We start from the raw sequence: 69,700 nt of genomic DNA, 5'->3' as shown, positions 1-69,700 counted from the left end.
AAAGTGGCGATTATTTTATTTTTGACTTTGTTCCCCAACTGCCTAACACAGCACTGATGCATAAAAGATACTTATATGCCTTTTCAGAGATGGAGGAGATGGAGGGGCTATTGAATCCATCCCCTTCATTTAATACGGGAAGCCCAGACCCTAACCGCAGGGTCACACAGAGAGTCAGAGTGTAAGATTGAAAAATAAAAATATATTTTTAAAAAAGAGTGTAAGATTGGATTTGAGCAAATTCTAGCATAAAGTCCAGTGTCTAGCCACTATTCTATGTTACCTTAATAAATGTTTATTGAATTGAATCGGACAGCAGTGGAGATGGACAGACAATAAACCCTGCCTTGAATTGAATCGAAAGAGATAAGGCTGGGTCCCATTTGGGAAAGCAGCACAGTCACTGATATTAAACTGTTCCCTGACACAAAAGCTTGTCTTCCTCAATACCAATATTCTCCCAGTGATGCTACATGATATCACCCTGAGCTCAAAAGAACCAAAATTGCAGGTGACCCCAAAGGGGGAGGGTAAGCAGACTGCAGCGTGTTACTTTTACTCAAAAACAGAAGCCAAAGGCACAGCCAAGGACAGAAAAGGAGGCCGTGAAGCAAGAGCAGGAGCTAACAGATGGATGGCCCGTCTTTGGAACTGGGATTGTATCAGAACCAGAGGAAAACTGCAATCCACTGCAGCTCTGCTCAGCCCTAGGAATATTTATTAAGCAGGTGCTTAATAAATTTTAATTTAATTTATTACATACAGAGCCCCCAAGGGAGCGCCAACATTTTATCCAGATATACTGCAAAGTCTTCTGGATAAAATGGCACTAGATGGGAGGGCAGGAGAAAGGTTGTAACCTCCTCCAGTGGAAGGGGTAGCCATGTTGATAGCATCTCAGATCCACCCAGATGGGGCCTACAAAGTGCTATGGAGGACTGGACAAAAGGGGCCTTTCCTTCTAGAGATGTCAAAGCAGGTTTTCCAGAGCAGATGAGGCGGCTGAGCCCTAAAAAATGGACAAGCTTGAGAGGCTGAGGGAGAGAAAGGCCCAGACAAAGAAAGATAATGATTAAAAAAAAAAAAAACAAAAAAAAAAACAGAAGGTTTGCTCAGACATGAGGGGAGTCTGGGAAAGAGGAAGAACTCTTCTCCTACCTCTAGTAACACAAGCTGAGGAGGAAGTGACAGAGGAGGGGGAAATGTGGACACAGGGATTGCTCAAGGAGCACTCTGAGACACCTGAGAAAACTGGGATTTTAAAAATCACCCAAAAAACCTATATATGTGTATGTATGTATGAATGTATGTGTACATATATATGTATATATGAAAGAGTCCTGACTCTGTAGCCCCAGGACCTGGGTTCAAAACTCAGCTTTGCCATTTAATATTTGTGTGACTTTTCAGAAGTTACTCAGCCATCTTGGTGTGAGTTTCTACAACTTCAAAAGGAGTTGGTCAAAATGTGTAAGATCCCTTCCCGCTCAGCTATGATCCATCACGTCTCAGGGAACAATCCCAAGTTTGCCTTGACTACATTGCCAAAGTTTTCTCTATTTTTTCTTGAAAATGACTGGGAAGATGGGGGATGGAGCAATACTAGGAACTCTGACTATAGGGAAAAGCTGCGGTTCTTCAGTGTGAGTTGGGAGGAGACAAAGAGACAAAGAGTGCAAATTACTATTTTTCTTTCTCAAAACTGATTTGCATGGGGGAAGGCCACAGAAGGTAGATGGAAGTGGAGAGCTGTTACTATAGAACTGGTGGGCTTCCAGGGTTCCATGGCGAGATTGCCTGTTGCTCTGCCCTCTACATGGACCCTAGGACTCCAGCTGTCCCCTATTGGGAAGCCCAGAACATGTTAAAGTCCCAGGTACAAAATACCACATGAGGAAATCAAAAGAAGAGGAAATATAGTTTCTAGCAAACCATGGGTAATTTCAGAGAAGGCAAGGGGAAGTGTGAACTCTCTTGTGACACACCCTGTCTGTCCAGTTTAGTTGGGGAAGGGGAGGGAATGATGAGGGCCGGAGGGATGCCAGCTCAGGGAGATTAGGGCCCTGGAAAAGGGTGGAAGAGGGCCCAGGAGGGCAGAGGATGCCCCCAAAATCTAGGGTGGTAGGAATGCACTCATAGGACTAGTCAGACCCATGGTCTACAAGAGTAGCTAAGGAGGAACACTGTCCTTCTTGTCCTGAACCAGGGGGTGGACACTTCCTATGTGTTTTGAGGTAAGAAGAACCTTATATGTAGCAATTCTATCTCCTTGTTAACTCTTGTTCCAACTCCTTGTTAACCTCTCTGAACCTTGGTTTTCCCCTCTGCACAAATGAGAGGGTTAGCTCAGAAAACCCTTTAAGGTCTTTTATCTCCAGCTTCTGTGGTACTGTATCCCAACAGTCACCCCAACTCCCTTCCACTCCTCTTAGAAGCCTTTATTTCTTGTTCCCCCCATCTCCCTCTTTTCTGATCTCCCTCAGCTCTCTGATCTCACACCACCCTACCACTCTTTTCTAACCTTTCTATACACGAGTAAACCGAGGAGGTTTAGGACAGAGGAGGGTTTGAACGACGGTCTCCCCAACTCTGAATCCAGCATTCTAATTAACACGGCAGCCAGCTAATAAAGAAAAGCTTAGAAGCCTGGAGAAGCAAGTGGCATTTGGAGGGGAAAGCCCCAGGTTCCCACTCTGGCTCTCCCTGTGATCTCTGTCAGCCTCAGTTTGCCCAAGGGGAAGGAGGGGTTGGATCCAATGGATTCCAAGGTCCCTTCCAGCTCTAAATGAAAGAGCAAACTTCTTCACCAGTGAGCAATACCCCAGTCGAAGGGGCTGTTTGAGAAGGGAGTGGATTTCCCTACTGGAGGCAGGATGATCCCTTAGAGGGTAAATCATAGAAGAAGAAAGCTGTGAATTTTCTGGGAGGGAAGACCCCCAGGGTTTCTGACCAAAACAGAAACAATTACTACTTACATTCACTCTGAGTCAGGGGCCATTCTCTGCTTCACTTCTTTCCCAGACTTAATCACTGAATGGGATTGCATCAGTCAAGGGAGATCTGGGAAAGACCTTGAGGGCCATCTCCAGACCTCCCGATCTCTATCTGGCCACTGGACCTAGAAGGCTCTGAGGGGAAAGACCTTGCCCAGCCCTGTGTCACCTAAATCCAATATACTTGCACATCGAGGCCTCCCCTCCTTGATATCAAGGTCTTCTTTGAGAACCAAGGACAAATAACAATGTGAATTTTACTAAGGAGTGTCTAGGATTTTTCCAACCTTGTGGTTCTGTGATTTTTTTTTCAAGGATTAAGAATAATTATGTTTTATATTTTATATTCCTATTTTCTATTTTTATATTTCCAGAGTGTTTTAAAGTTTGCAAGTTGCTTGGCAGAAATTATCTCTTTTAATCTTCAGACTCAGGGCAAGAATGGTTAATCCCATTTTACATTTGGAGAATTTAAAGAAAGAGAAATTCAGATTCTCTGTAGTCACACAGCAAGCAAATGAGAGATTCTGAGTTGGGCTGGGTTTGTTCCTTGGGGGAAAGATGGGAAAACAGGCAGTGACACAAAGGAAGGCCTGCTAAATTTAGAACCAGAAGACCTGGGTTCAAATTTTGATTCCACTTGTTACCCATTGTATGTAAGTGACTTGTCTCTCCACTATCTGTGCCTCCTTATCTCCATCTATAAAATGGGAAGAAGGCTTGCAATCTTTATCTCAAAGCATTGTTCAAAGGCAAGGTATCAGGGAATGGTATAGGATTACTGAAATGTCAGCGGTGATTATTTCTGGCTCAGAGCTAAGTGGATACTCCCAAAGGGCTCTGGGGAATTTTCTACCAAGTCCTCAGGTGGGGGGGGACTTCCAAGCTCCCCTTCCCCGATGATGTCATATAACACAACACTAATGACTGAAAACTCCCTGCCTTCCCCTGCCACCAACCACCACTGTCTTGGTAGCCCAGGAACTTGTCAGATCCTAACCCCAGAGAGGAGTCCTGCCCAGTGGGGACAGAAGTCACTCCCAGAAGAGATGAGCAAATAAAACCCCTGGAGACTGAAGGATTTCCACTGGAAATGCTAATGCTCGGGGAGGCCCCAAAGTGACTTCAGCCTGGTGAAGAGTAACAACTTCCCTCCTCCATCCTCACCCACCCACTGGGAATAAGTCATCATTCTTCCCCCAGCTGTGGTGACCAAAATCGGAAATAAATTCCCACTTGTTAATGGCTTGGTCTTGGGAGAGAAGCTGGGCCAGTGAAGGGGGCCACCACCAGCTGGAAGGGCAGGGCCATGTTCACCTCCTTATGCTAGCTTAGAGAGGGAGTGGACTTTCCTGAGCATCTCTAGCCCCCCAAACCAGGTATTCCCCTCTTGTCCCACAGGCAAAGAGTAAGCGAGAAGAAGACTTTCATAGAGCATTAAAGGGACATTAGAAAGTATCTAATCTCCATTTTAGAGATTAAGAAACTGAGGTACACAGGGGGAATTGCCTTGCCTAAGATTATATTGCTTTTAGCAGGACCAGCATTCACATCTGTAGTCTTTGAACTCCAGGTACCCGAAACCATGCTGGCAGCAATGATGGGAATGACCAACCTTCCTGGTACGTCAGACACCTTTTCCTGAGCCTGCTTCACTTAGCCAAGGAAGCTTTGGAGCCTTCTGGGGCCCTGAGTCCTGCCTCCCTGGTCTTCCATTAGTGAAGAGTCTCACACAAACATTACCTTTTCCCTTTCCAAGTACAATCCATTATCTCAGGATCCTCACAACCAACACCCTTGGCAGGGGAGTAGGATAAGCATTATTCTTCCCATTATATGGCTGGAGAAATCAAGGCCTAAAGAGAAATGACAGATTCAGGAGCAGAACTCAGATATCCAGTGCCCTACTTTGTCAGAGGTCACAGGTCTGATGAAAGAGGTAAGGGATTGTGAAAGAGCCTCTCCCTTCAATCTCCAGTCCTGAAGAAATGCTAGCTGATCAGCTGATTACTGACCTGGACCCTAGATCAGGATCAGCAGCATCCAAGACAGAAGGATGTTACATTTGGAGTCAAGGATCATGGATACAAAGTATGTATGTCTATAATGGATGTATATACATTTTTACCATGTTTAACATATATTGGATTACTTGCTATCTAAGAGTGGGGTGGGGGGAAGGAGGGGAAGGTGGAACACAAGGTTTTCCAAGGGTCAGTGGTGAAAAATTATCCTTGCATATGTTTTGAAAATAAAAGGCTTCAATGAGAGAGACAGAGACAGACAGAGACAGAGACAGAGAGACAGAGAGAGAAAGAGAGAGAGACAGAGAGACACAGAGAGAGAGAGACACAGAGAGAGAGAGACACAGAGACAGAGAGAATGAATCATGGACACAGAAACCCAGAGTCTGCTGGGAGCTTGGTGACCATCCAGTCCATCTCATACCTGAAAAGGCATTTTCTCTAGCACAACCTCAGGTGATCGAAGGACTATAAGGAAACTTGCTGCCCCCTAAGAAACTCATTTCAATGTTTGTCAGCCCCCATCATTAGGAAGAAGTTGTTTGTTTCTTACATAAAAGTTCTTTTTTTTTGTAAAAAAAAAATTATCTCTGCAGTTTTTGTAACTGGAAGTTCAAGATATTACACTTGAAGGTTATTTGGGGGACAAGCAGTGGGGGGAAGTGCAGTAACCTCCACCCCGCCCATAAAAAAGCACATAGCTTGACCGTGTCCAGATGCCAATTGAAATAGCTCAACACCTTTTCCAGAAAAAGGAAGCCTGAGTCACAGAACACCTCAGTTCAAATCCCTCCTAGCCCTGTGTGATCACGGGAAACAGTCATATCCTCTCTAGATCTCAGTTGCCTCCTCTGTTAAAGATGAAAATGCTAAATTATATAATTCTCTAAGTTTTGATCTTTTTGTCCCACTTGTGAAGGGCAGTATTCCAGACACATTTTCCTGATCTGGACTCTCTCCAGATTTTGGGGGTCTCAGGGATAGAAAAAACCTAGGAAGAAAAAATGTCCCAAACTTTAAAATTCATAAATTGTCACCCTGGCTCAGACCATTCCCTCAATATGGCCCTCTTCCACAAATTGCTGTCCCTCCTCTAAAACTCTGGCTAAGGAGAGAGGGAGAGGGAAGGGAAGGAAGAGGCACTGAGGAGGCAGGAGCCACAGTTTCCAAGTTAGGAAGGCCAGGGCTGAAGGCCAGATAATGGGGAACAGGATGGCCATGCTCCTTCTGATGACAAAGGCGACTCTGGGCCCATGGGCTTCTGCATCCCACACCCTGTGGTCATTCTGTTGGTTGCCAACTCCTGCCCTGAGAGCCATATGCCCCATAGGTTTCCTGAAGGCAGCTGTCAGCCGGCCCAAACCTGAAGGATGAGGCAAATGGCAAGGTCTGAATGGCGGGCACCCCTCCCGGACTCCTGGTGACAGAGTTCTGGAAGTGGACTGGGAACAGATGGTACCCTGCCTGGGGTTAAAGGAGGAGGGCCTCGGAGGACCTCCCAGTCCCACGTCGTTACTTTTTATCATCATGAGAAAGCTCTGGAGTCTGAAGATGGGGCCATTCGTGCACCACCAGCATGGGAACAGAAGTCAGCCTCTCCATGTAGACACACACAGGTAGATGAAAGGGAGAGAGCCTGGGGACATCCAGCACTGTCTGAGAGGATTTCCTCCGACTGCCAGTGGACTCAAAAACTGCTCTCTATATCCCCGGCCCCTAAAAGCTAAGTGCCAGGAATGGGGAAGGGGGGGGACTACTCAAGTGCCACAAAGTTTGGGGAATCTGGAGGGGAGTGTGGGTGAGTGCTGAATGTCAGGCCCCTGGGAAAGGGGTGAGTGCTAAGAATTGGGGGACTAGAAGCAGAGAATGGGGATGGGGAGGGCTAGGGGGTAAGTGCTGATGGCAGAGGGGGCCTTTCGGAACACACAGAAGGACAGACAATACCATCTCAACCATACCTGTCTCAATGGGGGAGGAAGGGGGAGTGGAATAAGCTCAGGACAGCGTTGGGCCCTCCCCACAGTCATGACTGCTTCCAGCTCACAGAGCAAAAGTAAAGACAAGAACTGGACATTCAGTACCCTGTGACATCAGGTTCTAGCAGAGCCTTGGGCAGGACAGAGCAGGAAACCTCCCAGCCAGCCTTGCAGCAATGGGACACCAAGTGAGCCCCTCGGCTTTGTGTGCTGGGGCCCTGTGGGTATGCACGAACACACACACACACTCACACACAGTCACACACACTCATACACACACATACACACACAGTCACACACAGTCACACACACTCATACACACACATACATACACACACAGTGGGATTTCCCGGGGAATCCTTGCTCCCCAGTGAGAGCTCTGAGCTCCCAGCTGCCTCTCTTACCTGCAGTACCTGCTCCCATCCCTATGGCTAAGTGAAATACAGCCCAACCCAGCCATCCACCAGCTTCCCAGCTGCAGTCCGGGCTCCAGGGACCAGGAACTCGGAGGTTCAGAGCTCTAAGGGACCTAAGAGTTCATCCAGTCCGAACCCGCATTTGGGGAAATCGAGGCAGCGAGGGAGTCTGCCCAAGGTCACGCGGCGTTAAGTGGCGGGGCGGGATCTGCAGCCCAGCTCCGTCTGCCCACTGCACCTCCCTACCTCCTCCCTCCCTTTCCCCAATATTGGTAAAGAAGGTGACTTAAATCCGAAGCCCGGGCCGGCTCCCCCACTTTGTTGCATCCCCGATGCTCGGCACATAATAAGCGTGTAATAGATTACATGGATGAGAGATAGGGAATAGATATTAATAGATCCGAGTGAATGAACGGGAAGCTCGCTCCGAACCGTTCCGCTCTTTGCTCAGCTCCGCGGGGCCGCTCTCGGGCCTCCCCCGACCCGCCAGGTTGACTAGGAGTGTGCCGTGTGACCTTGAGCCAGTCCTCTTCCCTCCCAGTGCCGCAGTTGGGGGATTTTTTTCCCGTAAGCACCTCGGGCTAAGAATACCTGCCCCAGATACTGCCTGCCTAGCAGCAGGGATTCCGCATTTCCCAGCAAACCCGGCCAACATCAAAGAGCTCCGGCTGAAACCTTGCCCCGGGCTGCACCACGGCGGGCCGCCGGAGGAAGAGCTTTCTGGGCCAGCCCCGGGCCCAGGTAGGGGGAGGCACTTGTGCATTGCAGGGGAAAGCGAAGGAGAAAAGCCGTTAGGGAGCGAACGCCACCCCCTCCCCTCCGAGAAGCACAACCCCGGCTCCACCTCTCAGCCAGTGTCCCCTTTGTAGCAAGGACGGAACTCGGCGCTCCTCCGAAGCCGGCGGGGGCCTCCAAGTTCACGAGGGAAAGATTTCCTAGGGCTAAAGCACTCCGCTACTCCTCCTCCTCACAGGCAACTCCCCCCGCCCCCACCCCCCAGCCACCCTGCTCTTTCAAATGGCAGAGCCTTCTGTTGCCATCTTTCCTTACCCGCACAGTTCCTGGGCACTGCTGTACCAGGGGGAGAAGAAACAACAACAACAGAAAGCAAACCTGGCATCCCAGGATGCTGCCCGCCACCTGCCGGGAGCCATGTCCTCCCCAGGCCAGCCTGAGACCGGCCCGAACCCCGGGAAGCCTGCTGGAGGGACACGAGCAGCCAGATGGGGCTGCACCCCGAGCGGAGCCTCCCGAACCCCTTCTTGCCCCAGTGCCCGCCGAGCGCTTCACCCCGGGGACTGGGCCGCCGGCCGCTGTCCCGCCCACCCCTGCCGGGCTGGGGCTGCCCCCCGGGAAGCAGCCGGGGTCGGGGTGCAGCCGAAGGGCAGCCGGCCCCCTCCCCTCGGACAGCCGCACGCACTCCCGGGAGTCCCGAGCCAGGCACCCCCGCTCACGTGGCGGGGCGAAGGGGCGAAAAGGGTCTTTGTTCAGGCAACAAGAGAAGGAACACCAGCAGGCAGGCGGGGTCTGCACTAGGCGCAGCCGAGAAAGGCGGCAGCGGGCGCGTGCCACGCTCTCCGCAGCCCCCGAACGGAGGGGGAGCTCGGGGCCGCCAGCCCCCAGGCCCGGCTCGGCCTCTGGCAGCCTGCAGCAGGCAGGCCCGCGGCGCCCCGCCGGCCCACTCCCCTGCACCCCGCGGAGCGCAGGGGAGGGGGCGGGGCGGGTCAGCCGCAGCCGGGGAGAAGCGGGTCGGGGAAGGGCTCTCGGTGCGGCACGAGTGGGAGCTGAAGTTGGGGTGCTTGGAGATCCTCTCCTCCCCGGTCTTTTCTGCACCTCCCCCCCCCCCGGGCGCTGCAGATTTGGGCTGCGGGCAGGTCTCTGAGCTCCAGGCTCGGGCGGGCAGGGATCGCGCCGCATTACCGCGGCTCTGACACACTCACACACACACACCCAGGCTCTCCCCGACACACGGACACCCCGACGAGCACGAAGCCCACGCCGGCATACGTGGACACACACCCTGACAGACTTAGCGCCCCGCAGCCACACGGACGGATCCGCTCGCGGATCCGCTCACTCACATGTCCCGGAACCCACAGCCCAGACCCGGACGCGTGCATGCCCCCGGACACGCTGCCCGGCGCTGCCGCCGCGGGCTGCCACGCGCGCTCACACTCACACGCGCGCGGACATCCACGGACCCGGCTGACGAGCCGACCCTCTCGGCGCCGGCAGCGAGCGGACACCCGCGGCGGTTCCCGGCGCTCGCCTGCAGCCCTCTGCGCGCACCCACCTTTCCAGGCTGCGGTGATGCGGGGGCTGGTCTTGGGGCGGCTGCCGGCGGGCTCGGGGGCAGCGGCGGCGGCAGGAGCGGCTCGGAGCAGCAGCAGGAGCAGGGGGAGCCGGAGGGGGAGGTCCAGGAGGCTGGCAGCCCTCGGGGCGCGCGGCGAGGGAGCGGGGCGCCGGGGTGGGCGCTGCTGCAGCGGTGTCATGGCCCGGGTGGGCTGAGGCGGCGGGGCCGGGAGCCTGGAGAGCTAGCGCCACCCGAGCGAGCGAGCGACTGGAGGCAGCTCTACGAGCCGAACCAAACCAACCCAAGGCTGGGGGCGGAGTTAGAGACGGGCAAGCACCGGCCCCTCCCCCCGCCCCCCGGCCCCGTACGTCTCCTTCTCGGGCTCCAGCAACCTGGGACAGAAAGAGCGGAGCGAGTCAGGTGGGGCAGCGGGAGGGCCGGGAGCCCCCCGAATCTCCGCCCTCCTCCACGAGCCTGCACCGAGGAGCTCCCGGGCCCTAAGTTCAGAGCCAGAGCACAATCACTGAGCGCTGCTTGAATCACCCGGGAAGCCTCCTCGCCGAGGAAACACCTTTTTCGGGGTTCCGCCGGCCGCCCCCAGGCGAGGTACCTGGCTGCGAAAATCGAAACTATGACACGCGGAGGAGGAGCGGAGAGCTCCCGCGGGCCCGCATTTGAATCCCGTCCCTCCCCTGCGATGCCTTCTCCCGAGAGTCTAGAGAAATAATGCTGCTTATAAACGCTTTCCAAAGTTCCAACTTAACGTCGAGACGGCTCTTCCTGCGCTGGTCAGGGGCCGGCGGGGCTCGGAGCCGCGAAAATCCGAGTTCGAGTCTTGCTTCGGGCGACGAGCTTGGGATTCTTGGCAAGTCATCGAACTTGTATGCCTCAGTTTCCTCATCTGTAAAACTGATGAAGATAATGGTGATGAAGATGATGATGATGATGATGATGATGATGATGATGATGATGATGATGATGATGATGATGATACTCGATCTGACCTACCCAGATCGATGTGAGGATAAGATGACAAAATACTTAGGTTTTCTTTAACCTTAAAGAATTATATAAATATATACACAAATAATAATATTTATTATCAATACATTACATATAATAAAGATGAATATAAATATATTATAACATAAATAATAAATATATATAAAGAATTCTACAAATAGCTATTATTATTAACAAATGGAGAACTTCACAATAACATCCCTTTACAATACACACACACACACACAAACTGAGCAGTCTTGCCTTCCTCCTACCCAATTCTACATTAGCGAAGCCTACACTGAATCAGGAATGTCAAGGACTGCTGGCGGCCTGTTTAGGCGACACAGTGATTGCGAGACCCAGGTAAAGTCACTTAACTTCTCAGTGCCCCTAGGCAGCCTGATTTTAATCGCTGAGGAGGTGCTGGTCTGCTCTGGTGCAGGGAGATCCTCAGTGGGAGTTCCCTACACTGATGAAGTGACCTCTGATCTTAGGGTTGGAGTCAAAATAAAAAGTATATAGCCGGACAGACCAGACCAGTACTACTATCTGTGCAACTTTTAGTTTCCTAGAGCTTTAAAAGGTCGATTTATCTTGACCTTGTACCTGTCTTCCTGGCTTTGAAGCTGGCATTCTCTGCACACTCCCCCTGCCCACGCATACTGATGGTTATTCAGTCTCCTTGTACTCTTCATGACCCCTTTTGAAGTTTTCTTGGCAAAAGCTACTGGAGTGGTTTGTTGTTTCCTTCTCCAATTCATTTTATAGGTGAGAAAACTGAGGCACACGGGATTAAGCAACTTGCCCAGGTTCTCATAGCTACTTAAGTGTCTAAAGGTCAAATTTGAACTCCTTCCTGAATCCAGACCCTGGGGCTTTATCCACTTCTATACCAAACAGCCTCCTTAGGGCAGGTCAATACTTTCAAAAACTCAACTCACTGCTCACAGTTGACCTATCCTGATCCCTGGGTCTTCATTTGTGTGCTCCTGCTCCTTCCCCCATCACTGCTGGCGAAAGAGGCCGACTGCTGAGACTCAGAAACTAGGGGAGCATTTCCTCTGTTCATGCAGGCTTTCTCCAGCATTTTCACTTTCCTCAAATCCCTATCCATATATAATTTTCTTTGTATGAAACAGATTGTTGCCTTCCTATAAAATGTAAATTCCTTGAGAGCAGAGGTGGTTTCTTTTGTTGTCCCAGACTTAGCACAGAGCAAGTATTTAATAGATCTTTTTAAATGAAGTCATTTAATGCAACAAATATTAAGCCCTTGCTGTATGCAATGTATCATGCTTGGTGATGGGAAAGATCTAACCCGTAGATAAAGAAAGATTCTTATTCTCTTGGAGTTTGTAGTTGAGTAGGGAAGAAAAGCTCCTTGGTGGTAGATGAAGGTAGATGGGAAAGCAATAGTGTATTAGGGGACTTAGTATGGGATGCAGAATCAAATAGCCTGGATTTGATCTAGGGTCCAACACACTACTGATTATGTGACCTCAGAGAAAGCGATTTCTCTTTCTAACCCTCAGTTTCCTCACCAGTGGAGATGGTCACATAGTCAGGAAGTCCTGGGCTCAAGTACTACCCCGGAAACTTATTGGCTGTGTGACCAAGGTAAAGTCCCTTCACCTCTCAGAGCCCTTAGGCAGCCTCTGAGCCTCTTAATCGCTGAGGAGGTGCTAGTCTGCTCTGGTGCAGGGAGGTCCTTAGTGGAAGTTCCCTACACTGATGAAGTGACATCTGATCTAAATCTATTTAGAGCCAATGATTCTTCCACTTTGCACCTCACAGATTGGCTGTAGGAAATGGGAGGCATTTTGAGCTTGCTCCTGATAAGATCAGATGTAGCTAGTTGCCTGCCACCTATATATATATATGGACCTGGGACCTCCAGACATCCCTCTGAGCTGCCACTTTACAATGAATCAGAGGCTTCCATCTAGAAATTATCTTAAAGGTGAAGGAATCCAACTCTCCCATTTTATAGATGGGAAAACAGTCTAAAAGATGTTATGGGATTTGTCCAGGTCACACACTGTAAGTATCTGACGTAATAGGATCTAAATTCAGATCTTCCCGATCAAAAAGACAAAGGAAATGAAGTGAGGGTTAAGGTTGGGGAAGGTTTAGGGTTAGGGTTATTGCATCCATTGCGCCACCTAGTGGTCAGTCGGTATCCTGCCTCTTTCCCAAGATTGCTGGAAAAAGTTCAAAGGGATTTTAGGAAGCGATCCACACGTCGCCTCTCCAGGTCCTCCAATAAATGGGGGACTTGGGAAAGAAGAGGAGGGATCCACTCAACAGAGTCAACGCCTTCCTTACGTTTTTCTTGACATCCCAGAAATTCCACAGAAGCTTACCGATCTCCCAGTGCTCCCCTTTAGAACAACTTCAGAGGAATGAGTTGTTCACTTCTGAGAACCATCATTTACAAAGGTTATTGATAAAATAGATGAAAGCAATCAGAATGATGGAGGCCTTGACACCATGATTGGTTGAAGAAACCCAGGGATATCTAGCCCCGGGAGGTAGAAAGGACCAGCAGGAAAGGGTGGAAATTGCAAAGGGGATCCATTTAATCTTGATGTCAGGAGAACCTTCCCGGTTGTCCAAAAGTGGAATATTCTCCCTCAAGTTTCAGCGGCCCCACTGGAGGTCTTCAAGCAAAGACCCGATAATCACTTGTGTATAATGCTCTTTTCTAGGGGAAAAAAAGGTGGTTGGGGTTGTTTCTAGCTCTGAAGTTCTTTGATTCAGTGAAAAGTTACCCCACACAGGTCAAGCAGAAGGGTGGTTTTTGTTTAAAAATCTAGCCATGTTTCCTAGCCATATTGTTCTAGAAATTTTGCCCAATCACTCCCTCCCCCATATGGAGTTAGAGGGTCAAAAAGGCTAGGAAGCAAATCATGAAAAGCTAAAGAATACTGGCAGGATGGAGCTTCGGACTGTGATTTCCCCAACAGACCAAGATCAGAGAAAGGAACCAAGATAAAGTCTTAGAATCATAGGCTTCAATCTAGAAATAATCTTAAAGGTCATGGAGTTCAACTCTCCCATTTTGTAGATGGAAAAACTGAGTCTAAAAGACTTTATGGGATTTGTCCAAGTCACACAGCTGGTAAGTATCTGAAGTAATAGGATAGGTTGGTTCCCAATCAAGAGTCTCTATTTGAATTTTAGTTAACGTTAGGTTAAAAGGCAGTCTGGCTCTTGGAGACTCCTAATTTAGAAGGCAGCATGGGGAAGTGGCTAGAGAGTTGGGCTGAGAACTGGGGAAACTTGAATTTGAATCCTGCCTGTGATATATTTTAGTTCTGTGAGTGTCTAGGAAAGTGTCAAAGGCAAAAATCTGTTAGGTACATCCTGTACATCACTTAGTGTCCCAGGCAACTCTCTTAAACTATAAATTACTGAGAAGGCTATGATTTTCTTGGTCAAGGCTATAAGCATTTATTTAGCACTTGTGTATGCAAGGTACTTCTCTAATCTAGAGATGTAAAAATAACCCATGTCCTCAAGGAACTCACAATCTAACGGAAGAAATAGTATGCAAATAACTATGATATAAAAAGACAACATCCACACAAATTAATTTGGAGATAATCTCAGTGGGAAGGTACTACTCAGTGGGAACTTCCTATAAGGATAAAATCAATCAGTCAATGAACATTTAAAAACAGATCTGATCAAAAAAAGAAGAAGGAGGTTAATAAAGAGGTGAAGGATGCATTTAAGAAACCTGGAGAAGAGCAGAGGGCTAAAGAAATTTGTTAGGATGGTATTTACAATGATTTTAAAACCCCGGATTGGGAAGATGGCAGTGAGAACAGAGAAGAGGGAATAAATATGGATGATATTACAGAGATAAAAGTAACAGACCTTGGTGATTGAAGAGGAGAAGAAAAGGGAAAAGTCCAAGATAAAATTAAGCACCAGTTTTAGCCATGATGGATATAGTAAACAATGTCATCATTGGCAGAAATTTGAAGTTAGAAGGGATAGTAGATCTAAGGAAGGGGTGGGGGAAGAAATAAACCTAATTTTAGATGTATTGAGATTAAGATGTCAATGGGAAAGCTAGCAATGATCTTTAGCTTAGGAAAGTGGTCAAGATTAGATGGATAAAGATTAGAAAGGAAGCATCACAGAATGGGAAGTAATAAGTTGCTGAGGAAGAGAGAGGAGAGAAAAGAGCAGAATCCCAAACTCTGGGAAGTTCTTCACCTTAAAGAGAAAGGAGGCAGTAGCAAGATGATTAATTCTGATGGATGTGGCTCTTGTCAACAATGCGGTGATTCAGACCATTTCCAATGGTCTTGTGCTGAAGAGAGCCACCTGCTCCAGAGAGAAGACTTGTGGGGACTGAGTGTAGATCACAACATAGCATTTTCACTCTTCTTGTATTTGCCAGCATCTTGTTTTCTTTCCCATTTTTTTCCCTTTTTGATCTGATTTTTCTTATGCAGCAAGAGAACTGTATAAATATGTATAGATGAATTGCACATGTTCACTTGCCGACTAAGGGAGGAGGTAGGGGGAAGGAAGGAGAAAAATTAGAACACAGGGTTTTGTAAAAGTGAATGTCGAAAATTATCCATGGATATTTTGAAAATAAAAAGCTTTGGGGCAGCTAGGTGGTGAATAGATAGAGCACCAGCCCTGAACTCAGGAGGACTGAGTTCAAATTTGACCTCAGATATTTAACACTTCTTAGCTGTGTGACCCTGAGCAAGTCATTTAACCCCAATTGCCTCAGGAAAAAAAAAGAAAGAAAAAAGAAAAGAAAGAGTGAGGAGGCAACAAAGAATACAGAGAAGGAGACAGGAAAGGGAATGTCTTTGCAGGCAAAGAAAAAAAGAAAATCATACTAAAAGTTCATAAAATTTTATTAAGACTTCATGGATCATAGAATCATAAGATCCTAAAAGTTATGGAGTCAAATCCTCTCATTTTACAGATGGGGAAACTGAGTCTAAGAAAGGTGAAATTACTCAAGGTCAAGTGTTTTAGATCAGATTTAAAATTGAGATTTTTTGGTAACAAGGTCTGCCCAAAAGTGCTCAGGTAGTGAGGAAGGAGAAATGCAGAAGGGGGCATGGTGAACTATCTAATGTTGAGGAGATGTTGAGGAGAATAACAAGTGAAAGAAAGGGTCACTGGGTTTGACGGCTAGTAGGTCTTTTTCTTTGGTACTCAATGGAGTGATCAGGAGGGAAAGGAGACAGCAAAGGGCTAAGAAGAGTCAGAGCTGTGGGGGGGGGGGATTGGGTACAGATAACTTTTCCAAGAAAATTCCTTGTTCAGGAGAAGAAAGGTTGAAGCAGGCTGGATGAGGCAGGAGAATGGAGGGAAAGCTATTTTGGGCCCAGGGAGTCTCGAGCATGTAGGCCGATGAGAAGCCACCACACCTTAGAGACGGAGATGTTTGAAAGAGAGACTGTGATTGCTGGAGGGTTTGTGTGGCTCAGAGGAAGGGCAGAAGAAGAGGGCCTAAAGGAGATCCATCTTCCTCTGATGCAGGAGAGGTTCTGCGGATTGGAGGAGGGGACTTGGTGAAATATGCACTGTGGCTTATTCAGAGGGAATTTTTAATCTCAGGCTGGCTTCTTTTCACCAGCCAGCCGGCTCCTGGGCCATCTTCCCCCTCCCCCTCCCCATCCTCAGCCGCCCAGCTGGTGTACACGGAGAGAAGCCCAACTCATTTTAATATCAGTCTAAGACATACTTAGGAAGAGAACTCCAGTGTAAGAAAAAAAAAAAACCACTCAGATTGATGCAGGCCTTCCCCTGCCTGCCAGAGACAGCTCCTTGGCGTGAACCAGTGTTTCAGATGGCCTTTGTCCTGCCGCTGGCGGCTACTCCCGAGATCACCCAGGCCATAATGCCCGGCCCGCAACAGCCTACTTAGGTAAGCTGGTCACATAGTCCCCACAGCCCTGCCTCCTGAGCATCTTCATTAGCAATGTCACTCTCCATTAGCAGTATCATGGTCATTAGCAGAGATCAAGAGGGCCCTCTTCTGAATCACTGGTTAACAGGGATCAAGGGCAGCCCCTGCAATGGCTGTCCACAGATAGCTGTGCAATCCTAGAATGTCAGAGATATAGGGGATTTAAATACTCTGTGTGTCTCTGTCTCTGTCTCTCACACACACTTATTCTGATGCCCAGAGAAGGGCAACTGCCCATCCAAGGTCACCTAGTCAATGAGTGCTTCGGAAATAGCTTTACAACTCATGCCCTCTGACCCCAAGTTCAGCAATCCTTTCCCCCACACATGTTGCCTCCTGAATGATCCCCAGATAGTCCCTGGACTCATTTCTGGAGATGAATTTAGCAATCATTCACCATTGTCTGCCCTGTGAACTATACCATGAAGGAGAAAAAAAAGATCCATCGCTGTCTTTTGGGGTTCCAACCTTAGTTGAGATGACGAGAAACTGTTTAAAAGCAATAAAAGGAAATTGTTTGGGCAGCCGAAGCAGGAAATGATGATGATGGTGGTGGTGGATGATGATGCTGATGATGATGGTAGCCAACATGTCTATAACACTGTGAGGCTTGCAAAATGCTTTACTTACATGATCTAATTTGATCTTCAAAACAATCTTACGAGATAGTTACTATGATCTCCATTTGACAGAAAAGGAAACTGAGGTTCAGAGAAATTAAATGACTTGGATCACAAAACTAGTAAATGTGTGAGAAAGATTGAACTAAGGGTCTTCTTGATCCTAATCCCAGTACTCTATTCATCATTCCACTCTATCTTATTTCTATAATAAAAATAACTTATATATATGTATATATATGTATATATATATATATATATATATATATATATATATATATATATATAAGATATATGTACAATAAAAATAATGTATATTCCCCCACTTCTACTGTTTCTTTGGGTCCTCTCCATGCACACCCTAGTACAATGAACTAGATTTTGTCCAATCATTCTCTTCCTTGAAAATCTTCAATAACAGCAATTTCATAGAATCTCAGAATTAGGACTTGTTGAGTCCTTTCAATATCTTTTCAAGGATTTCCTCTCTAACATCCCTAACTAACTAGTGGCCATCCAGTCTCTGCCCAAAGACTCCGGGTAAGGAGGATCCCACCACTCTTTAGGCAGCTCATTCCACTCTGGAAGCTCTAATTATTAGCAAGCTTTCCCCTTACATTGAGCCTAATTCCACCCCTCTAAAACTTCCATCCATCACTACTAGTTCTGTTTCAAGTCTAATCCATACCTGAAGACAGACATCATTTTTCCCTGAGCCTTCTCTTGTAGCTAATCATTCAACTCATCCTCAAATGTCATGATCTCCAGTGTCCTACCCGTTCTGGTGGCCTTCTTCGAAACTACTTCACCTTTTCTGTGTCCTTGCTAAAATGTAGTGCCCAGAATTTAACCCAATCTCAGATGTATTCTGATCAGGTGCTTCCCCCTCATTTGTTCTATTCCTCCTACCATCTCTAATCTAAACACGTCAGCTTGGCACTGAAAGCCCTCCACAATTTGGTCCCACTCTACTTATGCAACCTTAACTCCTACTGTCCCTCCAAATGAATAGCTTCCCCACATCAAATGCCTTCCGTTCTCCCCTCTGCATAATAAAATCACAACAGCATCTGCACATATTCAAAAGATAATTGATCCATGACGCGTCATTCCTTCAGTTAAAAGAAAGGAAGTTTGACTTTTTATGGTTTATAACTTCTATCTCAATCTCTTCCAGGAGCCTACAATCCACAGAATGAGAAGTGCTGCAGTTGACATCTGACTTGGGTTTTAGAGGATGGGTAGGAGTTCTGAAGACCAAGAAGGGCAGAAGAGCATTCCAGATGCAGACAATGGCATGAGTTAAGATAAGGAGAGGAGGATGTGACACATCCAGGGGACAAAAGCAGGCTTCTTGGAGAAGGTAAGTTTGGAAGTCATGAAGAAAGGGGATTTCCATTCTGGGCACGGAGGATAGTGTAAACAAAGGTACACTAAGAGAGGGAAAGAGAAAAATGAAAAAACTACAAGTAATTTCTACTCTTTTAGCTCAAATTTAGAGAATATAGAAAGGAATAGCATGAGAGGAGACATCAAAGGTAGACCAGCGCCATATTGTAAAAGAACTTGAATAACAACCCATGGAGTAGAGACTTCATTCAGGAGTCAGTAGGGAGCCGGGAGTGACATGATCAAAGCAGTACATTAAGAAGAGGAATGTAATAGCAATATTTAGAATGAATTGTTAGGAGGAAACCAATTAGGAGACCAATACAATCATTTAGAGAAAACTAATGAGATCCCATTTTAGGATGGTGGCTCCAAGAGTAGAGAGCTATATTAGAGATAGAACAGAAGGGACTTGTCAGCTTATGGGACATGGTGGGTGATGGAGAAATCTCTTTCACCCAGAATTTGTGGAATACTATATTTAAGGTTTATCTGAACATCTGAAGCCAGAGAGCCAGAGAAATGAGAATTTTTGAGAGTTTTTAGAGGAAGATTATTATTTGTTTTTGCGCTCCAGCCCTGTGCCTTGAGAGTTATTTCAATCAAGGGGAGTTATTTGTGGCAATTCCAATTTAAAATGCAGGCTCTCCATTGCTGTTAAGTCATCAAGATGATGATTACTCAGCTTTCTGCCTGGTGCTTCCAGAATTACTGAGCGTCAGAGCCTGTTGCCAGAGTTTAGGTCTGGGCGCTTCATTTGGAGATGGGCTCTGTGCTTCAGGGAAGAAAAGCTCCAGATAGTCATAAGATCTGGGTGAGAATTATGAGTCAGGCAGAGAGGCAGACTAGTAGAATAAATAATATTAGATCTATAGTCAAGAAGATTAGGGGTCTACTTACCCATTGGGTACCCATGGGCAAGTCACTTTACCTCTCAGTTTCCTCATCTATAAAATAGGTATTACAGAATCTGTTATACCTCAAGTGAAATAAAGAATCCATGGGAAACTTTCCTAATCCCTCTTCACTGCTGTACCTTCCCCTTGTTAATGATTTCCTATTTATTCTATTAAAATGTATTTGTACCTGTTTATTTGCATGTCACCTGCCCCACTAGGTTGTAAGTTCCTTGCAGACAGGAATTGTCTTTTGCCTTTTTTTTTTTTTTTTGTATCCCCAGCATTTAGCATAGTTCTTGGCACCTAGTAGGCACTTAATAAATGTTTACTGATTGACTAATCGATGTAAGACATTTTGCAAACTAAATGTGTTACATAAAGATCAACCTGCTTTCCTGCCTCCAACACATCTAAATATTACTGCTGGATTCCTCTTCTGAATCTGAGCAACTTGACATCTCCGGGAGGAATTGGGGCTAAGTGCTTCTGCATCCTTCCCAGCTCTAGAGCTATGATGCTATAAATGATCACTGATGACCATCATGCTGTTAATTTTTATGGGCCTGAAGTGGGCTGTAGGATCATCAAAAGTTGATGTCCATGTTTTATTAGAAAAAGTAGTTTCATCAGACATCAGATTTCAGAGGTTTGAGAGTGAGGAAATAGAGATGTGGATGTGGGTGATCTTTCCTATAAAGTTGGGCAATAAAGAGGAGGAAGCGTGATCAAGGAAAGGTTTGGGGGGAATTGGGGAGGTGTTAGGTCACGGGAAACCTGAACTTCCAAGTTCAAACAACTCTGAAAGCCTGCATGGAGGTCACTGAGGGCCAGCACTGGGAGTGAAGAAAAAAAGAGGCGTGCGAATGTTTAATAGCAATCCAAGAACTATCCCCCATATCTCTCGGTACCAGTCTCTGCTTTCCAAAACATTTTCACACCCATTACCTCATTAGAGCCTCCTGACACCTCTGGGGAGAGAGGCAGGGCCATGATTATTCTCATGTTTCCAAGCACAAAAGGGGAATGGTAAAAAAAAAAAAAAAAAAAAAACACAAAACAAAACACAGTTGAGTTGACCAGGCAAAGCTGGTAACAGGGTCTGCATTAAAACTTAGCTCTCATCGGCTGGGGAACAGCTAAATAAGTGATATGGCATGGAATATTATTGTTCTGTAAGCAATGATCAGCAGCCTGATTTCAGAAAAGCCTGGAGAACCTTACATGAACTGATGCGAAGTAAAGTGAACAGAACCAGGAGATCATTACACACGGCAACAAGAAGACTCTACGATGATCAGTTCTGATGGACGTGGCTTTCCTCAACAATGAGATGATTCAGACCAGTTCTGATAGACTTGTGATGGAGAGAGCCATCTATACCCAGAGAGAGGGCTGTGGGAACTGAGTATGGTTCACAGCATGGTATTTTCACTCTTTTTGATGTTTGCTTGCATTTTTTCTTTCTCATTTTTTTTCCTCTTTGATCTAATTTTTCTTATGCAGCACAATAAATGTGGAAATACATATAGAATTGTACATGTTTGACATATATTGGATTACTTGCCATCTAAGGGGATGGGGGGAAAAGAGGGAGAAAAACATTTGGGACACAAAGTTTTGTAAGGGTGAATATTGAAAACTATTTTTGCATTTTAAACATAAAAAGCTTTTAAAAAAATAAAAATTTGAATTAAAAAAAACACTTAGCTCTTCTTCCTCCAGATAGTTTGGAGGGGAAAGGGTATGAGAGTGCTTCTAGAAAGGCTATCCCTGGAAAAGGATTGGTCTCAGAGGGCAGAACCAGAGGCATGGGTGGAAGTTATAGAGAACTGGATTCAGATTAGGATGTATGGAAGAACCTTAACAATTAGAGCTATCCAACAGAGAAAAGGTCACTTATGCAGAGACCTTCCTCCCTGAAAGTTTCCAATGAACCCAGTTGGGTATTTACTGGGATTGTGGTAGAAAGGATTTTTGTTCAGACAGGAGCTAGATGAAATAACTACTGAATTCTCATTGTGAAATGAGTGCAGAGACCACACTCAGTGTGGCTTAGGGTACTGAATTTAGAATCTGGGAGACCTCTAACACTATGTGACCCCAGGAAAAGACCTTGATCTCCTCATGTCTCAGTTTAATGAGAGAATTTGAGTTGGAGACTTCCTTATACTAGGAGGGCTGGCTCAACAGAAAGGTATTGGGCCCTTGGAGAAACCAGTTTCAATGCATTAAATATTCTCTTTCTCAAATATTTCATAGCCCCAGCTTTTCAAGAACTTGATGACCTCATCCATGACCAGGGTGGGGCCCAAAACTCCCATTATTTTCCCAGAAATTAAAAAATAGAGAGAAAGGAAGTGACTTTGGGACTAATCCACCGGCAGCTATGAGGAATCCAGCTTTGAAAAGACCGGTCAGGAAATCTTTTAGAGACCTTGAAAATCACCTCCACGAGCAGCTGGAGAAAATTTGTGCCCAAAGAAGGGAAGGATTTTGTCACAGTAGTGGCTGCAGTTATGAAAAACTGAAACTTAGGGTAAGAAAATTTAAGACGATAAGATAAATGAAACTCTTCCTCTCCCCCAAATGTGCTCTCTATATTCCAATGGTTTGGGTTCCTTCCCAGTTTTCTGCTTCTGATACAGCCTGTGACCTCGAGGAAAGTATCCTTTCCCCTGATAGACCATATATTTCTAGAACAGAAGAAACAAGGAGTCAGAATTGAGGAAAATAGGAGCCTTGTTTTTAGTCGTGTGGCCAGCTCTTTGTAACCCCATTTGATGTTCTCTTGGCAAAGACACCGGAGCAGTTTGCCATTTCCTTTCCAGCTCATTTTACACATTAAGGAAACTTAGGCAAACAGGGCCACACAGTTAGTAAGTGTCCAAGGCCAGATTTGAACTTAGAAAAATGAGTCTTCTTGTCTCCAAAAGCTTTCTACTGTTCCACCTTCCTGCCAGGTATAGGGTTCTATTCACTGGGCCATCAATCTACCAGGGGCTTGCCTGGGTTGCAGATCAGCTGAGAAGGTTTCAAATGTGATCTTGAAATTTTCTGTTGCCCCAAAAATAGCCAAGCTAAGTTTCTAAAGCAGGACCCTCAATAGGTCTGTGAACAGGTTTCAGTGGGTTCATGAATTTGAAGGGGAAAAAAAATCTTTATTATGGCTTCCTTTATAATCACATAGACTTTATTTTTTGAATTAAAAAATAATTATTCTGAAAAGAGTCCATAGATTTTACCAGATACTGCCAAAGGGGCCCAGGACATGGAAAGAGGTAATACCCACCACCAAGCTGTCTCAGCACACTGCCAGCTACAGCATCCAGGACCTGAGCTCGGAATCAATGAAGAAAGAACAAGAATTTAGCAGTCACTCAATAAGCATATAGCAAGCACTGACTATAAACTAGGTATTGGAGATACTGGGGGGGAAATGAAAGCTCCCATTTCTCGGGAAGTTTCCACAGCAAAGCAAAAATAAGGTTTTTTTGTTTTTTTTTTTTTTATGAATGTGTCTCATCCCCAGAGCTGTGATGAGAGGATTTTGTACCACAAACTCGGCCCAGAGAAAGTGACAGGAAGTGAGCCATCACTTGGTGGGGAGATGAAGCAAAAGAACACCCCCTTGGCCTGGAAACAGAGACCCCAGGACACTGGCTCGAAGCTGCCACTGGGAAGGCTGCCATGTGCATGAGAGGCTGGGAAGGTAAAGAGGTAGAATGGGGAAGAGCTCACCTCCAGCCTGCCATCTGGTAGCTTCTCTTTTTAACTAATTATTCTTGCTAATTAGGTGCTAAATTCTGTTGCTTCCACTTAGCTGAAGGACTATTAGCACTCTCCATGTCCTTTAAATGCAGCCTTTGGAGGCGAAGCTCCATGTGCCCTGTCCTAGTTATAGCTCGATCTATTCCCCCATGGAAGTATGTCCTTCCCAAGGGCTGGGACTGGGCTTATCTGAGCTTAATACAAGTCATTTAATCCTTCTGGTAAAATAAAGAACCCCCTTCTGGACCTAACACATTCCTACTGGTGGGGCTGATGTAGACACCAAAAGTCAGGGTGCTCCTGGCAAAAAGTAAATTTAGGGGAATAGATCATAGACCAAATGAAGGGCACAGGAAAGTAAATATGAAATAGAGCTGGGAGAGCCCACAAAGGAGTTTTAATAATTAATGATGGAAAGAGCAAGTTTCCTAGTGGAACGTGCCATTTACCAAGAGAAAGGAAACACCCCATGGGGTTGGAGCATGCCCTTCGCTGGCAGGCTGGATCCTGAAAGGGCCATAGAAGCCCATGGCTAAAAGGAGGAGAAATGGGGTCCGGAGAGACACCACAAAGCATGGTGGGATTGAGAAGCAAGGGTTAGGGGAGACACCACAAAGATGATGAGTTTTCGTAGAATTCATCTCCCAAGTCACTGGAGTGACCCCTGAAAGTGGCAGGGGACCTGGTTGGGCTGAGAGGAGGGAGTCCAGTGGAGGAAGAAGTGGGGGGGGGTGAGAATAGATTAACCAGACTGAACAGTGATAAAGCAATGAGAAGAGAATAATGAGAATGGGCAGATAAAGGCTGAGGCCTTTTCTATTCCTCCAGGCTACATCTCTTAACAAAGAGTGAGAACTGCCAAGAACTGGAAACCAGGTGGGTGCCCATTGACTGGAGGAATGTCTAGACAAATGATAGTAAACAAATGTAATGGGGTGTTATTGGGCCCTCAGAAATGCTGCATTGGAACAACTTGGGAAGATGTGCATGAACTAATTCACAGTGACGGGAACAGTACCAGGAAGGCTTAGATGGCACGAATGCAGAATTTAAACAAAAAGAACAATGAAATGAAAACCTTACTATGAAACTAGAATGACTAATCTCAGCCTCGAGAAGAGATGAGGAAATGCATCTCCCTCCTTTCAGTGGAAAAAGAGACCCTGGGTGGGGAACGTTGTCCATGCTGTCAGATTGGGTCATCTTGTTGTTTAACTTCAGGGGAAAGTTCATGGCCAGGGCAAGGAGGAGTATATCTGAAAATGACTGTGATATTAAAAATTCAAAAGCATCAATGCAACTTTTAAAAATTCAGTCATGATTTCAATTTTTTTTTAAACCTGCCCCTCAACAATTCAAAATAGAAACTTGAACAGATGCCTACAGCTATGTCCTTTCTTTCTTATAAGTTTGGGGACTGCATAGTTACCCTCCCCCTAATATATTTATTGTTCCTCAAGAAGTCTCTCAAGCTCCCTTTTAACTTTGGAGTAACCCTTCGGGTTACACTGAGTCGGGGTAAAATAGGATTCCACAATCTCTCTGGCTTAGGGGGGCTGCCCAGAACTGGTACAATACACAAGAAAACTCTAGAAATCATCAATTCCAGGCCCCATTCACATACAAGTCTTGTTTTCCTGGAATTGAACAATTGAAGTCTGTATTGTCCTTCTTTAGGTTATGGAGGTAGATTGTTACTAGAACGATGACTTCATGAAGGGAAGGTGGGGGGGAAGAGGGAGAGGAGGGGGGGAGAGAGAGAGAGAGACAGAGAGAGAGAGAGAGAGAGAGAGAGAGAGAGAGAGAGAGAGAGAGAGAGAGAAAGAGAGAGAGAGAGAAGGAGAGAGGGAAGGGAGGGGGGAGGGGAGAGGGAAAAGGAGGAAGGGAGGAAGGCAGGAAGGAGAGAAGGGGAGGGAGGGAGGGAAGAAAGGAAGGAGAAAAGGGAAGGGAGGGAGGAAAGGAAGGAAAGAAGAGAAAGTGGGAAGGAAAAGAGAGGGAAGGGTGGGAAAAGAGAAGGAGGAAAGGGAGAAAGAAGGAAGTGATGAGAGATAGGAAAGGGGGAACCCCATTGGTCAGTGCAAAGAGAGTAAGATAGTCCCATTAAGGCGCAGTGTCCCCTGTAAATGAATTTACAGGCCCGAAAACCTAGATTGATAAAAGGTTTATTGTAGAAATTTGGAAGTAAAGTGGAAGATAGAAAGGCACCAGGGCCAAAGGTGGTCACTGGGCAGGCAGGAACCCTTACATGGCTGGAAGGATACCATGTTTGGGGGGAAGGACTCCTGCAAAGAGAGAGCTCCAGCTTGGCTCTTTTATACCTAAAAGGAGCTTGTGGGCAGTGCCCCAAGTTCTTGGCGGGCTTTTCAGATAAGGAAGAAACTGTTTGTGGGGGGTTGGGGAAACCTGAGCAGATAGTGGGGGCTGAGGAAACCTAAGCCAGCTCAGATCTGGTGGGGGCTGGGCCCGGATATTCAAAAAGGTGCTTTTTGGCCAGGATTTGTGAATCAAAGGTCAGCCATGGGGGTTGGGAAATTAGAAAGGAAATCTTAAAGAGACCTCAACCCCCCATCAAAAGGAAGGAAGGAAGGAAGGAAGGAAGGAAGGAAGGAAGGAAGGAAGGAAGGAAGGAAGGAAGGAAGGAAGGAAGGAAGGAAGGAAGGAAGGAAGAGAGGGAGGGAGGGAGGGAGGGAGGGAGGGAGGGAGGGAGGGAGGGAGGGAGGGAGGGAGGGAGGAGGGAGGGAGGGAGGAAGGAAGGAAGGAAGGAAGGAAGAGAGAGAACCAGGGAGGGAAGGAGGGAGGGAGGGAAAAAAGGAGGAAAGAAGGAAGGGAAGGAGGGAGGAAAAGAAGGAAGGAAGGAAGAAGCCTGGTCAATAAATTGCAGTGGCCACAAAATCATTCCACAATCTGAAAGTCATAATCAAAAGGAGGACCTGGACAGGCTTTTTCAAGAAATTATTAAGGAAAACTTCCCCAATATCCTGGAACCAGAAGGTAAAATAGGCATTAAAAGAATCCATTAATCACCTCAGGAGAGAGATCCCAAAATAAAAACTCTAAGGAACTTAATACCCAACTTACAGAACTCTCAGGTCAAGGAAAAAATATTGCAAGTACTGCAGAAAGAAATAATCTAAATATCAGGGAACTACAATCAGGATTACATAGGACTTAGCAGCTGTGACATTAAAGGATCAGAGGTCATGGAATATGATATTCCAGAAAACAAAGGAGCTAGAACTACAATAAAGAATCACCTACCCCAAATCACATAAGAAATCATTAAAGGGTGAGAAATAAGATTACACTGGCTGTGGAAGGAAGGGAGGAGCAAATTATTTCACAAGAAGAGGAGCGGAAAAAGCTATTACAGGGAAGGTGGGCAATGGGCTTGAACTTTAATTTCCTCAGTTGAATACAATCAGTTGAATATAGAAATCTATCTTACCTGATAGAAAAGTAGGAATGGAGGAAATTAAGTAAAGGGGTGGGGTGGGGATTGACAGAAGAGTAGACAGAAGCAAAACACTGTCAATAAGGAGGAAAAGAGTGACAGGAAGAAAAATAGGATGGATGGAAATACACAAGGTAGTAATCATGACTGTGAAAGAGAACTAAATGAACTCTCATAATGGGTGGATCAAACACTAAAATTCTACAGCATGTTGTTTATAAGAAAATGCAGTGGCCAGCAGTGGTGAAGGTCAGGGTTGAGTTAGGGTGATGATGGAGAAGTCCACATCAAAGCCAGGAAAGGGTGGGAGATGTGGACTAAGATTTGGGATGCTTCTAAACAGCATCAACGGGAAAACACAGATCAAAGAAGAGGATGCAGAATGGGAAATTGACAGGTGAGCAGGCCAAATCCAGGAAGGTCCAGGAAGAGTAGGCTTCCTGGTCTTCTCCTCTAGCTCATGTCCACTCTCCCCCCCCCCCCCAGCCCTGCTTGGAAAGGGTAAGGGATGAGGTTAAAATGCTTCATCACCTTCCATCCAGGAAGGAGTGGAACAGGGAAGCTGGCTGGGATAGAGTCATTTCCTGAACTTCCTGAGGGTACAAGACAAGGTATTGCAGGCAAGAAGGGCCCAACAGAACAGCAGAGTTTGCTAGACATAATAACTGGGACTCAGAGTTGGATGGACCCTCAGAAGCCCCTTCGGACAAGAACCCCCACCATGCACAGCATCCCCCATCAAGGAGGATCCATCAAGGTCAGCCAGTCTATAATATGTGCTCTGGCTCTAGCAAACTTTCAAGGACTGAATAATGGCATTATTATGACCAGTGCTATCAATATCTCATTTTTCTTTTCTCTTTTCCATAGGAACCTGTCTCTACAGGAAGAAGGAGCCTCAGAGGCTGTTTAGTCCAAACCCTGAATTTTATAGATAAGGAAACTGAGGTTTAGGGAGGTGAGTTATCTTACCCAAGCTGACACAGGTAGTAAGAGTTAGGGAAAAGGTCCAAGGATAAGTTGTTATAATCTGCAGACTTTTGCATAGTTGGAAAGAAATTCATCACTATCTCTAAATACTAATAAACTAAAAAGCAAACACAGGGATGTAAGCTAAAAATAGAAATATGAAGAAGTAAGGAAACATGCATTTATTAGGCACTTACTACATGCCAGGTACCATATTTACAAAAATCATGTCCTTTGAATCTTAAATAACCCTAGGAGATAATGCTATTATTATCTCTATTTTAAATTTGAGGAAACTAAGACAAACAGGAGTAAGTGACTTGGTGCACAACTGGCAAGTATTTGAAGCTGGATTTGATCCAAGTCCTCTCTGAATGCATCAAAAGTATCCTCAGGGCAGGCAGAACTACAGAAATGAGATGCATCTTAGCCTACCCCCATAGGGCTTTGGTAGCTTCCATTAAGTTTACATGTTTTTAGACCTTTTCTTTCCACTTGATTCATGGATTGTAAGCATTCAATATAGCATTACCATTGTTCAATCTTGTCTCAATCTTGTCTAACTCTTCGTGACCCTACTTGGAGTTTTCTGGAAGAGATACTGGAGTGATTTGCCATTTTCTTCTCCAGCTCATTTTGCAGATGAGGAAACTGAGGCAAAAAGGGTGAAGTGACATTTCCAGGGTCACACAGTCAGTTAAGTGTCTGAGGCCAGATTTGAATTTAGGAAGATTAATCTTTCTGATTCCAATCCATTACATCTGATCATTTCTGATTCTCAATCCATTACCTCATAAAGCTGCTTTCAATATGACAGCATCAAAAACTTAATTTTTTTTAAATTCTTAAATTTTTATATTTCAATGTTACATTCAAGTTGTTGTGGGCAACAGTTCTTTCTATAATAATCCTCAGTACAGTTAAATTGCTGAATTCTCAAGGATATGTTGGGAATTTATTTATAATTTGGATATAATATTCTACTGTTATATTCATCTTCTTATTGAGACTTGGACAGAAACAATTCCAGGAAAAGTCACTGCCATGGTTTTATTATTTAATATTTAATGTTCCATGGACTATCATCTAGGCAGATAAAATAACTTCTTTCTGGAGCTGAACAAAAGTTTTAGGGTATAAGCTCATTGGTAGGATCACTGGAAGTATCTGTAATACAATTCCTGTAGTGGACAGGATGACAGGGATGGCATGAACCACTTCTTGTTCCCACATGATTTTAATACAATATTATTATTATCGCTAATCCTCAGAAAATAAATTATATGACCTCTAAGGTCTTTTCTGGCTCAAAATCTATGATCCTATGATTATGATTATGATAGTCAACTTCCAATGGATGGGAACTCATTCCCTTCCAAGACAGCCCAGCCTCTTTGAATTATAACTGTTTGAAAATGTTAATTTAGCCAATCCTAAAATTTCCTCTTCATATTTTCAACTCATTACTCCTAATTCTCCTTCCTGGGTTCAAACAGAACAAGCTTGAGTCCTCCTACATCTAAGAGCTAGCATTTCCTCCAAGCGAGAATCTTCTCTCTGAGGGAGAGTGAGGTCCCCAAGGGCAAAATAGTGTTTTCCAGCCCTCAAGAGACCAAGGCCAGATACTAGGCTAATACACTGGCTCCCAGAAAACCTAACTAATGGGATTTTAACTAAGCAAAAGGCTTAGTGGAGTTGTAGAAAGAATTCTGGGTCCGGAATCAAAGGAGTTGCCCTCATGTCCCAACTCTGCTACTTATTATCTATATGATTTTGGGAAAATCATTTCACTTTTCTGGACTTGTTTTCTTATCTGAAATTGGGAGCTTCAGGCTCAGTCTCTTCCAGTTCTAAACCTATGATCCCATGGTCACTCACACAGCCTAGCTGAGATTTGTCTGACCTGGAACCAACTGGTGATAGTGATCGAAGGCTTTGGCTGACAAGGTCCCCCCATAACTACCCCTTCTCTTCTCTCCATGTCTCGGTCACTCTGGCTTTGGATCTTTTGCCCTCCTCTCCTTTTAGCCAAATCCTGTCCGGCTTAAATCCTACCTTTACTCAGAAGCCTTCCCTGATGGCCCAGTCCACCCACAGAAATTCTTCCCTCCTCCAAAAACCAACAATCTTGCTAGTACCACCAGCATTTAGGATCAACATTCACTTGGTATTATGTTTTTCCATATCTACGTCTTACCTCATTCCCCTCCACCCACAAGCAATTTTGAAACTCCCAGAAGGAAGGGAAGAATCTTCTTTTGTCTTTCCATCCAAACTAATAGCTCTTAGAGGGCAAGGAATAAGTATCAACAATAGCTGCGATAGGAGTAGTAGAGGCAGCAGCAGCAGCATTAGTGTGAGTAAAAACCTGCTATTTATACAGTGATTTAACATTTACAGAGGGCTTCCTCGGGAAGGCAGGTGCGACAGATATGATTCTCCTACTTTTTAGATGAATAGAGAGCTTAGAGAGCTTGAATTACCTGCTCATTACCCACAGCTAGTAAACACCTCTGGAGAAATTCCAACTCTGGTCCTCCAAGACCAGCACTCTAGGATCATAAATCCAGAATCAGAAGATCTTTGGGGGATCATCTAGACCAGCTGTGCTATTTTATAGATTAAGGAAGTGAAAGTTAAGTCATTTGCCCAGTCCCCAAAATGGTAAGTGGCGAAGGTGTCAATCTGAACCCGGTTCCTGGGACTCTGAGGTCAGGGCCCTTTCCCTTCGGTCCTAGAGTCACTAAGGATATAGTAGGCTGTCCCTTTTTCTTGTCCCAAACCTTGACTCTTAATCTTGGCCACAGGTTTCTGGCTGACCAAGCATCTCCAAAAACTCTTACAAGGGAACAGGTGAAATTATGGGGGTGGATAGATCATCTTCCCAAGTTCAAATCCAGCCTCCAACACTGTCTAGCTGTGTGTGATCCTGAGCAAGGCACGTCCATTTGCTTCTCTAGCCCATTTTACAGATGAGGCAAACCATTTAGTATCTTTGAAGTATCTTGGCAAAGAAAACTCCACATGGAGTCGAGACAGAACAACAAAAGGTAACACACTGCAGTGATACAGTCACTCCTCTTGGAGGTGGGCCCCTTTCCCTAAGACAAAATCAGGGGGCCTCTCACAGCAAAAAGAGCTAAACTCAAATATAAACTGGCAACGAGGCTTCGTTATGGACCCTTGAACCTAGACCTAAGGCTCCACCTGGTGGCTAGTTCTGAGACTTGGATCAACTAACCTGAAGGAGCCTCATGTTTAAAGGACTGAATTTTGAGTTTTCCATCTGACTTGCAGCTGAAACTTTTTTTTCCGTGTTGTCTCCTCCATTATAATGTGAACTCCTTAAAAGCAGGAACTGCCTGATTTTCTATTTGCATCTCCAGCGCTTAGTGCCAGAAGATGAGTGCTTATAAATGCTCCATCCATCTCATCCATCCTTCCATCTACCCACTCATCCACCCACCCCTCCACCCATTCAGACTGCTGTGTTTTGCTTGTCTGAGTAAGTTACTCAAACTAGATAACAACCAACAGAAAAAAATTATCCCAACCTGGGCTCCTAAGCAAATCACTTAATTTCTGATTTTCCCATCTGTAAAATGGGAATAATAACAGTAGCTACCTCCCAGGTTTATTGTGAGGATCAAGGGAGATAATAATTGTAAAGTGGTTAGCTCATTGCCTGACATCTACTCGCATAATAACGTTAAGTATTTATTAAATGAGAGGATTTGTCATTTTTTGGATCTGCTTTAATGAAAAGACAAACGTACACATACATGTTGTTACACAAACAATTAAGACTACATATAACCTATAAAACCAATTTCTTGCGTAAGAAGGTGAAACCCGCCAAGGAGAATTTGGCTCAGACTTTTTATTTACCCTTCTTGGGCTGAGTCAGATTTTCAGAGGAGCAGAGCCCTGTCTGGTCCGTTCCCTGATTAAAAATTATTTCAGAAAGGAAAAGGCAAGCCCAGGATCACCCAATGAGTCATTGGCTGAGTTGAAAGGAAAGTCTGACTCCTAATATAAGTCTCCCACCTTACACTGCCTTCTCTACCCTGCCTCCCACTGTCAAAATTACCTGACTCATAGTGAATTTTGAATGAATGTGATAGTGAAGGTGAAATCCCAAAACTTGACTCACAGAATCTCAATTCAAGGGGGAATCTGAAATCCCCACACCTGAACAGAAACCCCCCTACAAAGTTACCCAACCAAGAATCTTGCAGCCTTTGCTAGAAAATCTCTAGAGAGGGGTAACTCAATGCCTCCCCGAAGCAGCAGATTAAATATTTAGATGGTGCTGATTGTTAGGAACATTTTTTTCCTGCTGAACTGAGATTTTAAACTGAATAGCATAAAGAATTCTGAACTTGAGGTCAGGAAACCTGAGTTCAAATCCAGCCTCCTGGTCATTTGGGTAAATCATCTGACTTTTCTGAGACCGATTTCCTCATCTGTAAAATGGAGGTACTCCGAGCACCTGCCTGTCTGAGTTATTGCAGAGATAAAATGAGATGTTCTTTGTGAAACACTTTGCAATCCTTAAAGCACTATATAAATGCTAGTTACTGCTATCTTCGTTTGAATCTTTGTTTCTGAATCTACTTTCTAGGGTTAAGTAGTACAAATTTAATCTCTTTTGGGACAATATTTCAAATATTTGAAGAGTTATCCCGTCCCATCTAGGTCCTTTTGTCTCCAAACTATAAGTATCTCCGTTTTCTTTCACTAAAATCCCTCCTAAAATGTTGCCTCTTGATCTGAAATGCAATATTCTAGACGTGGGCTAATGAGGACAGACTCCATTAGGATTGTCACCATTCCCCAATTCTAGACACTCTGGGATTTACTAATGTTGTAAAATCAGAATAACCAAGCCTGGCCCTCAAGAAGAGACACAATTCCCATTTCCTCCTGACTCTTCTGTGCAGAATGGGTCCCCCAGATTACAGATAACGAGAGTCTTTTAAGATGTATTGATTAGTTTTGTTGAACTTTTTTTCTCCCATATTATAAGAGATGAGTCTCTGGGATGGGAGCAGCGTATAATGGGAAATGTAAGTCATGTGGAAATAAAAGCTATCAAAACTCTTAAAAATACATAGAATGCTTACATTGAGGGGGAAGATAGAAACTCAAACTTACAGTCAGGATCAGTACTAGATTCAAGTCAAGTCTTTGGCACATACTGGCTTTGTGACCCTGCATGGGTCATTTAACCTTTTACTGACCTAGACAACTCTCTAAGAATAAATTGCAGAGCAGGTATTCATCCATCTGCTTCCAAAAAATCTCCCTGGGGGGCTGATTCTTATTGAGTTCCTTGCCCACTAAACACTTGCACCCCCACCTCTGACATTAAAAGTTGTCTAGCCCTATCTCACAGCTACTCTCTGGATCTACATCATCTCAGCCAACAAGTGTTTATCTGACCAACTTATGGACCATATTTCCCATTCTTAGATAGGAAATGTTCAGGGTAGGGTCATCTACCCCAGGAAATTGTGGCAAAAAAATTGCTCTTTGAAAACTAAGTTACTACAAAAATATGAATTATTGTTACTTGGGGATTACTTAGTGATCAGGGATTTTATGTGTATGTATGTGTGTGTTTGCTCTCATCATGGTCCCCTTTGGCAGTGTTTGGTACACCTAGGGACCCCGTCTCAGAACTATATTTTAAAATGAATAAAATAAAATACAAGGGAAACTAATTCTATTGAAATATAGTTATTAAAATATATTTTTAAAAAGTTTCTGAATCCCAGGCTAGAAACCCCAATCCAGGTTAAAATCTCTTTTTATATTTGGGGAAACTGATGTTCAGACGTGTTAAGAAAAGTGTTCAGAATTTCACCGTTAGCTACTAGCAGGCGTAGAGATGGGATTAGAACTCCAACCACTCCCCTCCTCATCTTCTTATTAGGGCTCTTTCCACCATATGAAACATCTGCTTGTACAAGGTCATTTGTCAGATATTGGAAGGGGCAGGCAGGACAAGGAATGTGAAATAAGAAACAGCTCCTTCCCATGGAAAGCACACAGATGAAAAGTGCATATTCAGTCAATCAACATTCCAACAACAAGCACTTATTAAGCACCTACTATGTGCCAGGCTCTTTTTTAAACACTAGAGATAAAGAAAGGCAAAAATAATAGTCCCTGTTCTCAAGGATTCACAGTCTAAGGGAAGAGAGAAAATTAGGTAGAAACTAGGAAAAAAAAAAAAAAAGAAACAAGATATAGAGAGGAGATTAGGGGGTGGTCTCTGAAGGAAGCTGTTGTAACTAATAAAGGACAGATGTTAGCTGGAACTTAAGGAAGCCAAGTGCTGGAGATGAGGAGGGAGTCATTCACAGAATTGGGAGGTGGAGGTTCTTGTTTAAGGAAGAGCCAGGAGACCAGTACTGCATTGCAGAGTGTGTCAGGATGAAGAAGGTGGCGAAAACACTGAAAGGGAGAAAAGAGCTAAATTATAAAAGGTTTGGACTGCCAAGTAGAGTGGCGTATATTTGTATATTTGATCCTGGAGATGAGAGGGGACCACTGCAGTTTATTAAATGGGGAAGAGTGACATGGACTCACTCCCTCTACTGAGGGAGAAACCAATGGTGAGATACATCCACAGATAATAAAATACACATTTTTTTTCTTTAAAATTTTTTAATAGTGTTTTGTTTTCCCAAATACATACAAAGATAGTTTTCAATATTCATCTTTGCAAAACCTTGTGTTCCAAATTTTTATCCCACTCCACCCCCCCCCCTTTTTCCTTTCTTCTAGACAGCAAGATTAAACATGTGCAATTCTTCTAAATACATTTCCATTTTCATCATGCTGTGCAGGAAAAATCAAATCAAAAGGGAAAAAAACACAAGAAAGAAAAAAAAAACAAGCAAACTAACAACAATCATAACAAAAAGATGAAAATACTATTCATATAGTATTCAATCTTATTATTTAAAAAAAAAAAAAAAAAGTTCCTGAATCCCAGGCTAGAATATTCAGTCTCCATAGTTTTTTTCTCTCTGGATACAGATGTCATCCATCACAAGTGTATTGGAATTGCCTTGAATCACTGCATAAAATACAAAATATTAAGGAATAAATACCATGTAACTTGGAGAGAAGGGGGAATCAGGAAAGCTCTAGCAGAGAATTAGATCTGGTGTCAAGAAATGAGTTTGAATTCTGATTACAATATTTATTAGCTTGTTTGATCCTATACAAATCATTTAACTTCATCTATTAAATGGGGATAATAATGGCACCCATCCATGGGATTGTTGTGAGGAACAAGTAAGGGTTGGCTTGTAAACTGCTTGGAAAACTTAAGCACTACATAAATGCTATTATATTTTCCAAAGTTACTCCTGATCTCTTAGTTGCCAAATCCATGGTCTTTTCTCAATCCTCATTTCTCCTCCACCTCTCTGCAGTCTTTGACACTGTTGATCCCTCTCTCTTTCTGGATACTTCTTTTCTGTAGGTTTTGGGGATACTGCTCTCTCCTCATTCTGTTCCTACTTCTCTGACGGCTCCTTCTTGGTCTCCTTTGTGGGATCCTCCGCCAGATCTCTAACTGTAAGAGTCCCACAGCTTCTATTCTAGACCCTCTTCTCTTCTCTCTATACTACTTCTCTGGGTAATCTCATCAACTCCCATGGATTTAATCACCATTTCTTTGCTGGTGATTATCAAATCTACCTATCTTGCCTTAACTATCTACTGATGGCCAATCATATATCTCTGACTGCCTTCCATATATCTCCAGCTAGATGTCCAGAGACATCTTCAACTCAACATGGCCAAAACTAAACTTATCTGTTCCGCTAAAAGGTCCTTTCCTCTTACTTTCCCTATAAAATAACCTCAAAGTCTCAAAGGCACCACCACTGCTCCCCTGGTTACCCTTGCTCCCACCTGCCATTCTCAATGCTTCCTTCTCTCTCACCCTCCATATCCAATCTGATTTTTAGTGGATTATTTTCTTCAGTCCCATAACCAGTCTGTTGCCGAGGCCTGTCAATTTTAGCGACAAAGCCTCCCTTACCTCTGCCCTTCCTCCTCTGACATTGTGGCCCCCTTTGGTGCAGGCTCTCACTACCTCATACCTGGCTATTGAAATAGCCATAGCTTGGTCTCCCTACCTCAAAACTTTCCTCACTTCTCCAACCTCTACTCAACTGTCAAAATGCAGTTGCTAAAATGCAGATCTAGCCATCATCAACAAATTCCAGTGACTTCCTATCACCTCCAGGGTCAATTATAAAATCCTTTGCCCCTGCCCCTACCCTTTTAGTCTTCTTATAATTCCTTTCACCCCTACCCTATGATGTCCATCCAGGGATACCGGCTTTCATGCTTTCCTCAGATAAGACCCTTGATTCTGGGCATTTCTACTGGCCATACCCCATGCCTCAAATGCCCTCCCTCCTCATCTCTATCTCCTGGCTCCTTCAAGTCCTTCTACAGAAATCATTTCCCAATTCCTCTTAATTTCAGTGTCTTTCCTTCATTATTCGCTTATATCTCTTGATTGGTTATTCCCAATTTATCCTGTAGTCACTTGTTTGTACATAAGTATTTACCCTTTGTCTCCTCCATTAGATTGTAAGTTCTTTGATATCAAATCTTTTTTCACCTTTCCTTTTCTCCTTGATACTTAACACAGTGCCTAGAATGTAGTAGGTGCTTAATAAATGTTTGATTGATAATTATAATTTTTGTTTTTATTTTTATAATTATTACTTGGGAGATGCTACCCAAGATGAGCTCTGAATGGAGAAAAGGATGGCCTTAAGTGAGAAGAAAGACATCACTGCAGGTGGAAGGAACAAATTTAAAATGCACAGAATGAGAAATGGAACATGGAGTATGAGAAACAGCCTCAATAAGCCAGCTTAGCCAGAAGGCAGGATATAGGAGAGAGAATACTGGGAAATCAATCTAGAAAAATGAGTTGTAACAACCAAAGCCAAGTACTTTTGCTGTTCAGTCATATCCAATTTTTCATGACCCCATCTGGGATTTTCTTGGCAAAGACACTGGTTTGCTATTTCCTTCTTCAAACCATTTTACAGATAAGGAAACTGAGGCAAATAGGGTTAAGTAATTAAACCAGTTACACAGCTAGCATCTTAAAGAGTCTGGATTTGAATTCAAATTTTCCTGACTCCAGGTTTTTCTCCAAGTGTGTGTGTGTGTGTGTGTGTGTGTGTGTGTGTGTGTGTGTGTGTGTGGTATTAATTAAATTCATTTTTGGTCTGGACCTGATATCATCTATATAGAAAACTCCTGGTGTGGAAATTCTATTCATTGATGTAGGTTTGCCACATATGGTACTGAGTAGTTAAACGACATATAGCTAGCAAATGTCCCAAAGGCAAGATTAGGATCCAGGACTACCCAAACTCCAGATTGAACCCTTTTTCTATTATATAACCAATATCACAGACTAGAGCTTTACTATTTATGAAGTACTTTGCAGGTTCTCATTTATCCTTCTAACCCATGATAAGATAATATCCCTGTTACCAGACTCATTTTATAGATGAGGAAATTAAGGTCCCCAGTGAGGGTTCTGAATTCAAATCAATGCTTTTCCCACTATACAGTGCCCACTTTTTAAAATAATAGCTTTTTATTTTCAAAATATGTGCAAAGATAATTTTCAATATTCACCCTTGCAAAACTTTGTGTTCCAAATTTTTCTCCCTCCCTCCCTCAAACAGCAAGTAATCTAATAAAGGTTAAACATGTGCAATTTTTCTATATACATACATTTATCATGCTGTACAAGAAAAAATCAGAAAAGGAAAAAAATGAAAAAGAAAAGAAAAAGCAAGCAAACGACAATAAAAGTGGTAAAAATACTATGCTGTGCTCCACAATCACAATGCCCACTTTTTCAACGAGGCACAATGGAAAGAGACTACAGTCAAGAAGTCTCATCTAGCTTCTTACTAGCTGTGTGACCTTGGGCAAGCCATTTAACCTTGTTTGCCTCAGTTTCCTCATTCTCATAATAGTATCTACTGCCCAAGATTGCTGGGAGAATCAAAAGATTTAATTCTGGCAAAATACTTAACCTAGAACCTGGTTTGTAAGTATACAAAATACTACTAGTAAGTGCTGTATAGATGTTTGCTGTGTTACTATTTTTACTATTTTTTTCTTAGTTATACCTCACTACCCACCAAAGACAGATAGACGGAGAAGACAAAACTCCTATCTCCATCACCATGATGGTGAGATTCTGAAAGGCAGAGAAAGTATAATGGACAACCAGACTGACCCCTGGAGCTGAGGGCAGGAACCGAGAATCTCCATCTCCCTCATGTCACAACCTAACATGGTAGGAGGATCTGGGGCACTGGGAAAGAATTGTTAGTATCCTGACTCACTAATAGCATTCAGCAATCATCTCAACTTTAAATCTTTATCATGAAATCTCTTTCCCACACAGAGCTTCCCCAGAGCGCAGAAAGTGTCAATTCATAGTAAAATTATGACAGAGGCAAAGTTAACTTCCAGAGATTTCCATGATCTGGTGTAACGGAAAGGCCATTGGATTTGGAGTAAAAAGCCTAAGGTTTGAATCCTGATTATAATGTTTCCTACTTGTGGTACTAGAGAGGTTTCCTCACCTGTAAAATGGGGATAATATCTTGCCTTATCTCAAATTGTTATTTTGAGGGAGTTAAAACTGACCCAAATTAAAATTTGAACTCTCCCACTTACCACCTGTGTCATCTTAGACAAATCACTTCTTAAAGAATCTCCTTCCTGAAAAAATGGAAGCGAAGGGAAGGGCTGACAGATTAAAATCCAAGGAACCATAGAATCGTAAAGTGTTATTCTCTTTCTGCAAACTTCCTGACAGGGTCTAGTGACCTCAGCCAGGGTCCCATTCTTCCAGGACATGATGGCCAGTTGGCCACTAAGCCCAGTAAGTCATTAGCTCAGTTTTTAGTCTGGTGGTATTCGTATTTTAATAAGGGGGTTCTAGAACAACTATCTTTTAAGAACCTAAAGGGGGATTTCAGGCATCACATTAAGCTAATAAAGGGATTTCTGATTGAGGGGACCCTTCTGACAGTGCTCGTATCATCCTACATTCCCCAAATGATGAAGCAGACCTTGATGAAAGGAAGTGATCCTTAGATTCCCAAAAGGTAATGGGGTGATCATTCACATGATAACTAGGTGATCCATCTCAACAAAGAACACAGAAGTCCTGGTTTTCAGCCCCTGCCCAATGTGGACATGGCAGTTTCTGGGCTAGTTCTACGACAGTCATATAGTGGAAGAACTGAAAGTCCTTTCTGGTGAAGATGGGAAAGCTGAAAGTGGAGGAGCCTTTCTAACCACTGCTTGCCCTATCCCTCCATTTATAGGCTCAAACTGGGATAAAAATCAGATTCAATTGGGGGAGGGTATAAAGAGGAGGAGGAGGATTAAACTAGGTGGTTAGGTCTGGGATTAGCAGACTATAAATGCTCAAAGCAGCTGATTTCTCTCCCAAAGTAGGCCTGAAAGCTAGAGATACAGACAGATGAAACAGATGGACAGGAAATGTTTTTTTTTTTTTTTTTGCCTCTTTTTGTATCTCCAGTGCTTAGCACAGCGCCTGGCACATAGTAAGCATGATAAAATGCTTTTTGATTGAGTGGGTTGGGGAACCAAACTGAAAGCTGTCTTCTTGCTCTGGACTGTATAGGATTATCTGAGTTGGGACTAAGACCCTCCCTTGGGCTACTTGGGACCTTGTTTGGCTCTTACCTGCTACTCTACTAGTGGCCATTTGATGTGAGGAACCTTATTCAGTAGTGAGTGTATAGCATGACCTGTTTGGGTATGGACAGTTGATCCAAGCAGAGGACCTGATACTGGCTTCTGAAACTTGTGCCCCATCTCCTCAGACCCTCATGAATGTGACAATTAGCCCCAGTGAACAGGAAGACCATGTGTGACTGGGAGAAAGAAAATAGAATATTACATGCTATCTTCTGTGGCCCAAAGCAGCCATGACCCCTGTATTTGGTACTATGAAAGGGCAGAGAGATGGCCAGAATAGAGATATCTAGCAACCTGCAGGCTGGAGTTTTCCCTAGCAAAGTGACCGAACACAACTTTCTTTGAACCAGACTTGTCTCTAGAGACCTCAGACAGCCTCGTAAAGTGACTGACTAGAATAGCATAATCTCCCTGCCAGACCTTTCAATGGCTTCCCAATGGAACAACAAGGGCAAAAATCTAAGCACTCCTCCTGGAATTCAAGGGCAGCAAGGTGGCACAATGGAGAGAGTATTGGGCCTGGAGTCAAGAAGACTCATCTTCTCAAGTCCAAATCTAACCTTGGACGCTTACTGCCTGTGTAACTCTAGGCAAGTCATTTCTTCCCATTTGCCTCAGTTTCCTCACTTGTAAAATGAGCTGAGAAAATGGCGATTTACTTCAGTATCTTTGCCCAAAAATCCTTGGAAGAGGTCACAAAGAGTCAGACATGACTAAAAAACAACTAAACAAAACCTGGAAATCAAGGCCATCCCTTGTCTGATGTGCCCAGTCTCATCTGCTTACTGTTCCCATCTCATACGTAAGCCTTTCCTGAATGCCGTTCCCTCCCCGAAGTCTCTTTGGGTTTATTTCACAAATACTTTATGTATGCTTATGTACACACATATTGCTCTCTCCTCAGAATCCAAGCTCTCTGAGAGCCAGGGGTGTTTACTTTTGTGTTTAGATTCCCGGTACCAGACATTAAACAAAACAAGTGCTTAATGTTTGAGTCACTCCCCTACATTGTTGTGGTTCAGGCTGTGTCGGACAAACGGGGTCACATAGCTAGTCAGTCTGAAGCCAGATTTACAAACTCAGGAAAATGAGTCTTCCCAAACCTAGGCCTGACACTGTCCACTGCACCACCAACCATCCCTGTCCTATACACCACCCCCAGTTACAGCTGAGACCTTTGATTCCCTCCTACCCATAAACCTCTGCTCACTGCTGTTCTTTCACAGACATACTTCTTTTCTGCCTGTCCAAATTCCCTTGCCCTATCCTCCACTCCCCAACATATACTGGAAAATGTAATCTGATCTCACCAACGATCCTTCTCCCCACTGAGCTCCTATGACACGTGGACCATTCATTTGGCACTTAATGAGTTGACAAGATTCGTTTAAATCTTGTTTCTCTTCTCCTTCACTACCCTCCCCAAAGATGGGAACCATGTCCCAGTTTCCTGTCTAATCGAGTGCTTGGCAAATAGAACCTACCAGGCAGATGTCCTTAGGAGTTTGTTGGCATTTCCTGTGTGTTTAACCCTTACCTGTGTCACAGCTTTGAGTAATGACTATTTTATGAATCATGAGCTAATTTAGTGATGTCATGGCCTTTATAATAACTAACACTTTGTTTGCAAAGCTCTCCACAAATGTCATCAAGGCTCATCACAAATTTCTCACAACAACCAATCTCAGGAAATTGGTGCTGATATCCCTATCTTTCAGATGAGGTGACTGAGGCAAAGTTAATTTTACCCAAGGTCACATAATCAGTTAAGTATCTGCGAAACCTTCCCCCCAATAACCTTGCCTAGGTGTGTTTCTGGGTAGGATTAATCATGTCGAATGCTATCTGCTCTATTTCCCATAGCTAGACTATAAATTACTTCAGGGCAGGACTGCCATTTTTTTTTTTTTTTAAATGCATCCTTAGCACAGTACCTTGCTTAATTGTCTGAACTGTGAGACTCTTGCTGTAAGAAGCCTAGGGGAAGATCAGGGCTGGGGGGAGAGCTGGGAGCCATTCAGTGTCTGGCAAAATGTGCTCAATTCCAGTCCTGTCCCAGGAGAGCCAAGTCAAGGTTTCCCTCTACCTCATTTACCAAACTAAGAAAAGCTGACACTAATAAAGCTTGACTTTGCCTCCATGAACCCTTCTCCTTATCCTTCCCACAGAGACTGTCCTAGGCCATCCTATTAGGAAGACAAGAATGTGCTCTATCTCCACTAAGTCTGAATATGTCCTTGCAGGGACACGTCAGGAGAAGATAATACTAAGCCCAAGAGTAATGAAGCTCTAAGTGACAGCAGAATTCTAGGTGAGGAAGATACAAGGGTGGGAAGCTCTTCAAATAACAGTTTATGGCTTTGGTCACCTCGTTAGGAAAATTTAAATCCCAAAGTGGCCAAAGCAGAACACAGGATCTTTCCCACGAAATCCTCCCCCCATCTTCTGTAGAAGTTAACACCAACCTCCCAGGCCCTCAGGTTCCCCCAGAAGCCATCCTGAATTCCTTACTATCTCTCCCCACCACCCCACCATCTCATATCCCCTTCCTGGCACAGATTGCTTATGTCACTTTTCCCATACCTCTCCATTAAGCAACCTTCTCTCCCCTGCCCATACCATGGTGCAGATCCTTACCACTTGGTTTGGACTTTGGTAACAACTGTGGTAGGGAAGTATGTCTTCTTCAAGTCTCTTCCCACTCCAATCCAACCATTGTCACCATTCCCTAAAATGCAGGTCTGGTCATATCCACCCCCACACCCACCTCATGCTCCCTTCAATAAACTCCCCACTGGCTTCTTATCACTTCCAGGAGCAAATATAAACTCCTCTAGTTGGCATTCAAAGCTCTTCTTAGCCCAGAGCCCTTCTACCTGGCTTGGTTGGGTACTAGAGATGCCATGCTGGGTCGTTGAAAGTCACCTTGGCTTTTGTCCTGCCACGCAACATCAGTATCTTGATAAGAGAAAAGCTGATGATTTTGCTCCACTCTACCTCGCTGAAATCCAATTCACTCACAAATTAAGATACCACCAATGATGTCCTCTTTGAAAATGAAATGAAGGACAGACAACCCCACCTCTCCAAAGGCTCATATCTTACTCCCCACTGGTACCTTTTGGTCCAGTGGCACTGGCCTTATGGCCGCCCATCCCTCAGCATCTGGTACCTTCTCCTGGAATGCTCCAACTTCTCCGGCTTCCTTTCATTCCCAACTAAAACACCACTGTGTCCAGGAAGCCTTTCCCAAACCTTCTCAATTCTAATGCCTTTCCTCATTATTTCCTATATATAAATTGTTTGTACATATTTGTTGCATGTTATCTCCCTTGTTAGAGTATCAGATCTTCAGAGAAGACCTTCTGGAATAAGAAAAGATCAAACTGGAAGGGATGGAGTCCCTTATTCTTGTTCTAACCTCCATTCCTTTTCCCTGCCTCTTTCCTTTTTCCTCCAACTGCCATTTGATAGAAGTTGGGGAATTCTCCACTGGTGGATTTAGCAGGACCAGCTAGAACAGCCTCAGGGGTGACAAACCTGGAAAAGCTTTTCTCTTCAAGCCAAATTCCTCACAATAAAAAGTAACAGAGTTCTTCATTTCTGCTGCTATTTATTTTGGAGACATATCTAAACTAGATAGTCACATTAAAGTTAGGCAGCTAGCTACAGCCTCAGCCGTGAGCTGAGCAAATCCTTAGAGTATCACATCACCGTACCTTAGATCTGAGGCTCATTCTAGGATTTAGCCTCTTCCTGGGAGACTAAACCCTCACCTTAGGCCTGAAACCTCTTTCTCCCAAGCCAATCTTATGATGTATAAAGAATAATAAAAATGATTTAACTAGCCTAAAATAGCTTGAGTCCTGCACTTTAAAGGATAAAAGAGATGAGTCCAACCAAAACATTTATTCTTGTCCTCCCCTCCTAAGACTGGATAGATATATATTGTTTTAATTTCATACATGTATATGTATACTACGAATATATACATACATATGGATACCTACATGATTAAATATACATGTTATCTATACACACATGTGTAAATATATACATATATCTATCCACACGTCTGTTATAGATACATATTTTTATAGGACTAAAGGTCTAGGGAATCCGGCAAGCATTATAGCATAAGTGGGAAGAACTTAATCCCAAATGTGTCACTATCTGCTCTGTGCCCTTAAACAAGCCTTTCACTCTTTCAGCCTCCATCTTTATCTATAAAAGAAGTTGCTTAGAACCATACCTCATTTTATCATGCTTTGTATTATCATGCTTTATAGAAGCTGTGAGGTTTGGGTTTTGTTTTTTTGTTTGTTTTTTTTTTTTTTTGACAAAATGAAAGTTTGGGGCAAACCTGCATCAAGCAAGTCTATCCATGACATTTTCCCAACCACACATGTTCAAGTTGTGTGTGTCACAATCTGATCATTTGAACAAGATTTCAATTTGTTTCATTACTACTGTATCAGTTAGTGATTTGTGACCAGTGATCTTTGAGGTGACTTCTGTAATCTTTCGGGGCACCACAAACTGTTGTATGTTCCGACTGCTCCACTGAGCAGCTATTCCCTGTCCTTCTCCTTGGGCCTCCCTGTTCTTCTGCTCATCTCAATCTCCTCATTTGTAAAATGGTGATGATCGCACCTACCTCCCAGAGTAAGGATCAGAAGATCACACGGTCTGCCACATATTGGACACTTAATAAGAGGCTGTCTACACCAAACACGTGAAGATGTCCCCAACCAAATAAGCAGTGTGCTCCAATAGCCGGCAGCAATGGAAACAGACACTGTGGAGCACAGAGAGCTGGGTCAGACTTCAAGCTGCCAAGGTCACTGCCACACTCTGGGCCACTGCTGGTCATCCTGATTTCTTTCTTGCCGCTGGACTTCGATGATTCAAGGAGCGTGAGGTTGATGGCTTCTCTTACACTCTGCTTCACTTAAATCCAATTCACGGGCAAGACATGACATCACACTTGATATCATTGGTCCTCTCCAAAAACAGGATAAACAACAATGTACCAAAAATTTCATGTGACTTGCTTTATTCCAACATTCACTGGCATGGCCTGGAACAAACCTGCAATATCTCCAAGGTATGCCTGTAACTATTTAACATGGGAGTGAAAATGAAAACGTTTTTTGTTTTTTACTCTGAACTTAGTCCACTTCAAATCAATAAAATTCAAAATGGTGTATGAAACAGCCCATTTCATACACAATAGGATTACACACATTTCTTTCAAAATTGTGCTGCTTGTGTGTGCTTTTGTTCCTATATCATTTAAAAATATATTTCACTGGCACCCTTTTTTTTTTCCACATCACCATTGCACAATAAATCTACGCAATGAGCATGTTTGGAAGAGAGCGTATGTCTCTGCACCTTGAATCTATCACCTACCTGGAGTTGGCAAACATCATCATAAAAATAAATCATTGCACCTCATGAATTCTTAACGATTTCAAAGTCTTGTCTTGAATTGCTATTGATATTTGTATAATTCGTTTCCTGGTTCTACTCATTTCCCTCTGCATCAGTTCATACTTTCTAGAAGTCACTGAAATAGTCTCATTTCTTATGGTGTAAATATTCCATATTTTTTTCAGCCATTCCACAAATGATCTCAATAACCTGATTTAAGTCAAGGGAATTAAACTCATTAAGGCTTCGGAGGTTTTGACCTAGCCTGGATACACACCCCAAAATGACTGTCCCTTTGGTTGTCAAGTTTTCTGTATCCCCTAAGGGACTTATTTGTTGTTCTTCTGACGACAGGGGAACACAAAGTATAAGAAATGACTTCCTCCTAGTAGATCTTGTTCTAACTCAGGAGAAAGCTTCATGCCTAGTAGCTCCAAACAATGTCCTTTTCGCCTTTTTTGCCACATTGTTCTCTAACTTCCTGAAGCCAGTTACAATGGCCCCTCCAGCTTCTTCACATCCTAATTTTCTCCCCTGAAGCACTTTTAAGGAAAGCCAGAACCCTGGCTGATGCTCCCGAAGATAAGAGCTGCATTTCTTCAGTCTTAACTTGTAAACTGTTGGCCCTTCCATTCTTCAGGGGTTGAGTATCTAAAGATCTTTTAGTTTCTTCAGCTAGGCAGTTAGTAGCGGTCAGTTGTGTGGGATGGCATGAGCCAACAGTCCTTATCATTACTAAAATCACAGGACCACAAATCTGGAGTTGAAATGGGCTTCCAAGTCACCTATTATGGCCTTCTGATTTGGCAGAAGAGTAAGATAAAGTGATCTGTCCAAAGTCATACAAGGAGTTAAGTGCTAGACACAGGATTTGAATCCAGGTTCTCTGACTTCCAAGCCAGTGTTTGCACTGGTGGGGGGCATTTGCAGTCGTTCTGTCTGGCCACTTTCACTTCACTCCCATCACTAGTACATCATGACATCTTCCTGATACCATAATTCTCTTGGAGAACAAAGATCAGCTGCATCATCTGCTGGGTACCAAGAGTATACTTTCTCTGGAACTCATCAGCCATAATGGCTACATCCTTGCTGTCTCAGATGATTAAGGTGGAACGTGTCTGTGTTGGGATGAAGAACAGAATGAGGAATGACACCCCCCCCCCAAGAAGAGAACTAGACAACTGAGAAATCTTGAATAATATGCAGTGCAAATAATCGTTCAGTGGAAACTGAGACCTGGGTTATAGCCACCAATTAGTAACTTTGGATAAATCATTCATCTTTATGGAAAACCAGATAGGATAGAAAAAATTTTTGCTAGAGTAAAAGAAATTTGGTTCAAATAGTGGCCCTTCTCATCTGTGACAGTGATGGGGAGTCGTCTTTAAAGTCCCTTCCAGTCCCAAAACCTAGGATGCCATTTTTTCACAAGTAAAATTGGCCAAGAATGGTTCCATCCGACTATGCTAAAGGGTGATCAAACTGTGCATACCCTTTGATCCAGCAGTATTTTACCGGACCCCTACCCCAAAAAGATCATAAAGAGAAAGGGTCCCACATGTGCAAAAATGTTTGTGGCAGCCCTTTGTAGTGCAACGAACTGGAAACTGAGTGGAGGCCCATTAGTTGGGAAATGGCTAAAGTTATCATATATGAATTTTATAGAACATTGTTCTGCTATAAAAAAATGATCAACAGGATGATTTTAAAGAAACTAGAGAGACATGAGCTGATGCTAAAATGAGCAGCATCAGATTATACACAGCAACAAGATGATTATATTCCATCTATTCTGATGGACGTGTGGCTCTCTTCAACTATGAGATGATTCAGAACAGTTTCAATGGTCTTGAGGTGAAGTGAGCCATCTACACCCACAAAGAGAACTGTGGGAACCGAGTGTAGATAATATGGTGTTTTCATTCTTTTTGTTGTTTGCTTGCATTTTCTTTTTTCCTTTTTGACCAGATTTTTCTTGTGTAGCATGTTTGTGGGAAATATTATGTATAGAAGAAATGCACATGTTTTATATTGGATTACTTGCCTTCTAGGGGAGGGGGGAAGGGGAGGAAAAAATTTGGAACACAAGTTTTTGCAAAGGTGAATATTCAGTTGAAAATTATCCACCGATATATTTTGAAAACAAAAAGCTTTAATAAAAAAAAAATTATTCTGTCCCCATTTATCCCACAGGACCACTAGAGGGAGGAAAATATAAAAACACAAGGTTAATTCCTAAAAACTCAAAATATGTGCAATAGGCTATAAGTGAATTCTACAATTGTCTTAAATACTCAGCTCATCTTGCTCCTACAACTCACCTTTTGCTATGAAGTCCCCCTTACTATTTTCCTTTCCCACAAACTCGAGGTAAAATGCTCATTTCTCTGTAGTCTATTTGTGGTTAGTAACTTCTAATCTGCTTCACACAAAACTACATTTATACATATTATAGCTTGTAAGATGCCTCACCTTGAACCTATTGAGTTAATTCTGCCCCTCCCTGGTTTTCTATTATATATGTGTACTGTACATGTATGTTTTTCTATATATACATATATCATATGCACGTGTGTATGAATATGAAATCTCACTAGAGATTTATTGTTTTTTAGATGTATAATGTAATATATTAGATGTATAATGTATATAATGTAATAATAATTAGATGTATAATGCAATACATTTAGATGTAATACAATATAATGTAATACAAGGGCACATTCTAACAGAATAGAAAACCGAACCTACCACTAGTTACCAAAAACAGTTGAAAGTTAGTAGTTTCTTCTTCCTTCCCCTACCCACAATGTGAACTCCTCCTCAGTCTATCTTCCACCCTTCCACTATATAGCATAATACACTGTTACAGGTTCTCATTCCCTTTCCTCAACACCAATTGAATCTATTTTAAAGGTTTTTGCCCCTTGTCCTAGGAGTGACTTGCTTTTTTGACTACAAACTTCTTGATCACCAAAGTAACAGATTCCTCAAAGACGAAAATATTAATACCTAGCCCCAAAGAAGAGGGTACCACTATATTGCCAGTTTTGTTCTCCTCATATTGGAAATTGCAATCAAATGGTATATGTGTGGTAATTTAGAGATCCTGTGTTGGGGAATCTCTTCCCCATTATTCCTGACTTCTTCCAAGATACAGGTCTAGTCTGTCAAATTACAATCAACAGTGTAAGTCTCGTTGCAATATGGCAGTTAATTTGTCACCATAAGCACCAAAATGCTCTCCAGTTAGGTTCATGGAAGGCACAGAGGTGAAGCAGACACTTGGCCCCTTAAGTCATGTTCTTAGGCCATTCTGCCTCCCCTCTGCCCAGGATGGCAATGGGTGTACTGATCAGAGAGAGTTTATTTAATTCCTAATTCTCTATCCCAATGTCCCGGGCTACAGCTGTATATTAGAACAGGAACAGGGAGATCTGCACAAAGTCTAGGGACCTGATTTCTAGTTCCAAAAACATGAACAAGACTCCCTAGGCCCTCAGCAGGATTACTCAGAGTGCAGACTCTCTGGGGAGCTCCTAATGTGGTTGAGGAAACAAACATTAACCAACTACCTCTCAGAGGGGAATCAAGTTAGAGTGTGTCACTTGCCCTTTGCTTTGGTCAGACCACATCTGGAATACTGTTTGTTTCTGAGTGATGTTTTAGGTCACCACCACTCCTAGCTTTCAGAGTCCCCATCACCATTACCCAATTGGACCTCGCCACCTAGAGGCCTAATGTTTCACACTCCACATGTCGAAACGAACTTGTGTCCCCCAAAACCTATCCGTTCCTGAAATTTCCCTATTATTTGACCACTACCCTCCAATGACTTTGGTGCCATTCTTAATACCTCACTCTCCCTGTGAAAGTTATCTAGCTCCATTGTTCCCATAAACTCAGCCACTGCCACCTCAGCACAGGACCTTGTCTCCATACCCCAAGTCATGCTCCCCACAGCTGCTTAGTCACTCACACAGGACTCCCCCATCCTCCACCTCTGCCTTTGTACTGGCTGTGGGCTGCCAAGCTCGGAATGTTCTCCTTCCACACCTCCACCTTCTACTGGTCCCCCCAGCTGCTGATGCCGTTCTCCCTAAGGTCACCTTATGCTACCTCCTTTAGTCTCTTGTATGAACCTCTATATATAAATTATCTCCTAAACAGAATGTAAGCAGTGGGAGGGAAAAACCAGTTTTACTTTGTACCCACCTCTTAGCACAGTGCCCTCATACTTAATGCTAGTTGATCATTGACAAAGTCAAGAAACAATAGTGGGCAAGGGCCTCAAGTCACACCATAAGATTGACTGAAATACCCCAGAGACTTCAGGGGGCCAAGGACACTATCTCAAGTATCAGAAAAGCTGTCAAAATTCCTAACCACAAAAATAGAACAGACCCTTGACCCTTAAAAAACAAAACAAAACAAACAAACAAAAAACAACCTTTTGATGAAGGCTGACCAATCACTTATCTGGAAAACAGTATGTATCATGACAACTTAATTTGAAACCCAGTTTTCTGGAAAATAAACTGGAACTTGAGTATGATGTGTGATCAAAACTATAGTTTCAATCCTGAAAAAAACAAGTCAGTTCTGTTATCTTGACCAAATTACCTTTATCTCTATGAGCCTCAGTTTCTCTATCTGCAAAACAGGGGCAATACTTGCATTAATTACCTCAGAATTATCAGGGATCAAATGAGAACACATAGTAAGCTCTACATAATTATAAAATGCTACATGGACAAAAGCTATGAGCAATCTCTTATCTAGGCCTCTGTAATGTGTTTTAACCAATTCTGGTTAGCTCCAAAAACAGCCGTTTCTCAAAGTATGAGGTTACAAAAGAAGCTGTCCAATCCTGCCAAGTACCTTTGCTTAAAGCAACTTCTGGAATGAGAGATATGGAAGGGAAGTCTTTGATCTGGCAAGAAGACAATGAGTTACCTCCTGGTGCTAAGCCAGCATCTGTCCCCACAACAAACAAGCAATTGTTGGGGGAAAAGGGAAGTGGACAAACACAGACCTTCCTGCTTTTTTGTTTCCACCACAGACATACAGTTTTTCCAATATGACTATCTTGCCCAGACTACTAAAAGCTCTGGGAATTTCTGTACCTGTTCTCTTCAGCTCAAATACCCTTATATGTTCACTAAAGGAGAGTGGCAATGGGGGAAATCTGCATCACTTCAGCTGTACAACATTAATGAGTTATAGATTTCCTTTAATTGACACACCAAGTAAACCACAATGGACAGAGAAAAGGAGTTTTCATGGCCCTCCCCCTCACAAATCATGCAGGAAACTAAGACCCAGGAAAAGCTGGCAGGCCCATGGAGCACGTTCAAAGTGCATACACAGAGCAAGCAGCCAGGCTTATTAAGGGCCTTCAGGTATGAGTCTTGTAAGGATCTATCGAAGGGATGCAGGAATCTTAGAGAAGACCATGGTGGACACAAGCTGTTGTTGCACATGAAGGGTGATAAGTGTCATAAAGAACTTATTTTGAATAGGCAGAGTAGGACCTACCTAGAAACAAAGGGACAATTTTAGGGAGGGAGATTTTGGCTGAGATCTCCCAAAGTCAAACTGTTCCAAAGTGGAAGGGACTGCTTTGGGAAGCTTTTAAAAAAAGGCCAAATGGCCACATGTTGGGGGTGTTATAGAAGAGCCAACTGCACTTGACTCTGACTAGACACTGGATTCGACCCTGGATCCCTGAAGCAGATCTGTCTTCCTCATTACCATTTATCTAACATTTTCCATGATCATGTTTGGGCCTCCCTGTCTAGTCTGGCAATTCCTTGAGAAAAAGGCTTCTTGGAAGGCCCAGTGCCTTCATTCAGCACCCCAGAGGGGCTGGCTGACCTTATTGTTAATCCCATTAGCTCCTTTTGTAGAGAAGGCTTTTAAAGCCTGATAACCCTGGGGACAGAGTGCAGGGATGATTCACATTCAGACAGGTGACAAGACTTGGGTGTGGTTTGAGCCAGGGTCCAAATCCAGGTTCTATCATTCAGTCTTCCCGACTCTCTCTCTCATGCTTATGTCTCAGGGTGGGACACAGAAGGGCCCCAGAGTTGTCAGTGGCAGGAGGGGAGTACTGAGGGGAATAAACAGCTGCCAAATTCCAAACCCTTTATGGGAAAGACTTGGGGAAGTCCTACTCCAATTTTCTCTCCCTGAAACCCCATGAGCAATTCATAAATTGATTAACCTAGAACATTCTGAAGTTGTGATCTGTGCTAAATCCACAGGGTGAACAAGGAACTCCTAACTATGGGATTTCCAAATAGCTACAGAACTTAAAAAAAAAATTTTCTGTTAAGTAAGGGGAACCCTTCTCCCCCACTGTCAGGCCTGGAGCCTCTTAGGGAATAGATGCCTCAGATACTCAGCCCTGAACACCTCTGGGGCAATCCCCTCCCCATAAACAGAGAATGGGGCCTGCAGAGCTAGAACTCCCCAGACCCACAGAACTGGCCCATGATGCTATAGGGGTTTGAGTCCAAAAACTTTCCAGAACCAATGCCAAAGTCCCATTATGTATCCAGGGCAGCAGGACCAGACAGATCGCTCCTGCTTCATGTCACATTTCCCCCATTCGGACCACGGAGGCTTTACAACATGCAAGCGGGTTTCCACATAAAGTGTATTGGGGAAATATGTTGGTCCCAGGACCTTCACAGCCATCTTATCTTTACAGCATCCCAATTGGCCCGTGTACTAAAAACAGGGGTCAAGGAGCCCCTCCGGCAAAGATGAGCTCCAGGGCTGCCTGGATGTCCCCCCCAGTTGCCTGGAGAGCTCGGAGGCTCAGCTCATCATCATGGATGCCCATGTCTCGGAGTTGCTGTAGCTGAGGCTGCCACTGGCTCTGTAGGAAGACAAGATAATTAGCCACTGTAAACAAGTCAACTTTTATTCATTAAGACTTCACTAAGCATTGAAGATAAAAAATGTACAGGGCTATTTCTGCCTGAAAAGAGATGAAAAGAGAGAAGACAAAGCTTTCATAGAAAGAGAATGTGGTAAGGCACAAAGTGTGATGGAGACATCCATCTGACTTAAAAGGGAGAAAAATCAGGGAGGCTTAGCAGAGGAAGAGCTATTGGAACTGAACTTAGAAAGATGGAAAGAAAATGGGAGAGGAAAACATTTCAGATGTCAAGAGGACTTTTCAACAATCTAAATATCCACTAGAAATCATATTTTGCTAAAAACTGAGCTTTTAACAAATTCTTTGTCTTGCTCACAAGTAGTCTCTTGAAAGGCAGAAAGAGTAACATGACTACTGCTTCAGACTTGATTCTAATCAACAAAGTTGGTGAAATGAAATCAATGGGAATCACAAAAGAAAGTCATGCTACTCTTAACAACCATCAGAAATGTTAGCAATCAACACATTCTCCAGAATTGAAACTGATTTTTTTAAAAGTTCAAAGAAAAAACAATGATTCTATGGCTTTGGAAAGAATCTAAAAGAGAATATGGAGGATTCCCAATAACGAATTTCTAATGATGAAAAAAGCAAATGATTCCAATAAAGACAGAGGAGACAAGAGAATGACTGAAGTCCAATAAAGTCAAATTTCAAAAGGATTTATCTCTAAAAATGGAAATAGAGAAGTATGACTAAGCAAGAAACTAGTCAATAAGCTTTTATCAAACACCTCCAATGTGCCAGACAAGTGGGTTCAGGACTGGGAATATAAAGAGAAAAACAAAGCATTCTATACTCTCAAGCAGCTTATATTCCAATAAGGGAAACAAATACAAAATATACATTAAATAGAAAAAAAGTAGCCCTGGAGGGAGGGAGCTCACAGAAGCAAGACAGGCTTCCTACCCAGAAGAGCTCCAGTCTTAGGGAAGTCTAAAAGGAAACCAGGGATTTCAAGAAACAGAAGTACAGAGGAAGACAGTCCTAGGCAAGGGGAATAGTCAGTGCAAAGGTGGGAAGTGGGGCACAATATATGAACAGCCAGTTGGCCACAATCATAGAAAAGAATGTTTAAAGACTAGAAAGGGGCCAAACAGTGAAGAGCTTTAAGTTATACAGAAGAACATAAAAGAAGAGGATGGACCAAAATGCCTTTAGAAAAACCAGTGATGACGATTTAAGGATTTTATGTATAGTTTTAAGAACGTTTTAAACTAATACCTTGTGTTTTTATACTATATCCATTTCCGACATGACGACTCAGTGCTTATAGACATGCAAAACTCAATTTTGGTTATTTGTTCTTTCCATTTACACTGTTGTGATCATTATGTACACTGTCTTCTTGGCTGTCTGACTTTACATTAATTCATGTAAGTCTTCCTGTGCTACTCTCTCTCTCTTTTTTTTTTTTTCCTGAGGCAATCAGGATCACAGCTAGAAAGTGTTAAAGTGTCTGAAACCAGATTTGAACTCAGGTCCTCCTGAATTCAGGGCTGATGCTTTCTAGCTGCCCCCTTCCCATGTTTCTCTAAATGCATCATGCTCATCATTTCTTTTGGTCCAATAAAATTGCTTTTAATGTATTACTCATAAGTTATTTATCCATCCTCAAATCAGTGCGCAACTATTTTGTTTCTAATTTTCTGCTATCACAAAAAGTGCTACCATGACCATGGGGGGTAAGGAGTAGGAGTTGACAGCACACACACAAACCTTTATTGAGGTATATGCCTGGCAGTTGGTTACATCTTATTTTAAATCTATCTTAAGATCAATAAGACAACCAAGGCCATTGGATGATTTGCATTAATCAACAACGAAAAAGATAGCAAAACTACTCCTTGCCTATTTTGATTCCATCTTTTGTCTACAGTGATACTCTTTAGTTGAAAAGTATCAAATAGACATGGCTGAAGAAGTGAAATGCAATGTAAGCAGAACCAAGAAAACTATGTATATACAATGACTCCAACTACAGAAATGGAAAGAACAGGAACTCAATCACAACCTAACAATTCATTAATAAAAATTCAATGTTGCAAAACGATATCATTTAGCCCTAGATCTAAAACAGAGATAGAAGAATCTCCTCCAACCCCCAGTCCATCTGCCAAGGTATGAAGTTGGGGTATACAATGTTGCACATCATGACAAACTGTTTTAATAAGTTAGTTTTGTTGAACTATTTTTTTTTATCCTTTTGATGGTTTATTGAAAAGCAGAAGATAGTAATTTTTATTTTATTTCTTTATTTGGAGGGAGGCAAGGCAATTGGAGTTAAGGGACTTGCCCAAGGGGTCACACAGCTAGGAAGTGTTAAGTGTCTAAGACCAGATTTGAATCCAGGTCTCCCTGACTCCACAGTTGGTGCTCTGTCCACTACGCCATCTAGCTACCCCAAAGTAGCAATTATTTTTTTTACTAAAGCTTTTTATTTCCAAAACATATGCATAGATAATTTTGAACATTCAACCTTGCAAAACTTTATGTTCCAAATTTTTTTCCCTTCCTTCCTCCCATTGCCCATCCCTTAGATAGCAAGTCATCCATATATATTAAACATGTGTAATTCTTCTATATATATTTCCACAATTAAGACAGCATTTAAAAAAAAAAAAAAATTTAAAAGGAAACTAAAATCAAAAGAGAGCTAGAGAACATGGAGCTGCTCTACCAAACTCACGTCTCTTTGTCTTAAGATCTTCAGCTAATATTACTCTGACTGCTGGTAATCTTTATAAATCAGATACCAAGACAAAAAAAAGCAGATAAATGAGCTGCCCATGTTTCAAAAGAGAAAGAAGATAGAATCTTCACAATTACACAAGGAACCATCAGAAGGTTACCAAGAACAATGATGGGACACTGATTTCATCTTCTTTGATAGTGTGAATATCTTGGGGGGTAAAAAGGAATGCTACTTGTGGATGAAGTTTACTTGAATTTCAGCATAGCATTTACAGTTTCACATGATATTATTATGGACAAAACGGAAAACTAAAGACAGCATAAATACATAGATTTTTAACTGGATGAACCCAAATGTGTTCAAGTCTCTCTCTAAAACGTAGTGCCATGGAAGAGTACATTTTGACTGGCAAAAATGCCAAAATGATCTTGGGCTGCAATGTTAAGGATACTAGGAATGTATCCACCACTCAAGCTATGACAAAGTATTATGTCTCACATTTGGAGGATGACCCAGATAATAAATGAACTAAAATAGATGACATAACAGAAACCACTAAAGAATTGGGGATATTTATCCCAAAGAAGAAGACTCAACGAAAACTTAAATTCATAAAAGGATCTTAGGTGAAAAAGAGATTAGATTTTTTTTATGTGTGATCCTGGAGGGCAAAACCAGGACCAGGACATGGAAGCTAGAATGAGATAAATTCCAGCTGAAAGAAAGATGCTCTAGGATGCTCTGAAAGCAAGCAACCAAAACCTAGATGGACATGCTTCAGAGAGACTCCGCATCAGCTAAGCTGATCATCACTAAGGTCCCTTTCTCACTCTGAGACTCCACAAGAGGTGCACCCACTGAACCCTCACCTCTTTAGGTGGGACAGTGCTGAAGGACTCACCTGGAGGTTTGGCTGACCCGAGGCCTGCAGGGCATGCTGAAGTGCTTGGCTGAAGAGATCATTAGTAATGGGGGTACCTGACTGGACACTGGTGGACATTGGAGAAGTGCCTGAAGAGTGACCCTGGAAGCAAATCAGTTGTCAGTGACCTCCTTGGAGAAATCTCAACATTTATCTGCTTTCCCAATAAATTCCCTTCTTCCCCAGTCCCCAAATCATCTAATATAACTCTTATCTGCTCTATTTCTCCCCTGCTACCCAATAGGGTATACACATATCTTTGCTCAAAAGGAAGTAGCCCATAATGTTCTCCACTTGGGGGAGAAAGATCCTCGGAATCTCTCCTCACATCTTGGGGTCCTCTTGGGCCCTAACTTCCACTTTTTGAGTCAATCCCCTCTCTAGTAAGCTTCTAGTAAGAAGCTGTCACTAGCAAAGGCTATGTAAGCAGCTGTCAAAAATAGTGCAGAAGGAATCCCAAGAGTTAGAAAAGGCTGGACAGGACTTCAGAGGTCCTTTCCAACTCTAGGATTCCTTAACTCTATTTTTAAAATCTGGGGGAATCACAGGAGCATCCTGGGAGTGTGATTTTCTTAGGTTCTCAGTCATAAAAGCAGGATTCATGTGTGAGCAGCAGGAACAATGTGCTACCATTATCAAACCTCAGGAGAGAGCCTGGCACACTTCCATCAAGACAAAGCTTGCTGGCAACAGCAAATGGAAATGTCCTGCACAGGAGAGCTCCACTTTCCTCAGGGCTTGCCCTTTTGCCCTTACCTGAGTGCCAGGGGTAGGGGTGTGAGAGCTGCTCTCCGGGGTGCTGGCCAGGGCGAGAGCTGTGGCCAGCTCACTCTGTGTGATGGGCCGAGGGCCAGCCGCTCCACTATATCCCAGGGATGCTGGGCGTGAGCTAGATGTGCTGCTGGAGGGCGTGGACCTTGTGCTCTGGTAGAGAAAACAAGAATTAAAATAAGAACCTGTAGGTGAGCTGGCAAGTGTAATTTATACCACATAAAACTTTTGGGCGGAGGTCCTCATTCTGGCAAAAGACACAAGAAGTAGCCCCTAATGCACAATCAGGATTTGTCTGAAGGTCTCCTTAGGCACAAAGGCAACAGAACTCAAATCTATTAAAGCTAGAAAAAAGGAAAAGGACTCGATGAGCCACAGGGCTGTGATAATAAAAGAATCCACTCTCATCTGGGGGGCTCTGTGAAGGGCTTGCTCCCAGAATATACTACTGTACCTAACAGCAGGCAGCTGGGATAACTTACTGGATGAAAGTCGTCTTCATCATCAGAAAGTCCTTCAAACAGGAAGCCACCTGGTCCAGGGGAGAACAGATTTTAGTAAGAACAGCAGAGCACCACAGACTCAAGTTCCAAAATTCATTTTAAGTTACTCTCTAGCAAATTTGTACTTCATTCTGTCTCTGGAAAATTATGGGACAGATGCATTTCACTGCCTCAAGCTGAGTGTTCCCAAAAGCCACTCCCCCGCCCCAGCAACATACAGAAACCCTGTGGGGTGTCAGTCCCTGTCCCAATAACCATGGAAGGCTTCTGATTTCCCAAAAGGCAGCTTGCTCACCTGGCATGTCCCTGTAGGAACTAGAAGGCAGGTTGCGAGAAGAAGCCTCTGCCACTGGGAGCGGAGTGCTGCCCGCCACTGAGTGCAGAACCAGGATGATGGCATTGACTAGAGCAGGGTGAGCTGGGACCAGCCTGGAGTAAGGACATTAAGAAGCAGTCAGGTAACCTAAAGGCTCAAGCATGCAAGCTCCTACTGAAAAGTGGCCCGAGTCCTTGGCCGAAGCTCAGTCCAAGACAGTCAGTGCCCCTTAAACAACCTGCCATCTGGAGCTTTCGGCATCAGATTTGCCCTGCTTATCCTCCTCCCTCTTTCTCTACTGCAACGGGAGAGTTTTCTATGGGTCTAAAATAGTGCGAAACTCCCTTGAACACACCCTCAGCATAGCAGAGACTAAAACTGAAAGAGGCTTTCCTCAGGCACTCATTTACTGCATTCTTCCTACATGCCAGGAACCGTGCTGAGCAGCAGGGACACAAAGAACTGCATCCTCCAGGAGAGACAAACTGCAGTTCCGCACAATCAAGTACTTGTAGGCTAACCTGGAAAAAAAGAGTCAAGGAGGGAAGGCACGGGCCCGAGGCGTGTACCTTCTGGCGCATGGCAAGGTCGTGGCTGAGACTGAAGGAAGCCAGGGAGGCCTGGAGCAACTCTGTGGAGGGAGCATTCCAGGTAAGAGCAAGAACTGATAGAAGCATCCAGAGGACGGAAATGAGGCATTGTGGGCAAGGGGCAGCAAGGGGGCTGATATCCCTGGATCCCAGAGGCCAGAACAAGGGGGAGAAGATTGGAAAGGGCTCTGAATGCCAAGCACAGAATTCTAGATTTGATCCTATGGGAAGGAGCCAAAGGTGTTTACTGAACTGGGGGAAACAACATGCTCAGGCCTGTTCTTTGGTAAGATCAATGTCAGGTGAGTGGAGGTTGGACTGGAGTGAGCAAACACTTGGAGAAAAGAGGCCAAGCAGCAGGGGTCTGCACCCAGGGAGTGGCCATGTCAAAGAAGAGAAGGAAGCAGATGCAAAGATAATGAGAGGAAAAAAACTGAGGCGCTGAAGACGACACACAGGTGGTGAGAGCCTGGGTGATGGAGAGGATGCAGTGCTCTTAACATTAATGGAGAAATTAGGAAGGAGGAAGGATTCAGGGCAAAAAATAACGCGGTTAGTTTTGGAATGTAGAGTTTAAGATGTCTACTGGACATCCGATTTGAGAAATCTAAAGGGCACTGGAGAATGAACAAGGGAAAGGTTAGAATCGGATAAGGCGATTTCAGAATCACCACTATTGAGACCACAGATGGGAAATGGCAAGATCACCAATAAGTGAAATAGCATATGGAGAAAGAAGCATACAGAACCAAGCCCCCCCAGGCACTCACCAAGAGTGGCTGTTAGACAGACAGGGGGAGAAGCCGATAAAGTAGTGCCACAGACACCCAGAAAAAAGCCAAGAGAAGTGAAGGACTGACAATGTCAATGACTACAAAGAGGTTAAGAAGGGTGAAGGCTAAGAAAAGGCCAAGAGATTGAGCCATGTTTAAAGAGATCATCAGTAACTATGGAGAGGGCTTTTCTGGCTGAATAAGCTCAGAACAAGACTGTTTATTTAAAAAAAAAAAAAAAAAAAACAATGAAAAGAAGGGGAATCAGCCAGTACATTCAATCTTCTCAAGGAGTTTAGTCACAAAAAGGAAGCAGAGATATGGGACAACAGATAAAAAGTGGGGAGAGACCAAGCAATGGCTTTTTGAGGATGGGAGAAAAATAGGCATGTCTTTTAGGAGGTGAGAAGCAATCAGTAGATAAGGAGCAATTGAAGATGAGTGAAAGAGTGGCGATGATGAAGGGAAAACCTGTTAGAGAAGATGGGCAGGCGCAGGATCATTTATGCATGCCAAGGAGTTTTCTTTGGTAAAGAGACTTAGGGAGAACCCCTCTTCATAAGAGGCAGGATGGAAGGAGGAGATAATGGGAGACAAGAGGGATGTGAGATGAGGAAGTTTAGAGAAGGGGGGGGTCAGAACCAAGATGGCGGAGAATAGACAGTCCTTGTCTGAGCTCTTCTTGGCTTTCCTCAAACTGACACCAAATCAGGCCTCTGAATGGGTTTTGGAGGGACAGAACCCACAAATATTTGAAGAATAACAAATATCCAGCAGAAGATATTTTGGAAGAACTTTAAGGAAGGACTGTCTCAATTGGGCAGTTTGGTTCTTAAGTCAAGATACAATGGCATTTGTGACTCCATTCTGGTTCAAAGAGAGTAGAGGGAGTTCTCAATAAATGGCCTTAACTTCTTCAGTAAAATGAGGCAAGGTTGTCAGCTAAGAATGAGAGGAGAGAAAATCATAGGAGGGAACAAAAAGGTTTGGAAGAGCCGCTGCTATAAAACTATCTGTAGACAAGCCAATGAGTCATTTTCTCCAGGTTCATTCAGCTGCACACATGGAAGAGCAAAGGCAGTGGATGGTGGGAGGGGGATCCAAGGCTGAGGTGTAGCAAGGCAAGACAGGTGACATAAGGGACCAAGAGTGAAAACCACGTGAGTTGGGTTACCAAATGCTGTCTATGGGGAAGTAAGGAGACTGTAGCTAATGCAGGGATGAGAGCCTGGAGAGAGGGCACAGAGAGGAGGAAGAACAGGGTCTGGATTTGGGAGGGGGAGGCAGAAGGGCTGCTCCTTTGATGCTCTTCACCCTTCAGACGCCCTTTTTTTTCCCTCCTCTGTTCTCTCTGAATGCTTCCCGGTGTCATGTGGGTCCAACCAGAGGCATCTGTCACCAAGTAAAGCATTTGCTTCAAATACTCAGGGCAGGGCCGCCTTGCACTTCCCTGGCCTGGCACAGCACCCGACTAACAGACATACAACACGCTGATTAAGCCTCTGCTAACAGAGAATGAGGACATGCACAATCTACCTTGCTTCCAGCATTAGCTTCCTGCTGGGAGCCCAGCCCAGAGCCCCTGGCAGAAGGAATCTTTGGCAGTTATAGACCACCCCTCATCACGATGAGCTAGGACAGACAATCCCAAATCAGAGCTGCCCAACCCAACTCTGGGGATGACGGATGCATCCCAAACCCTGGCTTTAGTTGGCCAGTACACAGGCTATGAGCTGGGCTGGGAAGACTTCAAGACCTCAGAAAAGACAAGGCTGTTCAGTCTCCTAATGTACAGAAGGAGAACGGAAAGGAGTGAGCACTTAGTTCTTCAGGGAGCCAGGCCTTGTGCTAAGCACTTTACAAACATCGTCCCATCCAAATCCCTCTGAAAGAGATTGCTTCTGTCCCCCATATACAGCTAACTGAATAATGAACAGCTTTAGATGACCTACTCAGGGTCATGCAGTTTAAGAGTCTGCAGCTAAATTTGAACTCAGGACTTCCTGACTAGGCCTGGCGACTCACCAACTACACCATCAACTAAAAGAGGAATTTTATGCAGCTTGGGAAGAAAAAAAACACCCTTTCTCTGACCTTTTTCTTATCAACTAGTCAACAAGAAGCACTTGCTAAGGGCTTGCTTTGTGCCAAGGCCTCTGCACAAGCTGCCTATTCTTCAGCCACATCCTCTAGTCCTCCATTCCATGGCATTTCACCCCATCCATTTTGGGGAACTTTTCTCTTCAGAACATGCTATGATAGAAACTCCCAGTTTATTGGCTGACTGGTGTCTCCCCGCCTGTGATCTTGATAATGGCAAAGTAATAAGCCCCCCCTATAAAACGTTTGACCTGAAACGTGGACCAAAGAATCCTAAACTATTCTGGTCTATCTCTTTTTCCTGCTATGGTCCAATTATCACTGAACCCAAGGATGCCCAAAGGTTTCCATAGTAGTATTATCTCCTTTCCCTTCTCTTCCACCCTCCTGCTGTGGAGGAATCAGTCCCAGCCTTATACACAGGGGACTCAGGAGTTACCCTCATTTTACAGGATCAGTCCTAGAACTGGTAATAACAACAGCAGCAGCTAGCATCTATATAATAAATCTTTTTGACCCTCATAACAACTCAGGGACATAGGTATTATAACCCACTTTGCAGTTGAGGAAACTGAGGCTTACTGACTTGCCCAAAGTCATAGCTACAGAGCATCTGGGAAGGAATTTTAATTCAAGTCTTCCTGACTCAAAGTCCAAGTCTCCATCCTTCTGCTACCTCATCTTCATGGAGGAGTGAAAAAATCACTGGGCTATCCCAGGTCCCTGCCCCTCGTCTCCCTGAGTGTTTCCAAGTTACCTGCCTGGCCTTCCCAGAAATGAGTTTTCAGCACCCACTCCCAGCGGTCCTGACCTTCTCTAGGCCCTTCCCACTCTGAATTTCATCTCTTCTCACCCACTTGCACCCAGAGAAGTTCAAGGATTTTTCTGGGAGAGAATGGACTTGGAGCAAGTGCTTGGCCACATGGGACATGAGACACTTACGTATCCAGCATGCTGGGATCAGCGAAGACAGAGAAGAGATCCTTATCCTGAAGCACTCCTGGAAGAGACCCAGAAAATACATCAGAGATTAAGAAGGGAAAGGATAAGAGCTCTAGGGCGCTTGCCCCTTCAGAGGGTTCTGAGGGAATGGGTTCCCAAACATCCTAAAGAGAGAGTCTGGAGGTCTGCAGGCTCCATTCAATAGAGAGCTCTTGGACACCTACAAGGCATAAGAACCAGCATAGCAGAGTAGCTCCCCTCCTAGTAATTTATCCTTCACTTTCTTTTTTTTTAAGTAAGTTGCCCAAAGGGTCCTCCCATCTCTAGGGCCTGTGCTCTATCCATTGCCTTACCTAGCGGCCCCTGATGACCTACAAATCTCAAAGGAACTGAAGAGTTCCAAGAGGAAAAGGGAAGGAAGCATAGGAAGCTGTAGTAGGAAGCTGATGATAGCACCAAGGGAGAAAGATGCAAAGGCTCTCCTACCTTTATAATTGAAGACATGGAGGCTCAGAAGACCCCAGAGGGATTTGTGCTGGGGAATCACACAGTATGGGTCTGATGTAGCTAGCACATGAATCCAAATCCCACTCTACCCACTCTAGTCCCATAAAAGTCAACAGAGGTTTAAAAGAACTCTCAACAATTCTCACAACCATCTGAGGATCTTTACAGCACTTACCAAGCGCAATGGGATCATTGCTGAGGCCTGGGGTGGCTACAATGATCTGATCCAAGGATTCTTTATTCCCTAGCATCTTAAAGACCTGTCAAAAAGAAGACAACCCAAACCCATCAGCAAACACCACCACCTTGCATAAGGAGAACCTTCAAGGGATCTTGCTCTTTACAAGTGGGAATTACTACAAAGTACATAAATCAAATCATTGGAATAAGGGCCCAGGTAATCACTTGATTATTAGCTGGAGCTTTCCCTTTTTTCAGAGAGAAACAAAAGATTGAGGGAGGAGAAACAAACAATAAGGACAGCATGACTATATTGGATCCCTCCATCCCGGCCTCCACACTGACACCTCTCATGATAAAAATGTCTGAGAAGTGCCCAAGGACAAAAGCCTCACCAGAACTCCTTTTCAATCCATTACCAGCTATAATTGTCCATTTCTATAACCCTTTACATATGGTGAAGTCTAAATCCTGCTAATCTACCTGGCAGGAAGGATTAAAGCTGTTGTACAGATTTTTTTTAAATGAGTCTCAGAGAGCTGAAGGAATTTATTCAGTCAAAATAATAAAGTAAAGTAAAAAACAAAGACCTGGGCTTTTGTCTTGGAGACATATAGTCATTCCAATGAACCAAGACTGGCATATGTCATTAATGCTCTACCTAACTGTACCCAGGCCCCTCTCTCAGAAATACAAAGGATCCCCTGATGCCCAAAGACATGCCAAGAACACCCAAAGGATGTCTTGGTTGCTATGACAACACTTCCCAGATAATCCAATCCCTTTCAGACCCTGTCCTGTGTTCCTGGTAACCAAACAGTAATAAGAAATCCTAGATTTGGGTCTACACCTCATACTTACTGCATCTCGGTAGGCAGGACTGCTATGCAAGGCAGTGTGTAAGACCCGGAACTCCCTCTGGGCAGCCACCTTGTCCACAGGCTCTAGAGGCAAAAGGTTCCAACAGACAAATGAGAGCCAGCAGAAGAGGGCCCTTAGTTTAGAGCAGGGCCTCTTCCCTTGAGAAGAGGGCCGCAGAAAAGGGAGGGCCTGGCTGAGGTGGCTGCCATTTGCTAGCTCCACACCACCTCCCCCAGGCCTGGTTGGGGCTTCAAGGTCTCATCTCAGCCCTGGTTACTTTCTTGCCCTCCTACTTGCAAGCCCACATGGTCTTAGCCATCTTAAGATTCTTGGCTCTCCTGACTTCTGTACAAATGGTTTGGTTTTAGAAAGTGAGGGGAGGTGTAGAGATCACATTACCAACCAATAAAACAGATGCCTCTTTTAAAGAATGAACAAGGAAAACAGTCATCTACTAGCAGCACATAAGAGCCATTAATGGCAAAAAAAAAAAAAAAAAAAAAAAAAACTTTAAGATTTGGTAGCTAGGGATATTAAGACAAGAAAACAGACACTATTATCAGAAGACACTCCCAACTGCTCAAGGCTTTGTCTCCTCTGAAGCAAGCACAGAAACAATCCCCAAATATGGGCACTTCAAGCTCTAAGTAATATAACTAATGGTTTAAAAACAATGCTAATTCTGGTTTTTTTCCCCACTTAGAAGGTGAGAAATTTTCTACCCTCTAAATATAGCATTAGCAAATTCATTATTAGACCTTTGGCTTTCTTTGAGGGCTTGACAAAAAAGAAAGCATTTTTGCACCTAAATGCACAACAGGAATGGTTTCCCTCCTAAAGTGGGAACTCCATTTGCATTTTTTTTAAATACATTTTATGACCCTAGGCAAATTATTTAACCCCAAATGCCTCAGTAAAAAAAAATAATAATAATAAAATTTAAAAAATTAAAAATTATCTTTAATGTCTTAACTTGTGTTTTCCCCCAATTTAAAACAATTTTTACATGTTTTTAAAACTTTTGAGTTCCAGATTTTCTCCCTTATCTTCATCCCCAATTAAGAAACCACACTTAAGTTATAAAAAACATTTCCTTAAGTCATACTGTGAAAGAAAACAGATCTCCCATCCTCACACACACATATACACATACACATACATACACACATACACACACACACACACACACACACACACACACACACACACACACACACACACACACCTTCAAGAAAAATAAAGTTAAAAAAAAATTAGAGACAAAGAGAGAATGCTTCAATTTGTATCAGTTTTTTTTCTGGGTATGGATAGCATTTTTCATCAGAAGTTCTTCAGAAAAGTCATGGATCATTGTACTACTGAGAATAACAAAGTCATTTATAGCTGGTCATTCCAAAACATTGCTATTACTTTACATACAGTACATTTCACTTTGCTTGAGTTCATGGAGGACTTGCCAGGTTTTTTCCTGAGAGCATCTTGTTCATTTCTCATAGAACAATAATATTCCATCACAAACACATACCACAATTTATCCAGCCATTCCCCAATTGATGGGCATCTTCTCATTTTCCAATTTTTTTTGCTCCAAGAGCTGCTATAAATATTTTTTGTAGATATGTTATTTTCCTTTTCCTTTTTTTTTTTTTTTAATCTCTTTTGGTATTCATGCCTACCAGTGGTATTGTTAGGTCAAAGGATATGCATGAATTTATAGAACTTTGGATATAGATCATATCTTTTGATCACTTATCAATTGGGGCATGGAAAAAAATTATTTTTGAGGTATAAATGTCTAGAATCAGGGATCATATTAAAATATTAAAATATAGTCCCTTGAAAGGAGATATGACAAAGAGTTTGTTTTCACAACTTGCTCAATCTGGTTTCATGCATGTGTTTGTGAAAGCAGGGATTCTCACATTCAAACATCTCCTTTGGAGTGGGGATTGTTTCATTTTTTGTTCTTGTATCTCCAGAGACCAAAGTGCCCAGCATGTGGTATGTGCATCTTAGCTGCTTGTTGAATGTTGGAAAAAATTTAAGGAAAATGGAACCATTAAGGAATGCACTGCTACTAGGCCTGTGAAATGACTCAGCCATTCTGGAGGACAATTTGGATCCATTCCCTTAAATTTATTAAAATGTGTGTATCCTTTGATACAACTATTCCATTATTTAGCCTATAGCACAAAGAGATCAAAAGAAGATAAGGTGAATAAGTACAATCTTGGCTTCATAATCAAAAACTGGAAACTAAAAAAATGCCCAAACAAATGGCGATATATGGATGGAATGGAATATTATTGTACCCTTATGAATGACAAAACAGGAAGTTTTCCAAGGAAGCTGGAACAACCTCTATAATCTGATGTGCAGAGTTATATAAGACAAATTTAGGAGATGATTTACACCACAGCCACATTAAACAACTTCTAAACTCTAATTAATGCAATCCTTAACCAGCCAAGGAGACTGAAGATGAATCATACCACCCACTTTTTGCCAGAGCTGTGATGGACTTAAAATCCAAAATGAGACATTCGTTTTTGAAGGAGAAAGTATTGAGATTGAAAGATATTCATAAAAATAAACAAGTTTGCAAAAACAATGTGTATTGATTAACTGCCTGCAGAGAGTAATGACTCACTATAAATTTCAAGCTAATTAATTATCATGCACTGCTGTTAGTACTGTCAAAAAGTACCTGCAAAATGTGTTCATTTTTAGACAAAAATCTAAAATCTGAGGCCCAGGATTGTCTAACCTTAAAGTAAATAAATCTTCAATATATCCTAGTTCTAGTTCTACAGTATCTACAAATCCAATGTCATTGGATTGACAATGTGAATCAACCAGTTCCATCTCTGACAACCACAGAATGGACTTGGGGGCCAAAGGCTGGTCGGCCAACTTCACCACGAGGTGTCAGTCCAAGAGACATCCTCTTTCTTGATCTCTCTTCCTCCTTTGAAAAGAGTAAACTCTGCCACTCATGAGCTGATGAGGCTGACAGATGTAGTCTATAGACAAGTTATGTTTATCAAATTTTTTTTTAAAAAAGCATAGCCATTAAAGAGTTCAAAAATGGGGGGGGGGCAGTTTGGTGGTGCAGTGGATAGAGCACCAGCCTTGAATTCAGGAGGACCCCAATTCAAATCTGGTGTCAGACACTTAACACTTCCTAGCTGTGTGACCCTGGGCAAGTCACTTAACCCCCGCCTCAGAAAAAAAAAAAAAAGTTCAAAAATGTGTCCATTTTTTCTTTTTGTAATGAGCACAAAATACAAAAACCCTAAATCAAAAATAAATTCCTGTCAAATTAACCTACTTTTTCTCCATCCATGGTATGCCTTTTCCCACTTGTGTGTCTCTGTACAAGCTGTTTCACATACCTGGAACTTGCTTTTCAAAGTCCCCAGATCCATTTAATCTCAGCTTAAGCACCATTTCCTCAGAGAGACCTGTGCTGATTCCCCTCCCCCACAGATGTTGGAAATTCACTTCTAATTCCCCCTCATTAATTTGAATATGTTTTTCCTGACAAGTAATTGTTTTGTATCCTCAGCACTTATCACATAGCAGGCATTTAAAATTTTGTAAACTGATTTAAAATGTTAAGTACATTCTTATCCAAGAGGCTAGAAATGCAAAAAGGGATTGATGTTACAAAAAGAAAAAGTCAATACTGTCTTACTCAGTGATGGGAAATTCAGAATAACAGATAATTCTTGTAACAACTTCATTAAGTGATATCCCCCGGATCCCATCAACTCATAGCTTTTTCCTTCCCTTGAAAGATACAATTTCTGAAAATGCATGTGTCTAAATGAGACCTCCAACCACTCTCACCTGCTTTCTGATCTGGTTCAGGCCATGACTTTCGCAGCACATGGACTGTGGATCCAGGCTGAATACCATAGAAATCAAGAGTCTGTTCATCCTTTAACTTTCGACCACAATAGATCAGATCTGAAACAGAAGGATCCGTGGTTTTCACTTTAAAGATCAGAATTTAACAATACTTCCAAACAAGCTACATCAGCTGACACTATTTCATTTTATCCACAGGGCAAAGAAAAAGAGAGAAAGGATGAAACTTTCAATTTCAAAATGAAATGTTAATATTGACCTGCCTGGTGCTTTAAGGGGTGTGCTTGATGACTATTTTTCTGCCTATAAATTCTTTAACTGATGTATGACTGCTGTTATAAAAATGGGCTCTGGATTTGTATTTGAAATTGGAATTAGAATATGACAGTTCAAATTCTGCTCTGCTGCTTTCTGTGTGATGGTGGACAAGTCACCGCGGGTCTGAGCTTCACTTCGCTCACCTATGAAATTGAGGCACTGGAATATCCTCCGCTCTAAATCTCCTTACTCTAACTGTACCGGGTCTAGGTTTATAAAGTCTCTAAGTCTTATCGTTCATAAATATGTTTGATTGCCAATGGCGGATGTGTGAGATCTGTCCACGGGACTGAGAGGACTCCCTCGCTGACCCCTGGCGCTGGCTCTTGACCAAAACACAAACCCATCAGATGACGTCCCAAGCACTGGGCAATGTGGAATGGGGTGGCCTGCCCCACGGTATTCTTGACAATGGCCTGTGGGAAAGGACGGGCAGTTTTCTCTGCCTTTCACTCTAACTCTCTCCTGACAAATGTTCTGGAGAGTTCTCCGAGAGACCTCCAGTTCTCCCCACATCTCTAACAGGGGCACAGACGTTCCGAAAGCTCCGGCCCAGCTCCCGGAGGCTCACCAATCAGCTCCGGATCCGGGACCGACTCCTGCAGCTTGCCAGCAATGAGCTGCTTCAGAAAGGAGATGCTGTAGGCGCCCAGGGAGTAGTCGCCCAGCTCCGTCTCTGGCAAGCGCAGAATGGACTTGGGGGCCAGGGGCTGGTCGGCCAACTTCACGGCGAGGTGCCAGTCCGAGAGAGACATCCTCTCTCTTTCTCGTTCTCTCTTCCGCCCTGGAAGAGAGCAAACTCTGCCACTCACGAGCCTCCGAGGCCCGAAGGAGCCTCTAACCAGGCCGCCGGAGGAGTCCCGCGTCAGCCCCCGATAGTGATTATGACGTCACTTCCAGGGCCCGCCACCTTCGGCTCCCAAAGAATGGGGAGCCTTAAGCCGGGTCACCTGGCCCGCACGTGCTCCGAGCAAAGCTGGGCGATCTGTGTACCTTCCACCTGTGCCTGGTACACAGCAGGGGCTTAATAAGTGGTCACAGGCTAGAACCACCTGCAAAGTGCACTTTTTTATTAGTGTGATCCTGCCCTGGGGGATGGGACTCTGGGCTGGGGGATGGGACTCTGGGCTGGCCGAGGGCCAGAGGTCATGTCCGGACCTCCGGGCCTCTCTTCCCGCCTGCCTTCTGGGGGGGAGGAGAGCCGATGACCTCCCGGGCCTGGCTCCATCATCCGTCCCGGGGATCGAGGTCAAAGACTCCCCCGCGACGTAGGCCCTACGCCCCGGAAGCCAAATGGGGTGAGAGCGGGGAAATGCGGGGATTGTCATCAGCGTCACGGCGGAAAATGGACCCCAAAGCGCAGGACCCGAGCCCACCCGGGGCCCGTCCCCTCACCCGTCCCGCGAAAGGAGCCCGGCCGCAGAGCCGCCGGGGTAAACACTCACTCTGCCCCTCACACCGGAAGCCGGAAGCTCCGCGTTGCATGCTGGGAATTGCAGTTTTCTACGTCCCCGTCTCTCCTCCCATTCCCCCCAATTTTTCTACTTATCCTACTTATGGCAGCATCCATCCACCCACCCCTCCGCTCTCCCAGCCAGCCCGCTAAGGAATACGTTGTACGCATGCTCACTCGGATTCGGGGCTCCTCCTCTTCTTCCTCCTCCTCTTCTGGGTCACCCGCGCGCAGTGTGGGGCACGAGCACGGCCGCGAGCGCGAGCGTGTTCGCTCCTAGAGGGTGGGGCCGAGATGGCCCCTACGCGGGTCCGTTTGAAGCTGGCAGGCTCGAGGGCCTGGAGAAGGGCTGAGAGGGAGGAAGGGGAAAAGAGAAAATGGAGAGGAAAGGCAGGGCGAGGTGAAGGGCCCCAACTGGGTCGCACTGAGCCGAGCTGAGGATCGAGACGCCGTCCGTGGGTCCTCGCGTAGCTCGAAGGCCCAGAGCGAAGACTAGGAGGAAATGAGGGAGAGGAGTGGGAGCGGGGGAGGGGAAGAGGAGGGAAAGGAGGGTCTCACGTAACCTTCGACCCGGTTCTCGCGAGATCAGCGCCTGGGTGGTCCTAACCCAGAGGGGGCAAGTCGCCCCCTGGAGATGGGGAGGGAATATTGCAGGTCCTCGTGACCTGCAGTCAGTGCCTGGACCTCAGTTTCATCATCTGTAAAATGGGGACTTTGCAATAAATGGCCTCTGATGCCCTTTCCAGCTCTAGATCTATGACCTGATTCGACATTTACTAGGCACCTACTTGGTGGCACTGAGCTAACGGCCAGGGTTGACCCATAGGCAAAAATGAGGGAAAGAAAGAATCTCTGCCCTCCGGAACCTGGAGGAGTACAAACCACCACTTGGTGCTGGCCTAGGCTTTGGGAGGGCGTTGGGAGGAGGGCGCCCCTGCCTG

The 69,700-nt window shown here is 43.9% G+C and overlaps 2 protein-coding genes across 7 annotated transcripts in view; both read right to left on the bottom strand.

Annotated features, from left to right (window-relative positions):
* Nucleotides 1-9,985, bottom strand: part of SEMA7A (semaphorin 7A (JohnMiltonHagen blood group)) — a 62,853-nt gene extending 52,868 nt beyond the window's left edge. Inside the window, exon 1 of the mRNA XM_074297008.1 lies at nt 9,703-9,985. Within this exon, the coding sequence (XP_074153109.1) occupies nt 9,703-9,901 (199 nt within the window). The 5' untranslated portion in view covers nt 9,902-9,985. The remainder of the gene's footprint in view (nt 1-9,702) is intronic.
* Nucleotides 9,986-34,411: 24,426 nt separating this feature from the next.
* On the bottom strand, nt 34,412-69,353 carry UBL7 (ubiquitin like 7). 6 transcript variants are annotated; one of them, XM_074297005.1, is made up of 11 exons: nt 68,752-68,906; nt 67,878-68,090; nt 66,968-67,087; nt 63,116-63,198; nt 62,250-62,334; nt 61,568-61,625; nt 57,142-57,275; nt 56,826-56,875; nt 56,329-56,496; nt 55,552-55,674; nt 34,412-34,846 (listed from the first exon to the last, which is right to left on the bottom strand). In XM_074297005.1, exons 1-11 carry the CDS (start codon nt 68,789-68,791, stop codon nt 34,844-34,846), a joined length of 1,077 nt encoding a protein of 358 aa, XP_074153106.1. In that variant the 5' UTR covers nt 68,792-68,906; the 3' UTR covers nt 34,412-34,843. The 6 variants fall into 6 exon arrangements, with proteins under 6 accessions (XP_074153106.1, XP_074153108.1, XP_074153105.1 ...); XM_074297007.1 differs by having other exon boundaries at nt 68,702-68,833; XM_074297004.1 differs by lacking the exon at nt 34,412-34,846 and adding an exon at nt 45,985-46,124.
* Nucleotides 69,354-69,700: the final 347 nt, after the last annotated feature.

The sequence above is a fragment of the Sminthopsis crassicaudata genome, chromosome 2 (genome assembly GCF_048593235.1).
Source record: "Sminthopsis crassicaudata isolate SCR6 chromosome 2, ASM4859323v1, whole genome shotgun sequence".
Taxonomy (NCBI): domain Eukaryota; kingdom Metazoa; phylum Chordata; class Mammalia; order Dasyuromorphia; family Dasyuridae; genus Sminthopsis; species Sminthopsis crassicaudata.
Note: the sequence above shows the minus strand (reverse complement) of the source record. Positions and strands in the feature narration are given on the sequence as shown.

Bases quoted from the DNA above. Each gene is read 5' to 3' on its own strand.
- UBL7 (XM_074297001.1), bottom strand. From the start codon at position 68,791: ATGCAACGCGGAGCTTCCGGCTTCCGGTGTGAGGGGCAGA. The intron at 68,091-68,751 runs GTGAGTGTTTAC...GCTCTCTTCCAG, and splicing joins CTTCCGGTGTGAGGGGCAGA to GGCGGAAGAGAGAACGAGAA. The intron at 56,876-57,141 runs GTGAGCAAGCTG...CCCCTGGACCAG, and splicing joins TTCCTACAGGGACATGCCAG to GTGGCTTCCTGTTTGAAGGA.